Source organism: Tasmannia lanceolata, unplaced genomic scaffold, assembly GCF_043159265.1.
Source record: "Tasmannia lanceolata isolate RefF3 unplaced genomic scaffold, GAP_Taslan_0.1 ptg000015l, whole genome shotgun sequence".
Taxonomy (NCBI): Eukaryota; Viridiplantae; Streptophyta; class Magnoliopsida; order Canellales; family Winteraceae; genus Tasmannia; species Tasmannia lanceolata.
Genome location: NW_027518692.1, coordinates 1,022,425 through 1,094,513, shown reverse-complemented (window position 1 = coordinate 1,094,513; position 72,089 = coordinate 1,022,425). Strand labels below are relative to the sequence as shown.

Here is a 72,089-nt window from a genome sequence, read left to right as displayed (position 1 = left end):
CTGCAAGGCGAGAGACGTGACCAGAGTTAAAACATTTGTCGGCTGAATCAAACATAACTCATTTTCCCTGCGGATTTGGCGCCAAGTAATAGCACTATTTGAAGCTTATTACTGAGGATTATTAGATTCAGATATGATTGAGTTTAAAGCAGGCTCTATTAACTTAGGGGAGTGATAAATCGAGCCCCATATATCTTAAATCGACTGCCGAGTGTCTTTCTCTCTCCTCTGGGTTAGAGAGAGAAAGAGGAGAGAGATAGACACATGGGGTCGATTTAAGATATGTGTATTTAAATGGAGAAAGTTAGTGAAACTACCTAACATGATAGTTGTGGGAGCCGGATTTTTCCCGCCGCTGCTCGCTCACCTGGGAGGCGCAGGATCATCACATCGGGTGCTCTTTTTGAAAGGGTGTGAGTGTTTGTTTGTCTGCATTTCTTGTGAACTCATGATCGGGATCTGGATTTCAAAAGAAATAGAGCTTCAGAGTCGCCACCTAGGTTAGGGCTTAGGACCTGTGTCTGCTTTCCCGATGAAAAGTGGATAGAGATCCAAGTTTCATTGAAAAAGCAGTAACCGCAGTTGTACTCTAGGTTGGGTACCTAGAACCATAGTTTTGCTCTATTTGTTAAGGCTTGGTCCTTACAGAAGTTTGAGTAAGGATTATGGTTACATTCGGGGGAGGTGTTAGGCACCCCTCATGCACAGGGTAAACCTGGTCTCTTGACTTGATTTGGCATTTTTAAAGAGATTTATCAGAAATCTTTACTTTCTTATCCTTTATTACGGTTAGGATTAATTCATGTGCGTAAAATAAAGTGGATTTACAAAGAAAAAAAGAAAAATCGATTTAGGTGTTATCCGGATTGAAGTCATTAAAATACAAGTGTGGCAACCCAAGAGGGGGGTGAATTAGTTAATTAAAACTTTTGGCTTAATTAGATATGGTATTAAAAATTGATTTACCAATTAAGCAATTATTAATCTAACCCTAGTTCAAATATTAAGATTATAAAATTAGGGTTTGGATATTACCAATCATTTATATTATCTAACCCTTGTTCAATAAAGTATAAACACAAGTAAAGGTTAGAATTTATCAATCACCAAGTGTAAGAGGGAAACAAGAAAAAAAAAGAGACACCAAGATTTATAGTGGTTCGGTCTATCAACAAGACCTACTCCACTCTTCCAAGTTTGGCTCCTTGGGTACTCCACTAATGTTGAGATTTTACATGCCTAATCTCTAAGCGTTACAAGCACCTTCTCCGCCTCCAAGAGGACAAACCCTCTAGCTCCGGATTCTCTTTTCTTAACGAGCCTAATCGGAGACCGTCTTACAATCAAGCTTCTCCTTCAAAGGCCGAAGCGAAAACCCTCTTCACAAAGTCGATTCACCTTTCTTACCGGGCCGAATCAGAGACCCTCAATACAAAGAAGAACAAAAATGAAAAATTCTCAAAGCCTCTTAATAGGCGGATTACAAAAATAATAGCTCTCAAATTCTCTCCAAAAGATAGCAAAGATAAAGCCTATTGAGGTCCTCTTATTGAATGGAAATGCACAAATGCATTGAAGAGGATAACTAAAAATCTTTAGATTTTAAAGTTTAGGCTTAATAGATTTGGAAATGAAATACCAAAAGGTTATTTAGATAGGTTTGGATAGGGTATAAATATCCCATAGAAACATATGACTGTTTGAGGGCAAACCGTAAAAAAAAAGGCAAAAAGAAAACTAGCTGTTAGAGCCCCAACGGCTACATTTCGCTACCGGCGTGGTCGACCGAGGTGTCACGGTCACTCGCCCTATCTGGCGCTCACTTTTTATTTTTGAAATTCCTTATCGCTACGGTCGACCGAGATGTCGCGGTCGCCCATCGTGAGCAACCTGGACTTTTTTATTTTTGTCCAGGTCTCTATCTACGGTTACCCGGCCCGACCATGCTGGATTATTTCTGAAATACAAGTGTAACAACCCAAGAGGGGGGGTGAATTGGTCAATTAGAAATTTTAGGCTTAATTAGGTGGAAGATTAAAAGTTAATCCATTAATTAAGCACCAATTAGTCTAACCCTTGTTCAAATAAACATAAATGAAAGTTAGGGTTTAGACATTCCAATCATGAACATTTGCTAACCTTTGTTCAAAAAGATATTAAAATGCAATTTGGGTTTATACATTTAATTCAAGTGCATTTACTAACCCTTGTTCCATTAAAAGAATAAACAAGTTAGGGTTAGAGATTACCAATCACCACACGTGCAAGAAAGAGAGAGAGAGAACATTCACAAGGCACAAGATTTATAGTGGTTCGGTCTATCACAAGACCTAATCCACTCTTCCAAGTTTTCCACCTTGGGATCTTCACTAAAAATGATGAAGTCGTACACCCGACTCCTCCATCTCCAAAGGGAACAAACTCTTTCTGCATAAAGCCTTGACGAAGAGACACACCCTCGTACCTGATTCACCTTTGTTAACAGGCCGAATCAGAGACCCTCACACGTCTTCACTTTTCTTAACGGGCCGAAGATGAGACCCTAACAATGTCTTCACAATTCTTAACGGGCCGAATAGAAGACCCTGAATGAAGAGCAAATAAAATGAAAAACACTCAATGCCTCTTAATAGACGGATTACAAAGTTGTAAGCTCACAATCACTCCAAGAAAATAAGCAAATGAAAGCCTTATGGAGTGCCTCTTGACAAGATGTAGAAATGCAAGCTCAAAGAGGTTTTGCTTTTGATTTTGAAAAGTTTAAGTTCAAGGAAAGATGGGATTTGATCTTTCAAAATGTTCAAAAGCTTGTTTAAATAGGTTTTAATCATGTATATATAGCTAATTTGAAAATATGACCGTTTGGGGGTAAAACTGTAAAAAATAAAGTTGAAAAAGTCAACATGCACAAGCCCCAACCGCTAGTTTACCAGACCGTCGCGGTCGATAGAGCCACCACGGTCGCCCGCCCCTATCGGGCGCCCTTTTTTATTTTCAAATTTCTTACCGTCGCGGTCGACCAATCCCATGGTGGTCGCTCGGCGAGGGCTACCTGTTTGCTCAACATTTTGGCTCAAAAACCTATCTCGGTCGACCGACCCACGGCGGTCGCCCACCCAAACCCATGACAGAATAGTTATGTTTCAACAGAACCCATTCCGCCGTCGCCCGGCTTGACGTCAACGGCCCGATAAAATTCAGCAAGTGCTAGATTTCTAGCTACCTTGCCGCGGTTGCCCGGGAGACCCCAGTCGACTGGCCTTGTGTTAACTTTAAAATTCAGGGGCTTTGAGCCATGGTCTTTGGGCTTTAGTCCTAGGTTTTCAAACACATTTTTGGGTGTATTAATGGTTTTTAAAGATGTAAAATGTTAAGTATAAAAACCATTTGAAAACCTTTTGAAAGTGCATTTCAACATAAAATCAAGAAGACTCCAAATACAATCTAAAAGATATAAACCTTGAGTTTTCTTGGAATGTGGCTCCTTTGCACTTTCTTGGACTTCTTCAACTTGGGTGAACATCTTGACCTTGTCTTGGCTCATATGATTTGTCCTCCAATCTTCAATGCATGTTGAGGTACATGAGGTGTCACCATGGCATGTTCAACTCCAAGCTCCTTCTTGACACTTGTAGGAACTTGTGGAATCTTCATGTTGAGCTTCTTAATTTGAACATCTTCAAGTGAGGATGTCTTCACTGTAGGTGCAAGCTCTTAGTTTCTTTGCTTCTTGATCCACAAGCCATGTGTTGAGAAGAGTTTTGTAATGGCGATTATGACATTAAATTCCTGTATACAACACAACTGAAATCCCAAAGGGCAACACACAAGAGGGGGTGAATTGGGTGTTTTAAAAATTTTCTACTAAAAAAGATAGGGCTTATGAAATTAACCTAGTTAGTTCTAACCCTTGTTCCAAAATTGAATTCAAATAGAAAACGAAAAAGATTACCAAACGCCACAATAGAGAGGAGGAAGAGTAAGGAGACCACACAATGATTTTTATAGTGGTTCGGTCAAATCTTGACCTACTCCACTACCCAAGTACTTGGTCTTTCCTTGGGATTTTCTTCACTATGGTGAGACTCCTCAACGCTGCCTCACAAAGCCACCATCTCAACAAGGGGACACACCCTTAGATACACTCCGCCTCCGAGGACGTTCTTCTTCGTTGTGCCACCGCCTTGAAGAAAGAAACTCCTCTTTGCAATCTCTAAATATAACAAAGGAAAGAAGAAAATGAATGAAAAGCTCTCAAGCTCATAATAAACTCCCAAGGATTGAAACTAAATGCTTAGGGGAGTACCTCTTGGCAAGGAATAAATGCAAGTTTAAATGCTTAAGAGATTTGAAGAAGTATCCTTTTGATTTTAAGATGAAAAGCTCTTAGGGTTTGATAAATGTTCAAAAGGTGTAAATGAACGTCTTTGATGGGATATAAATAGCCCTAGTTCATTTGAGAAGAATCAAGGGCAAAACTGTACCTACCCAATAAAACCCCAACGTCTCTTTTGCGAGACCGGCGCGGTCGACCGAGCCACCGTGGTCGCCCGCCCTTATTGGGCGCCTCTTTTTTATTTTCAAAATTCAAACCTCTCGCCCTTCGAGGACAACCTGTTTCACAATAATTTTGCACGAAAAAAGAGTTTCGCGGTCGATTGAGGGGGTCAAGGTCGCCCGCCAAGACCAACCTGGATGTTTCTAGATTTCCAGAAAAACAAATCCACGGTCGATCGATTTGTCACAGTCGACCGACCTAATAAATTTCAAGATGCCCTGGAATTCCAGGTGACATCCCGCGGTTGCCTGGCCTAGACCGGTCGACCGGCCTTACTTTAAAAATCTTGTTTTAAAATATTTATGTGAGGGACTTTTGGCCATGGTTTTTGGGCTTTAAACATGTGTTTTCAAATACATTAATGCACTTAGAAAAATAATTTTAAAGATGATTTGAAAACATCAAAACATGCAAACATTAAATTCTAAGAGGACTCATATGCATTCTAAACATATGAACCTTAAGTCTTCTTGATCTTCAATCTTCTTGGGTGCTTGCATGAGCTTCTTCGAACATGTTCTTGCACTTGTGATTCCCTTGATTCTTCAATACACCATAGGTTTGTGGGACCCGATCCCGCGAGAGGGGAATGGCCCGCGAGCCGCCACGGTCTCTCCTGATCTCTCATACCCACGCGATTGGTGTGTCTCTTTTATTATTATTGATTTTAATTACCCAACCAAGCAGGGAGCAACCAGGCCATAGGGTGCAAACAAACGTGCAACCCAGTACCCATATGGGCAGGGGTAAGTCGCCGAGCCTAGCAAGGTGTGATTTAATTCATCCTTTCCGTGAAATTAGGATCACTAAGGCAATCCGAATTCCACACAAAAGAGAGTGACAGAGTCGCCGCCTAGATGAGGGATCTAGGACCCATAATTGACCAAAAATCTAGACTCGTTACGAGAATGGAAGGTATGGGGAGTTACCAGCACATGCACCATTCTTGCCCGATAATCGGTCTTCAATTCCAAAAGTTAACTCTTTTGAATTTCTTTTAAATGGCTCACTTAACTCTATATTAATATGCGAACTACGTGACATGCATCCTAAAATCTAATTTTAATGTAATTCCTAAATGTGTATCTTGATTTTCTTAATTTGTTTGAATTCAATCTAAGTGAAAGTTCTCCTAAAATTCTAATTTCATGGCAAGTCATAAGTGATTTAATTATTTTTAATTTAAGGATTAATATACGAAACCCCACCGCTTATGTGTGGAGCCGACTCGGGCTTGGTGCTACTCAAGTATCCAAGTTGCCTACGTATCCCAGGCTCACTGGAATCAGAGTCGATCGTAGTTCGGTGCACCTAAACTAAGCTACTTATGCCTAACTCATCTAGGATACCGATCTAGACTGGGTTGACTGTTTCAACAGTTTTAAGAGAAATTATTTAGTTCAAGTTGAAGATTTTATTATCCTATGACTTCATCTAAGATGCTATATGGTCCTAGCTAAGTGCAAGACGTCCATTTGACTAATACAGATGAACCTACATCCTAGGTAACTAGGCATGTCTTATGGGAAAATTAGGTTACTAGTGTAACTAGATCTATGGCACGGTTGCTATCCATAGCAAACGGCCGTGATGAGGCTGAACTCCTAACTCAAGGACTCTCTAAAACCTAGGACACAACATGACGTAAGTGTTCCTAAGGGGCCCTAAAGGTTCTTATGATGGGAAACCGCAATCCAACGGTCCCAAGGATAAGGATTAAATCAATTCAGTTTGCCGAAGTTAATGATTTTCAATTCTTAAAAAGTTTTCGATTCCTAAGCTCTATGGAATACCAAAGGCTCTAGAGCTTGATTAGTTTCAGCCTTGGATTGCATCAATGGAAGGGAATCGTGCTCTCTACCCTTGCATAATTTAGCACATAAGTTATAGTATATTATTGCCTGACATGTTCTCAGGATTTCCGTGGACAGGAGATCTCGGAGCCAACAACATACCATAATTTAAATGCTCAAATTATTCATGATCGATTGCAATTAGTATACGATTATGAATGCGATCTCGGCAATTATACTATCACTGTATAGCGAATTTACAAAGGAAATCTATGACCCCTAAGGTTTCTGTTTCAAACGGCTTAAAGATTGAATTCATGATGAAAATTTAGAGTTTTCTGAAAGTTTTCATTGATTTTTATATTAATTTGCTATTAAGTTCCGATTTAATCATATTAAGACCAGATTGTTATAATTGCAAAGAAACCCTTAGCAATCGAACTTCAAATTATTTGAAAGTTTTACAGTAATAAGATATGGATGATTGTAACTCACTGAGAAAATTTCATAAATTTTGAATACGATTTACTACCAATTTTCTATTTTTAAAGATTCAAGTCAGATTATTGATTTACACACCAACCTATCGCAAAAGGATTCCAAAGTAACTCAAACGTTTACGGTATCGAGATAATTATGATAGTAAGCAATTGTAAAAATTTCATGAATTGTTATTATGATTTGTTATCAATTAAAAATCACACAAAAACAGGATGAATTTGAAGAATCAATCAAAATGCATGCTTAATGATGTTCTAAAAAAAAGAGAAAATGATAGTAGACATAATATACATCATGATATTTTTTCACCAAATTTCATAACTTGAAAATCGAAATTTCTCCACGAAACCCAATTTTCAAAGAAGAGATCACTCGTTTCCTAGAAAATCAAAATCCGCTTTATTAAAAAAAAATTAAAAACCATATTAAATCTGTATAAAAATTCATAATAATTTTTCTACGACATACCAATAATATATATTACTGGTTTGTAAAGCAAAATTTTAGAATTAATTGATTTTATCATAAGAAATAATTATGGCACGGAAAATGAAGCTTAGGTTGGCAAATCAGGAATAAAACAAATTTTTTCAAAATTTTATTTTGTGAAAAATTCTACTTATGTGTAAACATAACATTTGAAAAGTTTCATGAGTTTTTAAAATTGTTTGATATTTATTAAAAATAGCCGAAATTTGAAATAATTTAAAGTTGGATTAAATAAATTCTAAAAAATCCGAAATATTTTGACTGATCTGGAAATCCAAAAATCGGTTTAAAAACAAATTTTCTTCGAATGTGGACTTGATTTGACCTGTTTTCTATTTTATTCTTTAAGAAATAAACCTTTGCTGGGTTATCTTTCAAAAAATAAAACGGAAAATAAAACGATCAAACCATGGTAAAAAATTATACTTTCCAGTAGTTTTTAACTTTTTATTAATCTCAGAAAATATTAGGTTTTGGAAAACACAACGATTTGATCGACTTGCTTTGAAAATCCCATTCGAAACCCATATTGAAGAAAAACCGAAGGAAATTAATATTTTAATGAAGAAAAATTAATTTTCCAGCAAAAATCTGAAAAATAAAATATCATGGTTTATATTTTATCATACTAAAATTACATCACAGAATTTCATCATTTCGATCATATTCGAAAACTAAACCCTAAAACGGTCTAAATATGATTTCTTAACAAAAATCGGAAAGAAAAATGAAAGAACGCTTACCGTTGATCGCGGTCCTTGTCTCTAGGGTTGCTGATCCAAGATATACGCTTTGTCCAACCCTTTTATACGCTCAAAAAGATCCAAAGAACACTCCAATAATTCTTGATTGTGTGACGCCTTGGAGAAGAAGAAGGAATTTAAGAATCCCTTTCGTGAAGAACACTTGACAGAGAGATGAACACCAAAGCAACAAAAGAGAGGAATGAATTCCAAGGAGGAAGAGAGAAAGAGATGAATTTTCTCGAGAGAGGCCAAAAGTTGTGCTTGCTTTATTTTTATAGAAAAAGTTACGGTTAGTTTGGATTTGGAAGTTTCAAATGTGAGAACTCCTACCTTTAGTTAGTTTCCAATTATCACCTATGACTTGCTTTTCCCTTATCTTCTAAATTGGATTTACTTCTAATATTGATTTCTTGCAAGCCAAGCAATGCTAAATTACACAATGGACATCCTTCAAGATCAATCTAGAAGCCTTCTCACATAGGAAACTAGCTTTTATGAATGATTTTCGTCCAAAAAGGGTTGCCCGACGTTTGACCTCATTTTTGACCAATTTAGAGGCTGATTCAGGAAAATTCATAAACTAGAAAGTTGTAGATCTTTTCAAAACGTTCGAAACAAGTATAATTAAGAATTTATTTAATAAGAAGGTAAAATATTATAGCCATTTTACTAACTTGACCTCACAAGCCCTTTCTAATTATAACTCTTCATTTCTTTATTATTTTTTTCAAAACAAATATGATGTCACCAACCACCTTATCACATGTTGGACGTTTTTGCATGTGGCTTCCTCATGTGGGGCATCCACTTATGTGGCCGACCCACATGGACCCCGACCTTATGGACTTTAGCCCAATGGGCCCTCTCACATGGGTTTTAGGTTTTTTTCATAAAAATTTAATAAAACTCTTTTAAATTCAATATTTTATGGATGGACCTAACCCATGCGACTTTTATAGTGCACCCATTACATATGGTTGAACCATCCCCTTTAAAGAAATAATTTTTTTGGACCAAAACACCCCTATTTGACCATTACCCACCAAAATGCGACCAAAATACCCTCAAATTGGTTTATTTTTTAAAGGGGAAAGTTAAAAATGGAAAGTTTTCGTAGTCAAACCTCAAAAATAGAAAGTTTTTAAGTTTGCTTTTATTGGTGGGTAATATCAAACAGGATCATTTGGCATTCCCTCAAAATACCCAAAATGCCCTTAGTACTCTAAATTTCCAAATCCAGCGAAACCCCTAAAAGGTCTAAATTTAGCAGGCTTTTCAAAATTTATGGAATCACTCAAGATTTTTTAGACACAACCCGGGGGTCAAATGAAACACATTGAAAATTACCAAATTACCCCTGTGGTGCAAAACTTGATGAAATTAGGGAAAACCCTGAGAAATTTTAAAAATAGCAGGTTTTCTTACTTGATTGGAAACTTGAATTCTAATCTTCCGGAGACTAATGGAATTTCCTAGAGACTTTCAGGATCGCGAATCAACTTCAAAACTCCTATAATCAGACGAAACTTATCCTAAAAATGCAAAAATGTAGAAGATTGACTCAAGACTCAATGACACTACCGAATCGTTTACTTTTTAAAGTATAGCAAAATGAGGGTGTCTACAATTGCAAAATATGGACTCGAGACTTGACAAACTACCGAATCTTTTGCTTTTTAAAGTATAGCAAAATGGGGGTGTCTACACTTTTAGACTGTAGCAGGTAAAAACATCACATATGAGAATCTATATTCATGGATAACAAGATATATCAATTAAGATAATATAATCTAGATACAAAGAATAAATCAGTGAATTGAGGTATCTAGAATGAATGTGAATGATATGACAATTTAACGTAGCCCATAAACTAACTCATTCACAAATTAGTTTAGATTGGATTCTTTGGAGCCCAAATCCCTTTGGTTCCATCCAAGTTTGTTTGAGGGAGTGTATTTTTTATTATCCAAACAAACTTGTTAGATACAAATCTAAGTTTACACTCAGATTTGTAATGTCCAGATCTACCACAATGAGTACAATATGGTTCGGTAGATGAGGAATAAATAGAATCACAAGACTTTAAATTTAAGAAAATATGCTTATCTTTTTCTTCTTCTAGTCTTTGATTATTAGTAAAGAGTTTTTCATTTATTTGCTCTTCATTTTCACAAACATGTTTATATTTTCCAACAAGTTCAATGTTTGTGTTTTCAAGGCTTTTAATTTCTTTCTCAAAGGTATTGCATCTTTGAAATAAGTCAATATTTTTATTTATAAAAAATATGCTCAATTGACTTAATTTCTCGTTTCTTTTCAAACTTTCATTTATTTCCAATTTTAAATTTTCAATTTGACTTTTCAAATTGGAAATTGAAAGTTTGAAAGAACTTTCTTTGGCAAAAGATTTTTCTAAAGTCTCTTTTTGCCTAGAAATTGCATTTGTGCTTTCCAAGCACCATAATTCGTTCCAGCAAAGAATGAAAGAATTATGGTGGATCAGCCTTTCTCAAAATCCATTTGGATTTTCACGGATCTTTTCTCTTGTAGGTTTTTTTTTTTAATCAAAAACCTCTTTAAGGGCCTAAGCTCTGATACCATATAAAATGCAAGTGTGACAACCCAAGAGAGAGGGTGAATTGGCTAATTAAAAAATTTTAGGCTTTATTTAAGCACCCAAGAGAGGGGGTGATGGATTACTAAAATCACTTTACCAATTAAGCACTAATTAATATCCTAACCCTTGTTCAAATAAACATGGTAATAAAAGCTACGGTTTAGATATTCCAATTATGCACATTTATTAACTCTTATTCAATTTAAAATATAATAACAAGTTAGGGTTAGAGTTTACCAATCACCATACGTGCAAGAGAAGAATGAGAGATATAGAGAAGAAGAGGCACACCACAAAGACGACACCAAGATTTATAGTGGTTTAATCTATAAAAAAGGCCTACTCTACTCTTCCAAGTTTAGCTCTTTCGATACTCCACTAAGTGTGAGATTTCAAGCCTAATCTCAAAGCTTTTACAACCACGTTCTCCAACTCCAAAGGGGTCAAACCCTTTCTGCATGAAGCCTTGTGAGGAGACACACCCTCTTACATGATTCAGCTTTGTTAACGGGCCGAATCGGAGACCATTACATTGTCTTCACTTTTCTTAACGGGCTGAAGAGGAGACCCTCACAATATCTTCACAATTCTTAACGGGCCGAAGAGAAGACCCTCAATGAAGAACAAATAAAAATGAAAAATACTCAATGCCTCTTGATCGGGAGATTACAAAGTTAATAGCTCACAATCACTCCAAAGAAAGATACAAATGTAAAGCCTATGGAGTGCCACTTGATAGAATGTGGAATACAAACTCAAAGAGGTTTTTGCTTTTGATTTGAAAAGTTGAAGCTAAAAAGAGATGGGATTTTGATCTTTCAAAATGTTCAAAATGTTTGTTAGAAAGGTTTGGATAGTGTATATATAGCCCTTGAAGAAATATGACCGTTTGGGGGTAAAACCGTAAAAACTGGGTTGAAGAAGTCAACCTGCACAAGCCCCAACGACCTTTTTTCCAGACCGCGGCGGTCGACCGAGGCACAGTGGTCTCCCACCCTTATCGGGCTCTCTTCATGAAATTCTAATTTCAAACCGGTGCGGTCGCCCGGTGAAGGTAATCTGTTTGAATAAATTTAACCTCAAAAGCACTATCCCGGTCGACAGACCCATTGCGGTCGCCCGCCCATACCATGATGAATTGTTTCTGTTTCGACAGAACCAGTTCCGCGGTCGCCAAGCTAACCCTCGGTCGACCGGCCCGCCAATATCCGGCAAGTGCTGAATTTCTAGCTACCTTGCCACGGTCGATCACCCTGTATAAAATTCCATTTTTACATTTAAAATTCAAGAGCTTTGGGCCATGGTCTTTGGGGTTAAGTCCTAGGTTTTCAAACACATTTTTGGGTGTGTGTATGGTTTTCAAAGATATAAAAAGTTAAGTATGAAAACCATTTGAAAACCTATTGAAAGTGCATTTAAACATAAAATCAAGAGGACTCTGAATACATTCTAAAAGTGTATACCATCGAGTCTTCTTGGAATGTCTTTGTTCCTTTGCACTTTCTTAGACTTCTTCAGCTTGTGAGTGAACTTCTTCAACTGATTTGGCTCTTGTGACTTCTCCTCCAATCTTCAATGCAAGTTGACAGGTAAATGAGTTGTCACCATGGCATGTTCAACTCCAAGCTTCTTCTTAACACTTGCTAGGCAAGTTGGGATCTTCATCTTGAGCTTCTTGACTTGAACATCTTTCAAGGATGATGTCTCCAATGTAGGTGCAAGCTCTTGATCATTATGTGTATGGATTCACAAGCCATGTGTTGTGATGAGTTGTGTAATGGCGATATGACATATCAAATTCCTGTATAGTGCACAACATCTCAAAGCAACACATTAGTCCATAAATGCTAATCAATTTGAGTTTGCTAGCATCAAAATAAGAAGGTAAGGTGAATGATTAAACCCATGGGAACCCTTGGGCTTACAAAAACCAATATCAATATTTGGTCATAAGAGTGATGATGGACTGTACCTAATCATGATCATTACACAAAATCCAAATCCTCTTTTATTGTTAAATCATTTGACAAAGTAACCACAACTCCACCAAAAAAAATAAGTTTTGATCTTATGCAATTAACAGGGCCTTCTTTTAAAAAAATTCAAGTTATGATCAAATCATAGTTTGCACTCTAAGAATCCAAAAAAAAAAAATTTGATGGTGTAGAGAACAACTGGTAAAATAGCACACCTCGATACAACATAAAAGCATTGAATAGCATAGATGATAGAATTTTAATGCTAATCAGAGTGAAGAATCGGAAGAGACATACTTGAATTGCTGATGAAGAATAGAACTGAACAATGGAGATTATAGTAGAAAAATCATCCCTCCTTCTCTCTCAGTAAAGCTCTCACTCTCCTCCCTTTCCCCCTCTCTCTACTCAACTCTAATCGGAAAATCTTCTCATTTTTCTTCTGTTCTCCACGAAATTTGGGGTTTAAAGGAACTTGCAGCCAACACCTGGAGCGTCGTCCAAGATAAAATTGAAACCAATTCTGCCTGAATTTGTGTCTAATGCTGCAAAAAATGGCTGATCCAGAGATAGATCCCCTGCTTCTCAGAGTTTCGGCAAAATTAGACGACAAAGTTGGTTTAGATCTTGACACTTCCTATCTATCTCCTTCTCTTTCAGCTCAAACCCTTTCCTTTACTTTTTCTCTAAAAAAACCTAACTTCTCCTTCTACTAGCTCTACTCTCTCTCCTCTGCAATTCTTCACAAATGAGCCAAAAGTGGAGCACCAACACAACCAATAGATGTATCATCATGCTCAGAAAATGTCCCACCGGTACAAGTCTTGGTGAGACCATACCCTTGCCGAATTAGAGCCTCAAGGCATATGTTGATGAATCTTTGTGTATCTCCAGAGAGAGGGGCACCCGCAGAAAGAAGAAAACAGATGTGGCCTCCGAGAATTGCTCGAACCTTTATAAAAACAAGAAAATTCCATAAAATCTTCTCTAGGCCCCATGCCCCAAACCAACTGCCATTCATCGCATACAGCCTACAACTATAAGCAATATCAAATAGTCTCTTTGAAAGTCCACCCTTTATATCTTCTTCCGCACACCATCTCGATCGTGATCAACGATAGCTGGAATAGCAGTCATCAATGTCAGGCCCAATATAGAAGCATCACCCTTTATTCCCTTTTTTTATCTTGTTCGATGTATCAGTAAGAGTCAAAGGTGATCCATATCCTATAGCACTCCCAACGGCAACAATTACATTTTCAGCAGCCATCAACTTAAGAACATGAGCTAGTGGAAGATATGCCAAATAAATGTCTTTGCTACTGAGACCAGGGACAATAGTCATGATAGCATCAACTGTAGATAGGATGTTTTCATGTGTCATCATTACTCCCTTAGGCAAATCAGTACTACGCTTGTATACATTATAACTGCAATATTAGCTGAAAGAGGCAAATCTGCGTCAACAGGATTTTCTCGGCCCAATCTCTCCACATCAAGGAATGAGGTTATTTCCCAGCTAGTGCTTCTCCCAAGTGATGATGCTTCAGTTGGGCTTCCATCATCATCCATATATATCACACATTTGACTGTGTCAAACTGTCCACTAATGTCTAACAACTTTTTCAGTTCTTTACGTCCACATATCATGGTTGAAACCTCTGTCTCATTTAGTGAGTGGGCAAGAGCCTCCACCCCCAGCGATGCCTAGATGGTGACTACTGTGATATTGCGCTTGAAGCATCCCTGTAAGGCAATAAACCACTCTGCTCGTGTGTCGGCAAAGATTGCAGCACGTTCTTCCTTCCCATGGTCAAGTTTCACTAAACCAGATGAAAAGTTGAATTGAATCTGACTCTTCCTTGCTCTAAACTTCTCCTTTCAATCAAACCTGAATTGATGGTAATGATGAAGGGGCAACAACAATGGCTGGGTTTGGATGAAAAAAAATGAATCCGCTGGTCAGAAATGATGGCAGAAGATGTAGTGGTGCAGGTGTTTCTTCTCAGAAGTTAAATCAAACAGCCTACAGGCATCTCAATCGGTTCCTTAATTGGGGTCATACAAAGAGGGATATAAAGAATTGCTACCAAACCTTCAACTCAAATTCCATTTACCGGTAAAAAGTAATAGTTGGGAAGGCAAATTTACCACTTCAAGGTCTGCTTTCTGCACAATCCATGGCCGTCGAAGATGAGGACAAAGAAAATAAAATAAATGGGATCAAAGGGCTACTGTTGGGGTGACTACAATCACATGGATCTATTGTAAGTGACCAGAAAAGATCAGCTCTTTCTCTTAGCCCTTCTCAATGATCCTCTTTTGGTTTCTTTCTCTAATTTTTCAAACTGTGTAGTAATGGTGGTGGAATTTAAAATTGGTTACAGGTAGGGATTGCAATGGTAAATTCAGACTCTAATGGGGCTGATTTAAGGGTGGAAAGGCTCAAACAATGTTAGGGTTGACCAAGGCTCAGGTTAGGAGGCCTGAAATGTGGCCGGAGATGTGGATTATTGGACCTCTCTCACCTTCTTCTCGGATCCTTCTTCTCTATTCTATTTTAATCCTTTGAGTCCTCAATCTCAACTCTCCATTTTTTTTAAAAACAGCCTTTAGATCCCCAAATTACAGTCCTAAAATGCTAGATCTGCCTTTTTTCCTCTTTCTTTTGCCTCAAGCTAGCTGAAATTTAAGAACGACAAAGAAAGAAGAACATCTAAAGCTTCGAACTAGGGTTTTGAGAGAAGAAATTGATATACAATGGATACAAGGGTTATAAGGACAGATTTGAGGTTTGATGATCTTCAAATGGCAGAAATTAAGGTTTAAGATGTGTGGGAGAAGAAAATTAATGGCAGTCAAGGTTGACGGAAGAGAAGATCCGGCCAGAAAATTGGCCGGAGAAGATGATCCTTGCCGGAAAGCTTAAAGCCGTACTCCCTCCCCCTCTCTCTCTCTCTCTCTCACTCTCTTAGTTAGGGTTTCGAAACTATTAAACTATAGATCTACGAGTTTCGAAGCTAGATAAAAGATGAAGGAGACCTTGGCCGGAGTTACTGGCCAGAATCCGTTAAGATTCATTAGAGAAGATGAAGGTGAAAACTAGGGTTCGAAGGAGGAAGCTAGGGTTTCAGCTGAAAATCCCTCTCTCTATCTCTCCTCTGTTTTTTTTTTTTTTTTTTGCAACGAAATTGAGAACCCCTCTCTTAAAACACTCGATGCCCTTTTTATAGATGAGGGGGCGTGTGCTAATGTTAGCATCCCCATTTTGATAATTACACCCTCATTTGCCTTTTCTTTCTTTGGTTAGATGCATATTGGAATTAGTATGGGCACTCCCTTACCTTGATAAACCACCCTCCTTTGACATTATAAATTTAGGCCTTCTTTCTTTCCCTAGTCAGCTCCCCTATTCAGAATTGGTGTATATGCTTAGAAAATGGGGGTGATTATCTTGTGAAAAGCAATGATATTTGCACATCCCCTCCCTTCCTTGAACAACACCTTCAAATGAATTTTTCAAATACTCATTTTTTTTTCTCTAGGGGTGAGATCCAAGTTAAAAACCTTGATGGAAAATGATATATTTGACCATCTTTTACATTGCACCGGACAGCCACCCTTAGTGTATTTGGAGAGCACTCTTTTTATACAAAGGGGTAGTCTGGGCAACAAAAGAGGCCGTTTTTAAAATAATGACAAAAGGAAATGGTGTATCCTACCCTTTCTCCACTTGGGACAACCCTTTGTAAATGAATTTATGAATACCCTTTTCATTCTACCAGTTGTGGCTTGGGTAAGACCTCAAATAAGAAGACATATTCACCTCCTTTTCTTTGTTTGATTAGGGGAAGGGTATTGGCACAACCTTATTTTGATAAATGCACCCTCATTTTAGCTCATTTTCCAATGCAAAAATGGGTGGCCTAAGGTAAAAATAAAGAAGCATTTATGACTTATTTTTGCTGCAACTGATATTGATACTGGCACACCCGAGTTAACTAAGTCACCCTCCTTTCGCACTACACTAGACTACACTACGATTTACGCTCATCTTATTAAGCAAACATCAACGGATTTTAATGAAATTTTAGAGGGACCTACTTGGGATCCTAACTTATTTTAAAAAGATATTTGGGACACTATGTCAATGATTTACTTGAGTTTTTGGTCAAACAAAAAAGAATAGGGGTTCGGTCAAAATGGGGTGTATACAGGTGGTTCATCTTGGAATACATGTGTCCAAGGTGTTATCACTTGATGAATATTCTCTAAGTCCGTGGATCATTCCCTAAATTCATATAAGAATATATTATGTAGGGAAGTTGAAAATGAGTCTAGGTTCAATATATGAGACTTACTTGAGTCAAATTAAAAATATCATGTGAAATGAAAATTGTTGAATCTAGAATTGAATTTGGGCATTTAACTCACTATGGTGGTTGGTACACTATACATTGTGTTGGGAACACTTGCCTCCCACACATTTTGGTTTTAATTGGGCTTATGCACTTTGTGCTGATTGCCTCATCATTTTGTTTGTGGAAGTGGATGTACGTGTAGATGTTTGGACCATATATCTTATGTGTCATGTTCTTTGTGTCCAAACATAGTAGACTATCCATGGATGTTTTGATATGGATCATCTTGTTTTTCTATCATTAATATCCATGTGATCTACATGATGTTCACATAGAATGTTTAAACTTGAAAAATGCAAATATATGTGAACCTATAATTAAAGAGAGAACATTAAAAGTAACACTCATTAAAACTCTTTAATTAAAGGCATTTGGATCTAATTGACATATTCCTTTCTTATTATGTATATTTGAAATATGTATATCATATTAAAATACTCTTAAGATAGATCACTATACATATTTTATGAGTTTGAGTAATTTGAAACTTTGAACATATCTAAAAACTCTCAAACTTATATCTCATGAGATCATTTGATTTAAATTAAAAATTTCATCTAAAATCATGAGATTTTGGTCATATAGCCCAACCTATGCTTAAAAGTGAAGATATATAGCTTAAGAATGTTTAAGTGACCTTAAATTAAAACTTTATACCTTGGGCTAGGATGTGTTTTGTTGATACAAACTTTTAAACTTAAAATTCATTAAAACACAAAATGAACATTAGTCTTATCACACTTATACAATGATGACGTAATGTATAAGACTAAATGACTTAATATTTTGAGGGTAATAAAATTAAAACTTAAAACTTGAAAGTGTTTGGCTATTTCCTCCAAGTATAACTAGTTTGCTTATATAGGAAATTTAAAAAGGACTAGTTTCTTTCACACTATGATCGAGTTGCTTACTCTAGGTATGTTCCTTAAAATATAATATCTATCATCCTAAGTAAGCTTGTTATTTGAGTCTATTATTTTGATATCTATTCATATAGTGTAACACCCCGTTTGTTAGTATCTATAAGTTTAAGATGTCAAATCTTAATGTTAAAAGCTATTCAATCGGTACTTATGCTCTCTTGAGGGAACAATACTTTCACATTAATTAAAATACTTAATCATTTGGCCTTGTGCCAACATCTCAATCATGAATATGTATATGTATTTATGTGATCTTCTTAGGTTGTTTGTATGATATATGCTTAGGGAAGTAAATTTGAGATTATAGAAAATTATATCACACTTAGGGGGAGCATGAGCAAAAATTGGCCTATCTTTTGTGCTATTCTTGTTTATCATGTAGAGCTAGACTATGGTTATGTAGACACCCAATTTTGTCATGGTAGTATTAGTGATAGGTGTCGCGAGGAAGAATCTTATGATGAGTCCTAGAGCACCGGTTGTGTTTCTCTCAATCTCTTTTTATGGTGTTATACAAAAGGAAATGGATTTTAAAAAACCTTGTTATCTTGTAGAAACAACCGAAAAGATTGTTTTTATAGCACCCGCCTTTTTCGGCAACCAAAACACCTGTTTCTACACAGCACCTGCCTTTTTCCGGCAAACCAAAGAAAATTTTTGTCTCCCAAAACTAAGCATTTTAGGTTCATTGGAAAGTACTCGAAACAACGAATCCAACACACCTAACTGCGCATAAATCGGAGTTCAAACGAAGAAGTTATGCGCGTTTTAAACTACCGATAAAAGACGAAACATCATCATCATCTGGATAAGCTTGGAAATTCGTCTATAAATAGGGGTGAAATTACCAAAAAATATCCCCCTTCCTATAAATAGAAGGGGGGGGGGGTAAGGGTTTTCTCATTCCTCTATTCTCCCTCTCTCTCCTCTCTTTGGTTTTCTCTCTCCCTATGTGATTGGCCATACAACCCTGCTTTGGTGTATTTCCAAGGTGCGGCATACAACCCTGTTTGGGTGTATTACTGAAACCACCACAGAAAGTCTCAAACTATATGAACCTGATCCCAACCCCTTCTTTAGGGTACGTAGTGTGGGACCCGATCATGCGAGAGGGGAATAGCCCGTGAGCCGCCTCCCTCTCTCTTGGTCTCTCGTCACGACGCGGTTGGCCTGTGCCGTTTATTATTATTGATTTAATTCATCTTTTCCGTGAACTTGGGATCACTAAGGCAATCCGAATTTCACGCAAAAGAAAATGATAGAGTCCCCACCTAGACGAGGGATCTAGGACCCATAATTGACCATAAATCTTGACTCGTTACCTGGTTATGAGAATGGAAGGTATGGGGAGTTACCACCACATGCACCATTCCTGCCCGATAATCGGTCTTCAATTCCAAAAGTTAACTCTTTTGAATTTCTTTTAAATGGTTCATTTAACTCTATATTAATGTGCGAACTGCGTGACATGCATCCTAAAATTTAATTTCAATGAAATTTCTAAATGTGTATCTTGATTTTCTTAATTTGTTTGAATTCAATCTAAGTGAATATTCTCCTAAAATGCTAATTTGAGTGAAATCCTACATATTTTAATTAAGAATTTATAAAGAACTAATATACAAAACCCCACCATTTGTGTGTGGGGCCGACTCGGGCTTGGTATGCCACTCAAGTATCCAAGTTGCCTACGTATCCCAGTCTCACTAGAATCAGAGTCGATCATAGTTCAGTGGCCTAAACTAAACTATATGCCTAATTCATCTAGAACACCGATCTAGACTGGACAGACTATTTCAACAGTTTAAGAGAGATTATTTGGTTCAAGTTGAGTAGATTTTATTATCCTAGGACTCCATCTAAGATGCTATATGGCCCTATCTAAGTGCAAGACATCATTCAGACTAATGCAGGTTAACCTACATCCTAGGTAGCTAGGTTTGTCCTAGGGGAAAATTGAGTGACTAGTGTAACTAGATATATGGCACAGTTGCTATCCGTAGCAAGCGGCCGTGATGAGGCTAGACTCCTAACTCTAGGACTCCCTAAAATCTAGGACGCAATGTGACGTAAGTATACCTAAGGGGCCTAAAAAGGTTCCTACGATAGGAGACTGCAATCCAACGGCTCCTATGACTTTGATTAAGTTAATTTAATTTATTGAGATTGGTGATTTTTAGATTGACTGATTTTATATTTTCAAGGATTTTCGATTCCTAAATATCTAAGGGATACCAAAGGTTCTATGGTTTGCCAGTTTCGGCCTCGAATCGCAACCATGGATGGGAATCGTGCTCTCAACCCCTGTATAATTTAGCACGTAAGTTATAGTATCTTATTGCCTAGCATGTTTCTCAGGATTTCCGTGGACAGTGAACCTCAGAGCCAATATCATACTATAATTTACACACTGCAATTATGCAGGATCGATCGCAATCAGTATACGATTATGGTTGCGATCTCGGCTAGTAAATTATCGCGCAATGTCGAATTTTTAAGGGGGATCTATGAATCCTAAGGCTTCTGTTTCAAACAAGTTAGGGATTGAATTCATGATAGAAAGTTAGGATTTTTACTGATTTTTGTGTTAATATGCTATTAAATTGTGATTTAATATTATTAAGACCAGATTGCGAGGATTACACCGTAACCCTAAGCAATCGAACTCCAAAGTCATTGAAACTTTTCTAGTAATAATATATGAATGAGTTTAGACTACTGGAAGAGTTTCATGAATTTTGAACAAGTTTTGCTATCAATTTCTGAAATTCCAAAATTTAGTTCAGATTGCAAACTAACAAATCAACTCACAGCATATGAATCTCAAATCAAGTAAACCTTTTACACTATAGATATAATCATGCTATTAGAATACTGTAAACATTTCAAAGGTTTTTATTAAGATTTGATACTAATTACAATTCTCACAAAATTCGGATAAAATCAATGAATTAATTAAAAGGTAGACTAAATGGTATCCTGAAATCATGTAAAAATTTCAGTAGATATATAATAGATTATATGATTTTTTTTCCAAAATTTAAAAATCCAAAAATTAAAGTTCCTCTCTAAAATCGATTTTTAAGTAAAAGAGATCAATTTGTTTCCTAAGAATTAAAACCCATTTATTAAAATAAATTGTAAAACCTTATCAAAGCTTTGCAAAATCAATTGAAAATTTTTCTCTAACATTCCAGTAACCTAAGTTACTAGTTTGTAAAGAAAATTTTTGAAAATTTATTAATTTAATATGAAAAAGAATTATGGCACGTAAAACGGAGAGGCGATTGGAAAACAGTAAAGACCATATTTTTTTCAAAATTTTTTTTCAATGTCAAATTCAATTTATTATTGAGCTTTAATTCCAAAAATTTTCATCAATTTTTACAACCTTTTGATATTTATTAAAAATGGCCGAAATTTAAAATAATTAATAATCCTATTAAAAAAAATCAAAAAATTCTGAACATTTTAGGGTGATCTTGAAATCCAAAAGTCGGTTCGAAAACAAAATTTAATGAATTTTGGACCTGATTTGAGCCCTTTTCCATTTTATTCTTCAAGAAATAACCCTTTGTTGGGTTAACTTTCGAAAAATAGAACGGAAACCGAGGCGGTCAAACCATGGTCAAAGATCATGATTTCCAGTAGCTTTTGAATTTTTAGAACCCTAAAAAAGTATTCGTTTTTTGAAAAAGATCCTTTTTTCAAACACTTGCTTTGAAAATTCCATCTAAATCATATTAAAAAGAAAAGAAAGAAATTCAAGATTTATGTGGAGGAAAATTAATTTTTGGGCGAAATTTTAGATTTTAAAACCCTATTATCTATGTTATAACATACTGGAATTTTAAAAGAAAACTCATAGATTTGATGTTTCAAAAAAATAAAACCCTAGCATGCTTTTCTAATTCGCAAAGAAGGAAAATTCTTACCGTCGATCGCAATCCGTGTCTCTTGGGTTGGTAATCTGAGATATTCGCTTTGTCCAACCCTTTGGTATGATGAAGAAGACCCAAAGAACACCCCAAAGATCCTTGATGTGTGATTTGTTGAAGAAGAAAAGGGAATTTAAGAATCCCTTTTGTGAAGAACCCTTGAGAGAGAGATGAACACACTTCAAGAGAGAGGAGATTTTTTTTTTCCTTTTTTTTCCTTAGGAGGAGAGAGAAAAAAGACGAATTTGGATATTTTTTTTGGATCTCCTTTGTGTTGTGTGCTTTGATTTTAATGCAAAAAAAGCTAGGATTGATAGAGAAATAGTAGTTTCCAATGTGAGAGCTCCCATCTTTGGCTTGTTTCCAATTTTCCCCTCTTGCTTTCTTTCTTTCTTGTTTCCAAATTGGATTTGATTCCAATCTTAATTTCTTGTCAAACAAGACATGCTATTCCCATTCGACATTGCTTATTTGGAAAACCCCTTTTAAGCAACCATTCCTCTTTTCTATCTTTCCTTCTTTTCTTTTTATTCTTTTTATTTTTCTTTTAACTAATATGATGTCACCACCATGACATCATCTAGGTGGGGCACCCAACTCATGTGGGTCAGCCATGTGGGGCGCCCACCATGGTGGTCGACCCACATGGGCTCCATTCTTGCGGCTTTAGCCCAATGGGCCATTTCACAGGGGTTTCGGGTTTTTTTTTCATAAAAATTCATTAAAATCTTTCTAAATTCAACATTTTATATATGTACCGAACCCATTTGACATTTATGGTGCATCCCTAACACATGATCGAACCATCTTTTATGGAAAAATAATTTTTCAGACCAAAATGCCCCTATTTGACAATTACACATCCAAATGTGACCAAAATACCCTTAAATTGGTTCACCCCTAAAGGGAAAAGTTAAAAATCGAAAGTCTTTGTGATCAAACTTCAAAATAGAAACTTTTAAAGTTGGGTCCTTTTGGTGAGCAATATCAAACATGATCATTTGGTACCCCCTGAAAATACCAAAAATGCCCTTGACACAAAATTTCCAAGTCAAGTGAAACCCCTGAGAAACTCTAAATTTAGCAAGCTTTCCAAAATTCATAAAATGATCTAAGATTCCTTAGATACACCCTAGAGGTCAAATGAAACATATTGGAAATGACCAGATTACCCCCGAAGTACAAAATTTGGTGAAATTAGGAAAAATCGTGAGAAATTCTAAAAATAGCAGCTTTTTCAAAATTCATGGAATCGCTCAAGATTTCTCAGACACAACTCGGGGGTCAAATGAGACACATCGGGAATCACCAAAATATCCCTGTACTGCAAAAAATGGGCGAAAATGAAGGAAACCTTAAAAATTCCAAAAATAGCAGGTTTTTTCACTTGCTTGAAAACTTGATTTTACATCTTCCAGAGGCCAACGGAATCAACTAGAGACCTTTAGGATCGCGGATCAACTTCAAAACTCCTATAACGAGATGAAATCTACCCTAAAATGCATGGATGCCTAATCTAATGCGGAATACGGATTCAAGACTCGATGACACTACCAAATCTTTTGATTTTTAAAGCGAAGCAAAATAGGGGTGTCTACACATAGGCAATCTGATTATCTCAGGCTCGATCACAGTTACCAAAACTAACAAACCTTCTCAGGATCCCCACAAGTATTCCCAATGTCCAGAACAAGAAGATCTGAAGATCTGCTAAGTCGAAAACCTGAAAGGGTGACTTAAGCAAAAATTAGGATCCTCTTACCTGTAGAAACAAAACCAAAAACATGTTTCTAGAAAAAATGAAGGTGCAAACGGTCCGTTAAGCGAAAAATCCGCAAAGGATAACTTAATTGTTTGCGAGGTTATACCTTCGAAATGACCAGATGAAGAATTCTTTGGTCCAAAACAAGATGAGTTAATACTTCAAAACAATCTAAAGGGTCTTTGGACCATGATTGAAAACCAGAGGTAGGGAACACTGCCTATGCGTAAGAACATTTAAATTTATCTATCTAGGGTTCGACTTACTTAAAATAAATCAAAAGCATTTGTTTCAGTAAATCGAGTCTCTTTGCTTTCTTCTCTTTCCTCCCTATATGGGAATCCAGACAAGAAAAGTTTCTTTCCCTTAGCCGAGTCAGTTACCCAGGAATGGTAATCATACGTTGAAGGAAAACACGGTGAATTCTCCTATCTCAGAAGATCCAGCTCAGTACTCCAAGTACAGGTCTTAAAAAAATCAAGATCCAGCTCAGTACTCCGTGTACGGGTCTCAGAAAGGCAAGATCCAGTTTGGTACTCCGTGTACAAGAAAATAATGTTTAGAAAGACATAACCTAGTGATCAGGAGCGCTCAGAAAGAACCCTCTTTTCATTATATCAAAATTGTTATCCTCATTTCCTACCTTATATTAGCTTTCTCTTGTCTATGGGAATAAATACTCTAGGGGCATTTTGTATTATTAGTCATAAAAATATGACTAATAACACAAAATGCATGATCAAATAATTAGGAAAACCATGCAAGTGGCATTTTGCATTATTAGCCTTCGCTAGTAATGCAAAATGCTCAAAATCCTTATTAGCCTTCGCTAATAAATGCAAAATGCTCAAAATCAAGATTAGCCTTCACTAATAATGCAAAATGCTTTCAAAACAATTTTTTTTTAAAAGAACTTACTAGGGGCATTTTTTGTATAAATACCCTTCTAGAACATATGTTTATTTATACAAAAATACTCTTTGTTTCAATACAAATAACACAAATAATTGTAGATAAAAGCAAACAAATAAAAATTGATCCATAAATCAAATGTATGTCTGATCAATCCAGAAGATAAAATACATCTCATCCCCAACTGGGGGAATAAAAAACCATTGTTCATCAGTAGGGTCTGTCAAACCCTGCTCCTGAAGATCCTAGACTACATCTGAGGCGGATGACGGGTCTACTCTCAGCTTGGAAATCGAAGACTTCCTTGACTCTCAAGATCCCTCAGCTGGCCTCTCTTCATGGTGGTGCTCTAGCAAGCTCACTATCAAATCAAGGAGTCCTGGAACTCCTGCCGTTTTAGACTCATTTCGCTAATGTTTCAATCGTGGATTCCCTGAATCTTTCAGTGAGGGACCAATCAGTTCTTTGGGCACTCCTTGAGTCTTCCAAACACATTTATTTGGTGTCCTCCAAGCAGAGTTGAGTTATTTTTGTTCCCGAATAACCAAAGATTTGCACATCTTTCCCCGCGGGGTCTGTATAAAGCATGTTCAAGGCAACCAATGCCCCCCAAAAATCTTTTCCATTGGGATTCCAAGACCTTTGGAGACAACCCAGTGTATCTTGCATCACTTCCTTAAGGGCCAATCACTCCAAGCAAGTGTTGCACCATGTCAAAATCTAATCTAGGGCACAAAATCATCCTGATTTCTCCCCAGCTGAGTGTATCAGGATTCACTCCCCATTGGAAACATTCCAAGGCAATGGTCTGCCATCTGAAACCTCTCTGACAGAGTCTGGTTTACCCTCCAATGTCACTCAGAGACTCTCGTGAGAGTCCTCGTCATCGTGACACTTATCCAAAAGATTGGTAAACCCTGGTTTATCTCTCGCAAGACCAAATACCAAAGCCCTTCTCCCCAGTAGAGTCAAGATAAACAAACGTTTATCAAGTGCTCCCTGAATGATTGCTCGGGCAATCCGTCTGTCAACGGATTCATCAAATCATGGTCAAACACGACCGATTTCAACACTAATTGATGGATGTTTACATCCCCTTCAGAATAAATTCTCCAAGCAGTCGGTATAACATCGACTCTCTCAACATGGTCAGGATCACCATCATCAGAATCAATCCCGATTGACTCACAGCCAATTTATGGCATCCAAGGAACCTTACTAGCTCCGATAGCTCGAACGGTCTTCCTCACTAGGGTCGAGGCAATACGCTATCATAGATCCTACTATCACCAATACCCCACATCGCAGAGAGTCGTTCGAGCCTAGTCTTTTAACAAAGGATGTATGTTCCCGGATTCTCCAACCTAATATACCCAGCGGCATTTGCAACCAAATCCTCAGCGGACTTTGTACTCAAACCCCTAACAGCATTTACAACCAAATCCTCAGCGGACTTTATACCAGAACCCCCAACGGCATTTGCAACCAAATCCTAAGCGGACTTTGTACCCAAGCCCCCAAGCGGCGTTTGTAACAAAATCCCGAGCGGACTTTGTACCCAAATCCCCAGCGGCATTTGCAACCAAATCGCCAGTGGACTTTGTACCCAAATCCCTAGTGGCGTTTACAACCAAATCCCCAAGCAGAGTTTGCAACCAAATTCGCAGCAAAGTTTGTACGCGCATCCACAACAGAGTTTGTGACCAAACCAGGCATTCAAAACCAGCAAAAGCCCCATGAGGCATCATCCCCAGGGAGTCCTTCGAATCCAGTCCTTAACAACAGGCATAAGTTCCTAGAGTCTCTAGCCAAAATCCCCAGCGGAGTTTACAACCAAATCCCCGATGGAATTTGTACCCAATCCCTGATCGACACAAGCTCACTCGCTCGCTTGGTCAATTCTATTAACCCTGGCTCACTCGCTCGCCTGGTCAATGGTGTGGCCTTGGTTCGTTTGCTCGCCAGACCAATCCCTAATCGACACAAGCTCACTCGCTCGCCTGGTTGATGGTGTGGCCTTGGCTCGTTCGCTCGCCAGACCAATCCCTGATTGACACAAGCGCACTCGCTCGCCTAGTCGATTCCATTGGCCCTAGCTCTCTCGCTCGCCTGGTCGATGGTGTGGCCTTAGCTCATTCGCTCGCCAGACCAATCCCTGATCGACACAAGCTCACTCGCTCGCTTGGTTGATTCCATTGGCCCTGGCTCACTCGCTCGCCCGGTCGATGGTGTGACCCTGGCTCATTCGCTCGCATGACCAATCCCTGATCGACACAAGCTCACTTGCTCGCTTGGTCACTTCCATTAGCCCTGGATCACTCGCTCTTCAGGCCAACTCCTGACTTTTACGTTCATCCGCAACCAAGTCAAATGCTCCTATAGCCCTTCCAAACCAAAGCAAACCCATTCCGACAGGTTAGCCCTCCAGGGTAAGTCTGTTTCACCATGGTAACCCTCCAAATCAAGATAAATCAAATCCATGCAGTGATCCTGCAAATCAAATCAAAACCCGAGCAAGTCTGTTTGTACGCTGTATCTCATCGAAATCAAATATTATTGTTTAAAACACAGTATCAAATCAAGATAATGTGTACGATCTATCACTTCAATCACCAGGTGCCAAGTTGGCATACCTGTGATCAGTGTCTGCACTGGATGTCAAAATGACATCCCCCGAGGTCCCTCCCCAAATTAGGTGTCCTTAACCTGACCTAGAGGTCCCTCCCTAAGTCAGGTGTCCTAAATCTGACTTCTGATGACCCTCCCGGCTGTTAGTAATGACGTCCATCCCAGGGCTCGTTCTAACGGGCGTATTTCCAAAAAACCGTTGGCGAGAGGTTTCTACTCAATGACCTGACAGTAAGGTTCCTCGATGAGGGCTGCACGCCTCAGGATCCGGTATGAGTCTTGCAAGCCTATCATTAGTCTCCAGTGACAAAATTTTGCTGGCTCCTTACTTTGGCATTTAGGTGCCTTGCACCCTCTACCAAAGAGGGGCATTTATAGACACCCAATTTTGTCAAGGTAGTATTAGTGATAGGTGTCGCGAGGAAGAACCTTATGACGAGTCATAGAGCACCAGTTGTGTTTCTCTCAATCTCTCTTTAGGGTGTTTCACAAAAGGAAATGGTTTTCAAAAAACCTTGTTATCTTGTACAAACAACCGGAAAGATTGTTTTTATAGCACCAGCTTTTTTCGGCAACCAAAACACCTGTTTCTACATAGCACCCGCCATTTTGGAGCAAACGAAAGAAATTTTTTGTCTCCCAAAACCAAGCATTTTAGGTTTATTGGAAAGTACTCGAAATAACGAATCCAACGCACCTGACCGCGTGTAAATCGGAGTTCAAATGAAGAAGTTATGCGCGTTTTAAACTACCGATAAAAGACGAAACATTAAAATCATCTAGATAAGCTTGGAAATTCGTCGCAGACGAATCCCAAATTCATCTGAGACGAATTTGGGGCGAAATTACCGAAAAATACCCCCTACTTCCTATAAATAGGAGGGGGTAAGGGTTTTGTAAGCCCAAGGGTTGAAACTGTAGACACCCCCATTTTGCTACACTTTAAAAAGCAAACGATTCGGTAGTGTCATTGAGTCTTGAGTCAGTCTTCTGCATTTTTGCATTTTTAGGATAAGTTTCATCTGATTATAAGAGTTTTGAAGTTGATTCGTGATCCTGAAAGTCTCTAGGGAATTCCATTAGTCTCCGGAAGATTAGAATTCAAGTTTCCAATCAAGTAAACAAACTTGCTATTTTTGGAATTTCTCAGGGTTTTCCCTAATTTCATCAATTTTTGCACCACAGGGGTAATTTGGTAATTTTCAATGTGTTTCATTTGACCTCCGGGTTGTGTATAAAAAATGTTGAGTGATTCCATGAATTTTGAAAAGCCTGCTAAATTTAGACCTCTTAGGGGTTTCGCTCGATTTGGAAATTTAGAGTGTTGAGGGCATTTTGGGCATTTTGAGGGAATGCCAAATGATCCTGTTTGCTATTACCCACCAAAAAAATCAAACTTAAAAACTTTCTATTTTTGAGGTTTGACTACGAAAACTTTCCATTTTAACTTTCTCCTTTAAAAAATGAACAAATTTGAGGGTATTTTGGTCACATTTGATGGGTAATGGTCAAATAGGGGTGTTTTGGTCCAAAACATTTATTTCTTTAAAGGGAATGGTTCAACCATATGTTAGGGGTGCACTATAAAGGTCACATGGGTTAGGTCCATCCATAAAGTATTGAATTTAAAAGAGTTTTAATAATTTTTTATGAAAAAAACCTAAAACCTATGTGAGAGGGCCCATTGGGCTAAAGTCCACAAGGTCGGGGTCCATGTGAACCCGGCCATGTGGGTCGGCTACATAAGTGGGTGCCCCACATGAGGAGGCCACATGCAAAAACGTTCAACATGTGATAGGGTGGTTGGTGACATCATATTTGTTTTGAAAGAATAATAAAGAAATGAAGAGTTATAATTAGAAAGGGCTTGTAAGGTCAGGTTAGTAAAATGACCATAACTTTTTACCTTCTTGTCAAAAATATTCATATTTATACTTGTTTCGAACTTTTTGAAAAGATCTACAACTTTCAAGTTTATGACTTTTCTTGAATTAACCTCTAAATTGGTCAAACATGAGGTCAAATATCTGGCAGCCATTTTTTGGACGAAAATCATTCATAAAAGCTAGTTTTCTATGTGAGAAGGCTTCTAGATTGATCTTGAAGGATGTCCATTGTGTAATTTAGCATTGCTTGGCTTACAAGCAATCAATATTAGAAGTAAATCCAATTTAGAAGACAAGGGAAAAGCAAGCCATATGTGATAATTGGAAACTAGGTCGAGTAAGTTTTAGACTGATCGACGCAATTAAAAAAAAAAAACTCTTTGAGTGTGTGGTTTTGAATTTGTTTTTGACGAATTTCAAAATAGTGGTCTTTGGCTTATTTTGCCGGTTTCTAAAAAGGAAAAACTCTTTGAGTGTTTGGATATGTCTTTGTCTTGGAGAAGTCGCAATGTGGTTTCTAAAAAATTAAAAAAAATGAAAACTCTTTGAGTGATTAATTTGTTTGTTTGGTTTGTGCTCTTTGAGCAATTGTTGTATGTACTTTGGTTTAGCCTGATAAAAAAATAATAATAATGTGTTTGCGTTTTATAATTGTTCGTTGATCTTTGTTAACTAGTTTAGATAGTTGAGTCATGAGTATTAGAGAGAGGCTATCTCTTTGAGATATCTTAGTTGCCGAGTTAAGAGTCGGTGAGAGGCTATCTCCCTTTTATTGGTAGAGTCTTACCCTTGTGAATACCGTTCTTAGAACCGAAAACCCAAAAATTTGCTTTGCTTTCGGGTCAGTCAAAATGTGTTGTCTGTTCAGCTTTGCCATTCGCGTGACAAGCACGCTCTGCCAAAGAGGGGCATCTGTAGACACTCCATTTTGACCGGACCCAAGTTCGTGTTGATTGTGCAAAACCCCATCCAATCACCAAGCTAGGATCCCAAATTGCATCACAAGTTAGGTTAGTGTCTCGCCGGGGTCCCTGCAAAATTGCGTCTAAATCTGTGGTCGTTTGCCTAACAAGCGAGTGTCGTAGTGTATATATTGTGTGTGGAGCAAGGGGAGTGAATCATCTGAAAAGGGGGTTGTCCGCGGGAAAAAGGAGGTAAATATATCATTTTTATATAAAAGGGGAGTGAATCAGCCCGTTTTTGTCGAAGCATATTCGTGCGCCTATCATTTTCCGCGCGCCTTATCAAGTGGGAGTTCTATTATCAATACTTTTATTTTGATATATAAAAAGAAATCAAAAAAATCAGGGGGGGAGGATTCATTTTTGTGAAGGAAATTTCCAGAGAGAAAGGGAGAAGAAGAAGGAGATTTTGAGAGAAAATCTTAGATCTGGATCTGAGATTTTCAGAAATTAAGGAGAAAACCCCCATTTGTAGAGAGATCCCGATTTTTCCTCGTGAAGCAAAACCAGAGAGGGAGAAAGGGATTTTGGGGATCTTCTTCTCGAGCATCATCTCCGGCCGGAACTCCAATCGACCCCTCACCACCATCGCTACCACCACCACCCTCATCTTCTCCACCCATTTCCGCCGGCCACTGACCCTAGTCAAATTCGAACCCGCAACTCATAACCCGAATCCACAACTCCACCTAACCGAACCCGACCCAAGCTACCGGATCCGAACCCAAGACACATCAGACCTCATCATATCCATCCATTAATCATTAGATCCCAGATCTCATCATATCCCATATTACATAACCCATGTCCCATGGTCATCTACTTACAACCTTAACTCTCATCCAAACCACACACCCTATATTCTCATCTCTATCCAAGAGCCCATCCATATCCAATAGTCACATTCACATGGCTCCATTTCACATGTTATCCGAATTTAACAGCACTTGTCAAATCGCATATCCTATTACCCCATTAACCTATTGTATAGCCCATACCTCCATCCCATAGCCCAAACATCCATCCCAACTCAATTGGTCAACCATATCAAACATTCCAATTTAATCAGCCATATATTATCCCCATCCCAATTCAAATTCAATCTGTTCCACACCATATAGCCCATCCCCATCCCATCCTCCATATCCATATATTCCATGGTCATACACCACATCTCCATCCCATATTCCTAACCTATTGCTTTATTCATATCTCCATAGCACCCATAGCCTAATTCACATACCCATTACCTAACCGGCATCCACCTTGGACCCCACCCAAATTGCCTACTTGGTGACTAATGCCGTTGCCAAGAATTGCACATCCAGTGCCTGACAATGCCCACTAGTGCTTAAGGCCAGTACCCAGAATTGCCTATCCAGTGCCTAACGACGCCCACCAGTGCCTAAGGCCAGTATCCAAAATTGCCTATCCAGTGCCTGACGACGCCCACCAGTGCCTAAGGCTAGTACCCAAAATTGCCTATCCAGTGCCTGACGACGCCCACCAGTGCCTAAGGCCAATACCCAGAATTGCCTATTCAGTGCCTGAGGACGCCCACCAGTGCCTAAGGTCATCACCCAGAATTCCATACAACAAGTCATGTCATTGCCTAACTGAGTGGACCCCACCCTTAAATTGTCTTATCCCAACCGAGTCATACCATTAGATCCCAACCGAGTCATACCTTTAGAACCTAAACTAAGTTACCCCCTCGTGTCCAGACCAAGTCCTCAACCAAGTTGCACCCCAATCCCAAATTTCAAATCTAACAGAACTACGTGTGGCTTGATCCCCACCACGGGGTACGTAGGCAACTTGGCACCCCCAATTTCAGTCGCACATTTCTTCGACCTCTTTCATTTCCGACACCCTTCTTCTTCTCTTCCATTCCCTTTTCAGCCTTTCCTTTTCCTTAAACCCTTTTGCATGTCAGATGTTTCTTTTTGTTTAGTTGCATGATTAATTGCATGTTTAGATTTCTTTATTTGTTATTTGTTCTCATCATATGATTAGAAATCACATATTTTGCCATCTTACTAGTTGTTTTGCTTTGCTTTTTACATGCTTAGTTACTTTGTTGAATTTGGAACTCATTGGAATTAGAAAACCTTAAAGAATCTAAGAACTTACATCTAATTGGAAAACTTCAATTCAAAATCTAAACCTCCAAATTCTTAAGTTTTAGGTTCTAGGATTGAAAAACTTTGAAGTGGCACTCTCGGTTCCCCAATAGAACTTTTAGATCCAAATTCTCACAGAAATACTAAAAATGCAACTTAGGTCCAATGCATTAGATCTAGGTTCATATAGCATAGGTCACTTCACCTCAAATCAATCAATCTAATCCAACTCAAATCAAATCTCATCAATCTCATAAAGTGTCAAAAAATACTCACATAGACACATAGGCATGTAGTTGCATGTAGGATGCACTCCTGGCCCGCATGAGTCTAAACTGTGTACGGCTAAACAATTAGAATGCATTTAGGTTAATAAAATTCACATTCACCCCCCTTAGTTAAACCTAAACAATTGAAGCTTTTAAAAGTGGAAGTCTGACTTTCGTCAGGCAAGATTGGTGCTATACACTTCGTACGGTACACCTTCTGATCTGGTAACCAGGTAACTTACCCAGAATTTAAATCGTAGACCCAATATACAGAGTTAATCATAGGTCCTAGGTCCCTAATCTAGGTGGCGACTCTGGTTATGGCTTCTCTCGTAAATTAGAATTTTCATCCCAAATTTATGAAAAAAACAGTCATCTTCAAAATCAATGAACAGAATGCGCTATCATCATCTAAACAGACACCCTCATGGGACCACCCTCCTGGCGGGATCTACAGATTGGCGACTCTGCTGGGGATTGATTACCTAACTTTATAACTTTTAAAAGCTTTAGTCATTTAGGTTATAATTAAAGGGGATAAATGTGAAACAAAACACAAAGAAAATTTAAAAACTCAAAAATTCAAAAAACAGAAAAAAGAACCAAAAATGTTGTGTGCTTACTTGAATAATCCATTACCAAAACCTTTAAAAGATTAATTAAAGGACTTGAGGGCATTATATGTGAATCTCTAAACTACACACACTTACATCACTTGCATTTGCATATCACATTCACATACGTCCTATTTAGAAACCCGAAGTGTTATCTAGCATGGTTGACTGGAAGGTCATGACCCAGCGCCTCTGTGTTAGAGAAGCATTCCACCCTCAGCCTAGTACCTGTATGGTGCGTAAACGGATCCGTTGGTTCATGTACTACTACCTTGGACACCGGTAGAGTATATCGAATATGGATTCGCGCTAAAGGAACTCTTGGCTACATAATCATATAGCACGGACACACGTACATCACGTGTGTAATTCTAGATTAGGACGCCTTACCCATTTGTGTCAAGAATAGGCCTTAGTCCATCTTCCAATGACTGCGATCGGTTCTAAGTGCACGAACCAGTCATGAGTCGATATCCTATCTCCGCTCCGCTAGATTAGGGGTTAGGAATTGCACTCTCCAAGTAAAGCACGAGAAGAAAATGCCTTTGAGGTTGGGATAATAATCTTATTGCTCTTAGATCTAGGAAATCCCATCTCTCATTGTGTAGACACCCCCATTTTGCTAGGCTTTAAAAAGCAAAAGATTCGGTAGTATCATCAATTTTTATATCCGTATTCAGCATTAGATTAGGCATCCATGAATTTTAGGGTAGATTTCATTTCATTATGAGAGTTTTGAAGTTGATTCGCAATCCTGAAGGTCTCTAGGGGGTTCCTTTGGCCTTTGAAAGATGAAAGTTCAAGTTTCCAAGCAAATGAAAAAACCTGCTATTTTTAAAATTTTCAGGGTTTCCCTCATTTTTGCCTATTTTGTACTGCAGGGGTATTTTGGTCATTCTCGATGTGTCTCGTTTGACCCCCGAGTTATATTTGAGAAATCTTGAGTGATTTTACAAATTTTGAAAAAGCTGCTATTTTTAGAAACTCATGGGGCTTCCACATTTTCATCATCTTATGGATATTTCAATCATTTCTCATATGTCCAAAACCATCTCGAAGGTACGGCTGATGGATTATGAGTAATTTCGTAAGCTTTGGGAAACCTGCTAAATTTAGATCTCTCAAGATTTTCTCTTAGTCTTGCACTTCGGGGGTATTTTAGACATTTTCAAACATATCATATTTGGTCCCTAAGTTGTGTCTAAGAAATCTTGAGTTCGTTCATAAATTTTTGAAAATCTGCTATTTTTAGAATTTCTCAGGGTTTTCCCTAATCTCGCCAAAATTCTAGCACCTTGGGGTAATTTGGTCTTTTCCTGTGTAATTCTTTTGATCCCCGAAATATGTCTGAGAGATTATGAATGATTTCCTGAATTTTGGAAAACCTGCTAAATTTACAATTTCTCAGGAATTTCGCTTAATTTGGAAATTTTAAGTGTTGAGGGCATTTTGGGTATTTTCAAGGGATACCAAATGATTCTGTTTAATATTGCTCACCGAAAGGACCCAATTTTAAAAGTTTCTATTTTTGAAGTTTGACCACAAAGACTTTCCATTTTTAATTTTTCCCTTTAGGGGTGAACCAATCTAAGGGTATTTTGGTCGCATTTGGATGTCTAACAGTCAAGTAGGGGCATTTTGGTCCGAAAAGTTATTTCCCAAAAAGATGGTCCGATCATGTGTGAGGGATGCACCATAAATGTCAAATGGGTTGGGTCCATATATAGAATGTTGAATTTAGAAAGATTTTATTGATTTTTTACGGAAAAACCCGAAACCCGTGTGAAATGGCCCATTGGGCTAAAGCCCGCAAAGATGGAGCTCATGTGGGTTCACCCATATGGGTCAACCACCATGGTGGGACGCCCACATGGTTGACCCACATGAGTTGAGCACCCACCTTGATGATGTCACAATGGTGACATCATATTTGTTAAAAGAAAAATAAAAAGAATAAAAAATGAAAAGAAGGAAAGAAGGAAAAGATGAATGATTGTTTAAAAAGGTTTTCTTCCAAAGAAGCAATGTGGAATGAGAATAACATGTCTTGATTGACAAGAAATTAAGATTGGAATAAAATCTAATTTGGAAACAAGAAAGAAAGAAAGCAAGAGGGGAAAATTGCAAACAAGCCAAAAAGGGAGTTCTCACATTGGAAATTGTTATTTCTCTCTTAACCCTAACTTTTTTTTTATATAAAAATCAAAGCAAACAATCCAGAAAAGGGGGAAAAATCCAAATTCGTCCATTTTCTCTCTCCTCCCAAGAATTTTTTTTTCTTTTCTCCCTTGAAGTGTGATCTCTCTCTCAAGTGTTCTTCAAAAAAGGAATTCTTGAATTCCTTCTTCTTCTCCAAAGCATCATACAATCAAGAATTATTGGAGTGTTCTTTGGGTCTTCTTCATCATAAAAAATGGTGCGACAAAGCGTATACCTCGGATCTACGCACTCAAAAGACAAGGAGCGCAATCAACGTGCTGGGGATATAAAAAGAGCAAAGAATGAAAGGGAAGAAAGGACGCAGGATCGAGCGTCGGCGAGATTTTTTGGAATTTTCGGCTTTTGGATTTGGCGAGGATCTCCATCACAGGTAGGTGCACTATTCTCAGATTTTTCCAAGATTATTTGGTATTCTTTATATATTTTTGCATGGTTTTTAGCATTTAATTGAATTTAATTCGATATTATATGTGTGTGCTCAAAATCATGATCTACATGAGTGTTTCAATTCCGATTCGTCCCGAAATTTAATACACTGATCTATTTAAATAGACTAAAATAACCATCGGATCGGATCGGACATTGAATCAAAGGATTTTGAAAATTTGAGTGAAAAGTGAAATTTCATTTCAAATAATGGCTGAGAAATTACAAAAGTTGAAAAAATAGCTATCTCAGGATGATTTGTTTTGTGGAATTTCAAATTTTTCTTGTGTTCATCACATCAGAACAAGGTTAAAGGACATTTTCCGGAGTCGTAATTTTCTCGAAAATCATGTTTTAAAAATAGAAAACTATTCAAAAACATCTTTTTGACGAAGAAAAATAAAATATATACTAAACAGATTTCAAAATTAAAGAAATTTCGTGGAAAAATAATATGATACTGATACATTCTACCATGAAGTTTTGAGAATTTTTGGATTTTTGTTTATATATTATTTAATGTTTTCTTTGAAAATTATCAGATATTGTGAGAATTTTTACTGACATCAGATCACAATTAAAATTCTCAAAATTTTTGCAGTAGTCTTATATTTCATATTTCTTGCTTCTGTAAACTTTTCAAGTGATTTGGATTTTTTTGCCTAAGGGTTGTTGTGTAAATCCATAATCTGGTATTAAAATTAAAAATTCCGAAATTGGTAGTAAATGGTTTTTAAAATTCATGTAAATCTCACAGTATGCTAATTTTACCCATATCTTATTGTTGTAGAAATTTCAATGAATTTAGATTTCTATTTCTAGTAGTTTCTGTGTTATTTTAACAATCTTGTCATATTATTGTTAAATCAAAATTAAATAGGAGCTTAATGTAAAAATTTGTAAAACTTTTCTAGTAAGCTACATACATTCCCATCTTACTGCTGTAGAAATTTCAATCCATTTCGAATTCTTTTGCAATAAATTCACTTGTAAAATCACTCATGCGGTTTAAAATTGACAAAATCCACTCAAAATTGAAATTAATTAAAAATCATTATCAAAATTTCTAAAGAACCTTAAATTTTTGTTACATATTAATTCTTTAATCCATTGAAACAAATATCTTAGGATCTTTAGATTTTCCTGGTAAAATGGCCAGTGCATCCATAATCGTATCCCAATTGCAACCGATCTTTGATAATTTGAATATTTTAGCTATAGCATGTTATTGGCTCCGAGGTTACTGTCCACGGAAATCCTGAGATATGCCAGGCAATAAGGTGCTATAACCTAAGTATTAAATTACACAAGGAAAGAGCGCACGATTCCCTTCCTTGGATGCCATTCGAGGCCGAAATTGGAGAACCCTAGAACCTTTGGTATTTCTTAAATGTCCAGAAACCGAAAATCCTTGAAATCTGAAATTAATTAACTTCAAGAACTTGAATCAATTTATCTCATGTCTTTCGGAACCATTGGATTATAGTTTCCGATATAAGAACCATTAGAGCCCAACTTAGGAACACTTATGTCTGGTCGTGTCCTAGGTCTTAGGGAGTCTTAGGTTTTAGGGAGTCCTAGAGTTAGGAGTCCAGCCTCATCACGGACATTTGCTATGGATAGCAACCGTGCCATAGGTCTAGTTACACTAGTCACCCAAATTTTGTAACAACCCTCAAAAAAAAAAAAAAAAAAAAAAAAAAAAAAAAACCTCGGAATTCCGAGAATAATTCTCGGAACTCCGAGAACTACTGGAGAGATCTCGGAACTCCGAGAAAATAACCTCGGAATTCCGAGAAATCGGACAGTAGTTTTGGAATCCGGTTCTCGGAACTCCGAGAGCATTTCTCGGAACTCCGAGAATTCTCGGAACTCCGAGAACGTCGCGGATTGAGAATCCGAGAGTTTCCAAACTCTCTATGAAGTGCCGATTTCCATCCTTTTTTGGTAAGTTAACACCCAAACAAACCCTAGAAAGATTCATGACCATATATATACACTATCTTAACCTAATGTTCTTCATAAATCAAAACCCTAAAACCTAAGGAGAATAAGAAAAGGAGAATTCAAGGAAAGGGAGAAGAAGGAAGGGCTTTCAACTCCAAGATCCATCAAGCTTCATTCAATTCTCCCCATTCAAGTAATCAATCACATCAATCAAACCAATCCATTCAAAGGCAAAGGCAAGATTTCGGATTATGTTTTGTAATCTACACTATAACTAGAGTTCTTGAAAATTTAGATAAAACCTCTTATGTTTTTGTTTCTTGATTCTTGAATCCAATTCATGGCTTTCATTGAAAACCCACAACCCTATGATGGAGATGATTTAAAGGCCATAGTTTCTTATACCCTTGATACCATTTCCCTCGTACCCAAAAAGGGGCGAGAAGGTCAAAAGAACTACGTGAACTCCTCGTACAAAAACAGTGCGAAAGGTATCCTCGTACAAAAACAGTTTGAAGGTTATAATTCTACATGGGTATCATTGTGTATAGAAATTAATGGGGAAGGAAAGGGAAGAGCATAGTCTCTAAACGATTTTAGAACCTTAGATTCTAATGACTAGAGCAATAGTCTCTAATGAACAATCATATTTAACAAGGAGTCCTATTTTGCAAATTCAAAGGTGTTATTAGAAAAACCTCTATATTGTTGCTTATTGTTGCACCAAATACCATGTCTTTCTTGATATGCTAAATTTCTTTGATATGCCTCTAATATGAGATGATTATATCTTTACATCTTCAATTGCCTAAGTTAAGTTTTATTACTCTGCATAACCGTTATTCTTGCATCCTGACCTTTAAAACTTTTCAACAGACTTTAATGGCGAAAATCCAGAAAACCAGCAAATCGATCAAAACGAAGGAGCATTTGCTGATGAGATGACCTAGGCAATGGGATGGGGAGAGATGGCATAGTTTAGGCAGTTATTTATTTCTTTTAGTTTTCTTTCCAAAGTCCTTTGGGGCATGGATATTAATTTGGCAAATTTGTGGAGTTATTATTGAAAGTATTGGAATAAAATTCTCTTCCCTTATTTTTGTCTCTATTTCATTAAATAAATGATTTGTTTTTAACTAAGACTTCCGCTGTATGAAAGAATGAATGTGTTTTGTGCCTCTTTTATTTTTTTGAGAGGCGTAGCAATCCGGATTTTTGGGGCTCGTTTACTCTGTTTTATAAAGAGCTAGGCTCAGAATTGCCTCAAAATTTAGCCTGAGAATCCGGGTTGTTACAAATTTTCCCTAGGACAAGCCTAGTTACCTAGGATGTAGGTTAACCTGCATTAGTCTAAGGGACAACTTGCACTTAGATAGGATCATATAGCATCTTAGATGAAATCCTATGATAATAAAATCTTCAACTTGAATTAAATAACTTCTCTTAAAACTGTTGAAACAGTCAATCCAGTCTAGATCGGTGTCTTAGTTGAGTTAGGCATAAGTAGCTTAGCTTAGGTGCACCGAACTACGTCGACTCTAATCCCAGTGAGGCTTGGGTACGTAGGCAGCTTGGATGTCTGATGGCATACCAACCGCGAGTCGGCTCCACAACAAATTGTGGGGTTTTGTGTATTAATTTTCTTGTAAATGCTTAATTAAATCACTTAGGATTTTTTCATGAAATTAGAATTTTAGGAGAACTTTCACTTAGATTGAATTCAAACAAATTAAGAAATCAAGATACACATTTAGGATCTACATTGAAATTAGATCATAGGATGCATGTCACATAGTTCGCACATTAACAAAGAGTTGAATGAGCCATCTAAAATAAATTTAAAAGAGTTAACTTTTGGAATTGAAGACCGATTATCGGGCAGGAATGGTGCATGTGGTGGATAACTCCCCATACCTTCCATTCTTGTAACTAGGTAACGAGTCTAGATTTCTGGTTAATTATGGGTCTTAGATCCCACATCTCGGTGGCGACTCTGTCATTCTCTTTTGTGTGGAATTCAGATTGCCTTAGTGATCCCAAGTTCACATAAAAGATGAATTAAAATCAATAATAAAAATGCACACGCCAATCGCGTGGGTACGAGAGACCAAGAGAGAGTGTGGCGGCTCGCGCCCCACCCCTCTCGCGGGATCGGGTCCCACAGTTTGGCGACTCTGCTGGGGACCACCTAACTTCATTAAAATTTCAAAAGATAATTCATTTGAATTTATTTTAATTGGCTCATAAAAACTCTATCTCTTTTATGTTTGCTAGATTAGTTTGTTTGTCTTGTTTTATTTTCTCATCACATTTTACTCCAACTTAATCTAACAAAACCTGAAGGCATCATAGATTGCGCAAACTTATTGCACACACTAATATCACTTGCATCTAAACCCTTGCATCTCACATGCACACACGTCCTATTTTAGGAACCCGGAGTGTTATCTAGCATGGTTGACTGGGATTTCATCACCTGGTGCCTCTGTGCTAGAGAAGCATTCCACCCTTAGCCTAGCACCTTATGATGCGTAAACGGATATCTTGTTCACGTACTGATACGCCGGACACTGGTACAGTATATCGAACATAGATTCGCGCTAAGGGAACTCTTGGCCTTACCCCTAGATTAACCCACACATGCATGTAGTATACGAACACATGTGCATCACGTGTGTGAGCCTAGTTTAGGATATCTTACCCACTTATGTCTAGATTAAGCCGTAGTCCATCTTCCAATGGCTGCGATCGGTTCTAGGTACACAAACAAAGTCATGAGTCGAGATCCTCTCTCCACTCCGCTAGATTAGGATTAGGGTTTGATGCCTTCAGGTAGCACTGATAAAATGTACGAAGATTAAAAAAAATTTCCTTTGGGGTTAGGATATAAATCCCATCTTTCCTAAGATCTCATAGGATTAGTCATTCATGATCTCTTCGTTGAAAGTAATCTTATGTAATCTCATCTAATCTTTTGATCGTCTGTCTATCATACGCCTCTTGTGTGATTAGATTATATCTTTCTTCCCTTTCTCAATTGGCAGAAATTGTGTCCCGATCATTTGATTGTGCAATCTTGATGATCTGATCATGCTTGTATCTTTAGTCTTTTCTTACTCTAAGGGCAACCTTTTTCAAGAATATTTTGCTAAGTCCTTCAGAGTTCACTCTCATAATCCTTGAACTAGGGGCATTCCCCTATACGAATCTGTCATCATTGTCATGTCTTGATCCTTTAGGATTCATTCTATTGTCCCAATTACTTGCTTAAATGTGTAATCTTCTTTTTAGTCATTGAGAATGGACACTCCTTGAATGTCAAGCTCATATACCGTTCTTATTGTTTCCATGTCAGGACTGTTCACAGCTGAAAATCCAGGAAAGCTTTTGGTTTTGAATCTATTCGTGGTCAGTGAAGAAGCTAATTCCCCATTTTCTTTGGAAGCATCTCCAATCCTCTCCTTCCATACTCATGGCAGTCTCTATGAAAAATTCACAACTCTCTTACATCATGGAAGCCATGACCCAGCTCGTCCAACAGGTGAAGGAATTGAAGGAAGAAAATCAATTCATCAAAGCTCAGCTTACTGAGAAATTTGGTCCAACCACTGTTGTTTCCAAGGGCAAAAATCCGGGCCTCTCCATGGTTATGGGTTCGGAAGAGCTAATTGTGAATCTCTTTAGACAAATGGCTGCGCTAACAGAAGAAGTTCATCAGATGAAGCAACAAATGCAAACCTGGTATTGTCAGTCCCAAAGTTCGGAGCACTTCGCTGACAAAAATACCAAAGTCCAGGATGTTGTTACCAGAAACTCTGTCTCTCAGTACCAGCAGGATTCTGTTGGGCCCTTAATTCTTGAATATGACCAAGAGCCGCCATCTGAAACTCCTAAAAGAGAATTCACTGACTTGCCGATCTCGCGACCTGATGCTTTGAAATGGTTGCTCAAGGAAGAATGATAACACTATTGGGATCAGAGCCTGTTCCTAATCCTCTTCCCAGTCCCGGGACCTTCCAAATGAAAGAATTTTGTGATTATCATTTACGTCATGGTCATGCAACTGATGAATGCCTCAGCTTGAAATATGATATTCAAGACCTTATAGACATGGGGCTCCTCGACCCTCAAAACTTTTTGTCAAGCGGCGAAGCTCCATCCTTTCCCGATGACCGCAAACCGTGGGTTGAGCAAATGAAGAGAAAGTCTCACGATAATCGCAACCAGCAATGCACAATGATGGGTCGAAATACATTGAGCCCGGTCTCCATAGGTCAGGAAATTAAAGTGGCCACAACACATGGGGCTTATAGCGGGGGCAATTGTACTTCAAAAAATATCAACGAGCTACAGAACCCTATGGTATTCAAATATAATCAATCAGGGATTGCAGCTCAGCAAAAGCCCAATAGGGAATTCACCCCTCTCTTGTTTCCACCATCTGTCATACTACAGCAAGGATTGGAATCCGGCGATATCTATTTACCTCGCATTAAGGAACCTCCTAATCCGCTCCCCAGGACATGGAGGGCGGAAGAGCACTGCGATTTTCATCGAGGATCGGGGCATAGCACTGATCAGTGTATAACTTTGAGGCATGTGATCCAGAAGTTGATCAATGAGCGCAAGCTACCATTTCAGCAAGTGCCAAATATTGTTGATAATCCTATGCAAAACCATGTTGTACAGTGATTACTTGAACAAGAGGAGGAGCGCCAGTCCCAGCCTTTCAAAGATGAAATTGAAGTCGTAAACATTGGCACTGAAACTTTGATTCAGTGAATGCCGATTAAAAGTACTTTACCCTCTGAAGAGTGTGAAGAATTGATAAACTTATTTCAAGAATAAGAAGATTGTCTAGAAAAGCTACAACCGATACCAGGGGCAAGATATAGATAGAAAGCTCAAAGAGAATGAAGAAAGTGAGAAGACATATACAAGGGGCATAGAGTGGAAACAACTTTCATATTTCCAATCAATGACCTTGGATCTCAAATTCATAACATGAAACCAACAAATTCGAGATAAGAAGTTCAAGAGCAAGCATTGAAAAGTGATCATCAGATATCAAGAGTTACAAATCTATAGATGGAGGATGTCAAAGAACAAGTTTCGCTCTATGAAAGTCGAAAGCACATATTAGAAACTTGAAAGAAGAAGATCCATTATCTCTTACCTGGAAATGCCGTCAAACTCCGTGAAAAAAAAAGAGAAAAAATAATAAATAAATAATAAGTACCAGAGGGACTCTAATAACCTAGATCGATTCCCAATCTGAACATCGGAAGGCCTCCTTCGGCCGAATAAATCCCAAAATCAAAACCCAACGTCAAAAGAATACCGGTTTGCAAAACCTTTGAGCCTGAATGAAATTTTCTTGAAAACCCATCAAACTAGGGGCATTCGCCCCGAACTACGCGAGACCTGATCCCTACACTGGGGTACGTAGGCAGCTCGGTTGAACCGAGTTCGGTCGATTCAAAAAAAAAAAGAGGGACAAGTTCCAAAAGAAGAGAAGTCAATTATTCCAGAAAGAGAAAAAAAAGAAAAATCAATTAACCTTCAAACAATCTATCTTCAAACTAGGGGCATTCGCCCTGAACTACGCACGACCTGATTCCTACCCTGGGATACGTAGGCAACCTGTTCACAGGTTCGGTTGAAATCTTTGTCGAGCCTTAAGCCATTCTTTGAAAAGCCCTATCTTACCTATAAAGTCCTTCCCGTGTTCAGAACTAATGATCTAGGTCCCGAGACACAATAAGTAACAAAAAAAATGATGATGAATAAGAAAAGAACGGAGTTTGAAGATCTGCTAGACAGAAAACCTGAAAGGGCGGTCTAGGCAAAATTTAAGATCATTCCCCTGCTAAGTTGAAAACCCGAAAGGGCAGGCTTAGGCAAAAGCTAAGGGGATGGCCTGCTGGATCAAAAACCTAGAAAGGTGGTTCAGGCAAAAGTTAAGGCTAACACGGTCCGCCAAGTTAAAAACCCCGAGGAGGTGACTTGGTCGCGGTAAGAGAATCATTATAAGAAGGCTACAGCCGGTATCAAGACTGAAGATCAACTGGAGTTCAGGCAAATTCAAGTGGCATCCTCAAAACTGGGGGCATTGAAGCTAAGCAATCTTAGGGATCGTAATTAAATCCTTGAGGCATTACTGTTTTAAGGAAAAAGTCCAGTGTGTACCAATTGAAAAAAACATTCCTTGAAAGGATAGACTTACCAAATAAAACGTTAACTAAGTCAGAAGCATTACTGTGTCTGTCAGTGTAGTTAGTCAATCTTTGTCATTCTATGTTCACTCCTTCAGGGCTGCTCAATCCTTTGAGTAGTGCCTTTTATCTAAGTTTTCTCTTTAGAAAGAGTCAATCGTCGTTCTTATGTCCATATGATGCAGCTATCTTGGTGAAGGAGGCCCGGCCTCGACAGCTCCCTGCGATCGTATGAAAGAGCTCGGTAATCTAGTCAAGCAGCCTCATTTCAAAGAAGATCAACTCAGAAAAATTCAGAACTAGAAACATCAGAAAGCCCAGCTTCCGTAAAAAGATCATACCCCAGGAAGGCACCTTAAGCTTGGAAGAGCCTCAGATGCAATGGTGGTTGAGCCAATTTCTCAGAAAGATGAACCATTAAAATTCAGAATCTCCTTCCAGTTAGTTAAATACTATCCTGGTCAAGAAATATTTATCTAAACACCTGTCAAGAGGCAAATCCTACTTTTCCATAATTATATCCAAGAGAGCCATTGTTCTAGATTACCAATTTCAAATATCTTGTTCAAGGTTTCAGTTATCAAAATCCCCAGAAGACAAGACCAGCAGTCTCTTTGAGAAAAATCTTGTTGAAGTTTCATAAAAGTGTTCCTAATCCATTCTTGTTAGTAATGGTTCTTCGTTCCTAAGGTTTGCCGTTTCATCATTCGTCAAAGTCCTAGTTTCCAATATCTTTGTCGGGCCCGATCTATAATATCCCCGATTTCATTGAGTTCAAAAAATCAAAAATTCATCAAATCCAATCTTACGTCAAATTCAAGTTCATGAAAAATCTCTAAATTCTTCGTTGTTGAATTCATCAATCAAAGCTATCTCGTTTCTTTGAGCCCGTTTGGGAACGGTGCCTCTTTTCTCGAGTCCATTTGTGAATAGTCTCGTCTTCTCCTTGAACCCGTTTGTGAACGGTGTCTCTTTTCCTCGAGTACATTTGTGAATGGTCTCATGTCCTCCTTGAGCCCGTTTGTGAACGGTGCCTCATTTCTCGAGTCCATTTGTGAATGGTCTCATATCCTCCTTGAGGCCGTTTGTGAACGGTGCCTCATTGTCTGAGTCCATTTGAAAATGGTCTTTTCTCTTTGAACATCATATAAATGTGATGTCTCATTCCTTGGAATTCGTATAAATGCGATATTCCATTGTCCCTGAGTTATCCTTGAGCATCATATGAATATGGTGTCTCGTTTTCTAGAAATCCGTATAAGTACGTCATTTCATTCTCCTTGAGTCTATTTGAAAATGGTCTTTTCTCTTTGAACATCATATAAATGTGATGTCTCATTCCTTGGAATTCGTATAAATGCGATATTCCATTGTCCCTGAGTTATCTTTGAGCATCATATGAATATGGTGTCTCGTTTTCTGGAAATTCGTATAAATACGTCATTTCATTCTCCCTGAGTCCATTTGAAAATGGTCTTTTCTCTTTGAACATCATATAAATGTGATGTCTCATTTCCTGGAATTCGTATAAATACGATATTCCATTGTCCCTGAGTTATCTTTGAGCATCATATGAATATGGTGTCTCGTTTTCTGGAAATCCGTATAAATACGTCATTTCATTATCCATGAGTCCATTTGAAAGTGGTCTTTTCTCTTTAAACATTATACGAATATGATGTCTCTTTTCCTTAGAATTCGTATAAATACGATATTCCATTATCTCTGAGTTATCTTTAAGTATCATATGAATATGGTGTCTCATTTTCCTTGGCATTCGTATAAATACGATGTTCCATTATCTCTGAGTTATCTTTGGACATCATATAAATGTGATGTCTCATTTTCGTGGAATTCGTATAAATGCGTTGATTCATTTTCTCCAGGTCCATTCAAAAATGGTCTCTTACTCTCTTGAGCACCGTACAAATATGATATCTCATTCTTCCTTAGTCTATTCAAAAATAGTCTCTTATTCTTCTTTGGGTTCCATAAAAATATGGTTGTTCATTCTTTGGGAAACCATACAAAGTCGGTGTCTCATTCTGATATCTCATTCCTTGTGGGCCTGTACAAATACGAGGCCTCATTCTTGTTGAATCCATTCGAAATGATATCTAGTGTCCTTTGAATCCATATAAATATGTCTGAGCTCATTCAAAAATGATGCTTCGTTTTCATTAAAAATCTTTCGAAAGTCATCCATTATTCTCTCTAAGACCATTTGAGAATGGCGTCTCATTTCCTCGGAAACCGTTCAAAAACGGTATTCCTTTTTTCCTCCAAAAATCCGTTTGAAAATGGTATCCCATTCCTTCATTACCCGTTCGAAAATGGCGCCGCATCATAATCATCTTTTGTTCTAGATTGCAAGATTTTTGCACCAAGAATAAATCTGATTCTCTGTTATTCTAAACTGCCATCTCATGGTGTTTAGAGTAAATGATTTTGATATATGTTCAAATTCTAGGATTTCATCTAGGGTCTTGCATTATGGTAGGTTGCATTGTGTCTAGAGAATCTTTTGTCGATCAAAGCTACGCAAAATGACACTGTCACTTTTGCTTTGGTGTTCGATGACTACGTCATCTCTACCAAAGAGGGGCATCTGTAGACACCCCCATTTTGCTAGGCTTTAAAAAGCAAAAGATTCGGTAGTATCATCAATTTTTATATCCGTATTCAGCATTAGATTAGGCATTCATGCATTTTAGGGTAGATTTCATTTCATTATGAGAGCTTTGAAGTTGATTCGCAATCCTAAAGTTCTCTAGGGGGTTCCTTTGGCCTCTGAAAGATGAAAGTTCAAGTTTTCAAGCAAATGAGAAAACCTGCTATTTTTAGAATTTTCAGGGTTTCCCTCATTTTTGCCTATTTTGCACTGCAGAGGTATTTTGGTCATTCCCGATGTGTCTCGTTTGACCCCCGAGTTATATTTGAGAAATCTTGAGTGATTTTACAAATTTTGAAAAAGCTGCTATTTTTAGAAACTCATGGGGCTTCCACATTTTCATCATCTTATGGATATTTCAATCATTTCTCATATGTCCAAAACCATCTCGAGGGTACGGCTGATGGATTATGAGTAATTTCGTAAGCTTTGGGAAACCTGCTAAATTTAGATCTCTCAAGATTTTCTCTTAGTCTTGCACTTCGGGGGTATTTTAGACATTTCCAAACATATCATATTTGGTCCCTAAGTTGTGTCTAAGAAATCTTGAGTTCATTCATAAATTTTCGAAAATCTGCTATTTTTAGAATTTCTCAGGGTTTTCCCTAGTCTCGCCAAAATTCTAGCACCTTGGGGTAATTTGGTCTTTTCCTGTGTAATTCTTTTGATCCCCGAAATATGTCTGAGAGATTATGAATGATTTTTTGAATTTTGAAAAACCTGCTAAATTTAGAATTTCTCAGGAATTTCGCTTAATTTGGAAATTTTAAGTGTTGAGGGCATTTTGGGTATTTTCAGGGGATACCAAATGATTCTGTTTAATATTGCTCACCGAAAGGACCCAATTTTAAAAGTTTCTATTTTTGAAGTTTGACCACAAAGACTTTTCATTTTTAATTTTTTCCTTTAGGGGTGAACCAATCTAAGGGTATTTTGGTCGCATTTGGATGTCTAACAGTTAAGTAGGGGCATTTTGGTCCAAAAAGTTATTTCCCAAAAAAGATGGTCCGATCATGTGTGAGGGATGCACCATAAATGTCAAATGGGTTGGGTCCATATATAGAATGTTGAATTTAGAAAGATTTTATTGATTTTTTACGGAAAAACCCGAAACCCGTGTGAAAAGGCCCATTGGGCTAAAGCCCGCAAAGATGGAGCTCATGTGGGTTCACCCATATGGGTCAACCACCATGGTGGGCGGCCCACATGGTTGACCCACATGAGTTGAGCACTCACCTTGATGATGTCACAATGGTGACATCATATTTGTTAAAAGAAAAATAAAAAGAATAAAAAATGAAAAGAAGGAAAGAAGGAAAAGAGGAATGATTGTTTAAAAAGGTTTTCTTCCAAAGAAGCAATGTGGAATGAGAATAACATGTCTTGATTGACAAGAAATTAAGATTGGAATCAAATCTAATTTGGAAACAAGAAAGGAAGAAAGCAAGAGGGGAAAATTGGAAACAAGCCAAAAAGGGAGCTCTCACATTGGAAATTGCTATTTCTTTCTTAACCCTAACTTTTGTTTTATATAAAAATCAAAGCAAACAATCCAGAAAAGGGGGAAAAAATCCAAATTCTTCCATTTTCTCTCTCCTCCCAAGAAATTTTTTTTCTTTTCTCCCTTGAAGTGTGATCTCTCTCTCAAGTGTTCTTCAAAAAAGGAATTCTTGAATTCCTTCTTCTTCTCCAAGGCATCATACAATCAAGAATTATTGGAGTGTTCTTTGGGTCTTCTTCATCATAAAAAATGGTGCGACAAAGCGTATACCTCGGATCTACGCACCCTAAAGACAAGGAGCGTGATCAACGTGGTGGAAATAAAAAAAGAGCAAAGAAAGAAAGGGAAGAAAGGACGCAGGATCGAGCGTCGGCGAGATTTTTTGGAATTTTCGGCTTTTGGATTCGGCGAGGATCTCCATCACAGGTAGGTGCACTATTCTCAGATTTTTCCAGGATTATTTGGTATTCTTTATATATTTTTGCAGGGCTTTTAGCATTTAATTGAATTTAATTCGATATTATATGTGTGTGCTCAAAATCATGATCTACATGAGTGTTTAAATTTCGATTCGTCCCGAAATTTAATACACTGATTTATTTAAATAGACTAAAATAACCATCGGATTAGATCGGACATTGAATCAAAGGATTTTGAAAATTTGAGTGAAGAGTGGAATTTCATTTAAAATAATGGCTGAGAAATTACAAAAGTTGAAAAAATAGCTATCTCAGGATGATTTGTTTTGTGGAATTTCAAATTTTTCTTGTGTTCATCACTTCAGAACAAGGTTAAAGGACATTTTTCGGAGTCGTAATTTTCTCGAAAATCGTGTTTTAAAAATAGAAAACTCTTCAAAAACATCTTTTTGACGAAGAAAAATAAAATATATACTAAACAGATTCCAAAATTAATGAAATTTCGGGGAAAAATAATATGATACTGATACCAAAATTAATGGATTTTGTTTGATATATTATTTAATGTTTTCTTTGAAAATTATCAGACTTTGTGAGAATTTTTACTGATATCAGATCACAATTAAAATTCTGGAAATTTTAACCGTAGTCTTATATTTCATATTTCTTTCTAGTGTAAAATTTTCAAGTGATTTGGATTTTGTTTCCTAAGGGTTGTAGTGTAAATCCATAATCTGGTCTTAAAATTGAAAAATCCGAAATTGGTAGTAAATGATTTTTAAAATTCATGAAAATCTCACAGCATGCTATGTTTACCCATATCTTATTTTTGTAGAAATTTAAATGAATTTAGATTTCTATTTCTAGTAGTTTCTTTGTTATTTTAACAATCTGGTCATATTATTGTTAAATCAAAATTAAATAGGAGCTTAATGTAAAAATCTGTAAAACTTTTCCAGTAAGCTACATACATTCCCATTTTGCTGCTGTAGAAATTTCAATCCATTTCGAATTCGTTTGCAATAAATTCACTTGTAAAATCACTCAAGCGGTTTAAAATTGATAAAATCCACTCAAAATTGAAATTAATTAAAAATCATTATCAAAATTTCTAAGGAACCTTAAATTTTTGTTACATATTAATTATTTAATCCATTGAAACAGAAATCTTAGGATCTTTAGATTTCCCTGGTAAAATGGCCAGTGCATCCATAATCGTATCCCAATTGCAACCGATCTTTGACAATTTGAATATTTTAGCTATAGCATGTTATTGGCTCCGAGGATACTGTCCACGGAAATCCTGAGATATGCCAGGCAATAAGGTGCTATAACCTAAGTATTAAATTACACAAGGAAAGAGCGCACGATTCCCTTCCTTGGATGCCATTCGAGGCCGAAATTGGAGAACCCTAGAACCTTTGGTATTCCTTAAATGTCCAGAAACCGAAAATCCTTGAAATCTGAAATTAATTAACTTCAAGAACTTGAATCAATTTATCTCATGTCTTTCGGAACCATTGGATTATGGTTTCCGATATAAGAACCATTAGAGCCCAACTTAGGAACACTTATGTCTGGTCGTGTCCTAGGTCTTAGGGAGTCTTAGGTTTTAGGGAGTCCTAGAGTTAGGAGTCCTAGAGTTAGGAGTCCAGCCTCATCACGGACGTTTGCTATGGATAGCAACCGTGCCATAGGTCTAGTTACACTAGTCACCCAAATTTTCCCTAGGACAAGCCTAGTTACCTAGGATGTAGGTTAACCTGCATTAGTCTAAGGGACAACTTGCACTTAGATAGGATCATATAGCATATTAGATGAAATCCTAGGATAATAAAATCTTCAACTTGAATTAAATAACTTCTCTTAAAACTGTTGAAACAGTCAATCCAGTCTAGATCAGTGTCTTAGTGGAGTTAGGCATAAGTAGCTTAGCTTAGGTGCACCGAACTACGTTGACTCTGATCCCAGTGAGGCTTGGGTACGTAGGCAGCTTGGATGTCTGATGGCATACCAACCGCGAGTCGGCTCCACAATAAATTGTGGGGTTTTATTTATTAATTTTCTTGTAAATGCTTAATTAAATCACTTAGGATTTTTTCATGAAATTAGAATTTTAGGAGAACTTTCACTTAGATTGAATTCAAACAAATTAAGAAATCAAGATAGACATTTAGGATCTACATTGAAATTAGATCATAGGATGCATGTCACATAGTTCACACATTAACAAAGACTTGAATGAGCCATTTAAAATAAATTTAAAAGAGTTAACTTTTGGAATTGTAGACCGATTATCGGGCAGGAATGGTGCATGTGGTGGATAACTCCCCATACCTTCCATTCTTGTAACCAGGTAACGAGTCTAGATTTCTGGTTAATTATGGGTCCTAGATCCCACATCTAGGTGGCGACTCTGTCACTCTCTTTTGTGTGGAATTCGGATTGCCTTAGTGATCCCAAGTTCACATAAAAGATGAATTAAAATCAATAATAAAAATGCACAAGCCAATCACGTGGGTACGAGAGACCAAGAGAGAGTGTGGCGGCTCGCACCCCACCCCTCTCGCGGGATAGGGTCCCACACATTGATCAACGATTCATTGATCGTGGGTTGATATCCTTTAGATTAGGGTTCCCTTTCAAGGACTCATCTCATAGCCCTAACTTAGGATTTCATCTTCCCTTTAGACTAGGAGCATCTTCTCTGTGCTCATCTTCAAAATTTCATGCTATTCGGACTAGGGGCATCTCACCAAAGTTTATCTTTAAACCCCTATAACTCCAATCCTTTAAGACTAGGGGCATCTCTTCAAAGTCCATTCATCCCAAGGGTCGCATTCTCTCCGTGATAGACCCCTACTTTTCTTATTCTCCAAGTTGGCTATATTCTCTATCCTAGACCCCATTGGCTGCACGATAATGATCATACTTTGCACACTAGGGGACTTTTTGAAATCTCTGGTGTTTGGGTTGCTACGGTTGAATATACCTTGAGCCATAGCCTCCTCGATCTGGGTGCCTGCCATGATGAAGTGTTTGAAGTCTGGATAATATTGCAATGACATGTGATACTGGAGTTGGGGGGAAATATTTTTCATGATTATTTGAACCTGCTCCTCTTCAGAAGGGGGCTCCATCATCTGGGCTGCCAGTTTCCTCCATCTTTTTACGAAGGTTAGAAAAGATTCATTTGAGTCTTGCTTGGTTCTCTCCAAATCTTTTCTAGTGATTTCTGTCCCATCATCGTATTTGAACTGCTTAATGAATTATTCACCAATGTCCTTCCATGTCCTAAAACGAGTTTTGTCTAGGACCATGAACCATCTCTTAACAACTTTAGTAAGTGAAACAGGAAATAGTTGAGCCATCTGCTCATGAGATAAGCCTTGAGGCTGACACATGATGGTAAACATATGTAAGTGGGTGACAGGACAACCAACTCCGTCGTACTTGTCAAAGTCTGGCATTTGAAAATTTGCCGGGAGACGGATTTCAGGGAATAATGTGAGGTCACTCGGATTGAAGCCCCCCTGATCCTGAGACTGAATATCTTGAACCTGCTTGGTGAGACTGTCCAACTTCTCCATAATCGACTTATCGAGCACTGACTGAGAAGGTTTACTATGATCTTCGTTGTACTGCTCTTTTTGCAGCTCCTCTTCTGTTTTATCGGAGACATCGATGAACATTGGCTGGACAGGTGCCGCAGAAGTAGCTGTATGGTGCATGAGTTCTTTACCTTTAGAATTGGAAGGCGATGCCCCCAACCTCTCAGAAAGCTGGGCCTTGTGTAGACACCCCCATTTTGCTACGCTTTAAAAAGTAAAAGATTCGGTAGTATCATCGAGTTTTGAATCCGTATTCAGCATTAGATTAGGCATCCATGCATTTTAGGGTAGATTTCATTTCATTATGGGAGTTTTGAAGTTGATTCGCGATCTTGAAGGTCTCCAGGGGGTTCCTTTGACCTCTAAAAGATGAAAGTTTAAGTTTCCAAGCAAATGAAAAAATACCTGCTATTTTTAGAATTTTCACGGTTTCCCTCATTTTTGCCCATTTTTACACTACAGGGGTATTTTGGTCATTCCCGATGTGTCTCGTCTGACCCCTGAGTTATATTTGAGAAAATTGGAGTGATTTTACAAATTTTGAAAAAGCTGCTATTTTTAGAAACTCATGGGGCTTCCACATTTTCATCATCTTATGGATATTTCAATCATTTCTCATATATCCAAAACCATCTTGAGGGTACGGCTGATGGATTAGGAGTAATTTCGTAAGATTTGGAAAACCTGCTAAATTTAGATCTCTCACGATTTTCTCTTAGTCTTGAACTTAGTGGGTATTTTAGACATTTTCAATATATCATATTTGGTCACTAAGTTGTGTCTAAGAAATCTTGAGTCCGTTCATAAATTTTCAAAAATCTGCTATTTTTGGAATTTCTCAGGGTTTTCCCTAGTCTCGCCAAATTCTAGCACCTTGGGGTAATTTGGTCTTTTCCTGTGTAATTTTTTGATCCCCGAAATATGTCTGAGAGATTATGAATGATTTCCTGAATTTTGGAAAACCTGCTAAATTTAGAATTTCTCAGAGGTTTCGCTTGACTTGGAAATTTTATGTGTGAAGGGCATTTTGGGTATTTTCAGGGGGTACTAAATGATCCTGTTTGATATTGCTCGTCAAAAGGACCCAACTTTAAAAGTTTCTATTTTTGAAGTTTGATCACAAAGACTTTCCATTTTTAACTTTTCCCTTTAGGGGTGAACTAATTTAAGGTTATTTTGGTCACATTTGAATGTGTAATTGTCAAATAGGGGCATTTTGGTCCGAAAAATTATTTTCCCAAAAATGATGGTTCTATCATGTGTGAGGGATGCACCATAAATGTCAAATGGGTTGGGTCCATATATAGAATATTGAATTTAGAAAGATTTTATTGAATTTTTACGGAAAAACCCGAAACCCGTGTGAAATGGCCCATTGGGCTAAAGCCCGCAAAGATGGAGCTCATGTGGGTTCACCCATATGGGTCGACCACCATGGTGGGCGCCCCACATGGCTGACCCACATGAGTTGAGCACCCAACCTTGATGATGTCACAATGGTGACATCATATTTGTTAAAAGAAAAATAAAAAGAACAAAAAATGAAAAGAAGGAAAAGAGGAATGATTGCTTAAAAATGTTTTCTTCCAAAGAAGCGAGGTGGAATGAGAATAGCATGTCTTGATTGACAAGAAATTAAGATTGGAATCAAATCCAATTTGGAAACAAGAAAGAAAGAAAGCAAGAGGGGAAAATTGGAAACAAGCCAAAAATGAGAGCTTTCACATTGGAAACTACTATTTCTCTCTTAACCCTAGCTTTTTGTATAAAAATCAAGCAAACAATCCTGGGAAGGATCCAAAAAAAATAATCCAAATTCATCATTTTTCTCTCTGTTAGCCCAAGGGTTCCCATGTGTGGCACTACTCATTGTTTTGATGACAACAAACCCACATTGATCGAAGTAGGTTGGTACTAATGATTCTACCATGATAAGCTCATACAGAAAACTTAGATTACCAAGATCGACAACAAGGTAGAACATAGTGATCAAAGGCATAGTGAAGATCCGTCAACCAAGAAGGACAAAGACAAATCAAGTTGAACCTTAGAGAAGAGCAATCAACATCAAGATGGAGTCATTAAGAGCTAAGTCAAATTAAAGACCAAAGAACAAGGATGTACAAGGAAGGATAAGCATGCTCATTCAACCACCGGACTCAAGGGGACTATTCAAAAATAGGTCAAATGGAGACCATCTTTAAAACAAGATTGCAAGTGTTCGGAGAAGGTCTTGGAGACGCGGAGCCATCTTCGTGGGCAAGTGTTGAAGACGTGGAGCCTTCTTTGTTGTACCAAGAATCATACTTTTAGTGGATTCCCTCAAGGACACAAACTTGGGAAGAGTGGAGTAGGTCTTGGAGTTATAAGACCGAACCACTATAAATCTTAGTGTGGTATCTCTTCTATTACTCTTCCCCTTTTCTTATTTGCTTTGTGGTTGTTCATTCCTCTACTTTTATTTTTGCTAACCTTTATTAACCAAAGAGTAATTAACAAGTGTTAGTAATCTTTTGAAAAGAAATATTAAAAGAGTAGAAATTTTAATACCCAACCAATTCACCCCCCTCTTGGTTGCCCAACTGGGATTTCATTTGGTATCAGAGCTAGAACTCTAGGATTGCCTTAACCGGTTAGAGTAAAAGATCACTAATTATGGCAACCTTCCCTCAACAACAAGAAGGACAATCAACCACTAGACCACCATATTTCAATGGAACTAACTATGGATACTGGAAAGCTAGAATGAAAGTATTTTTACAACAAGATTTTCAAATTTGGAAGAGTGTTCAAAGTGGATATGTAGAACCTACCAAAGATCTAGAAGAATGGACCGAAGGTGAACAACAAGCTTCAAACGTAAATGCTAAGGCTATGAATGCCCTGATTTGTGCTTTGTCACCGGAGGAATTTAATAGGGTAACAAACCTTCAAACGGCTAAGGAAATATGGGATCTTCTAGAGATAACACATGAGGGAACAAATCAAGTAAAAGAATCAAAATTAAACTACATGTTTAGGGAATATGAACTCTTTGAAATGCAACCTAATGAGACTATAGCGGAAATGTATACTAGGTTTTCAAACTTGACAAATGGGCTAAAAGGACTTGGAAAACAATTTTCAAACAAAGAACTAGTAGCAAAAGTCCTTAGGTCACTACCTAAAAAGACTTGGGAAGCAAAATCAACGGCTATAACGGAATCTAAAGATTTATCAATACTAAGTCAAGAAGAATTGATAGGATCACTCACTACACATGAGATGATATTTAAAACAAATGAGAACCAAAGCGAAAACAAAAAGGGAAAAGGACTTGCTTTGAATGTTGACTCAGGTACCGAAGAAGAAAGCGAAGGAGATAATGAGGAGATCGCCTTGATGACTAGAAAGTTCAACAAATTCTTGAAGAGAAACAAGAATGTGAGAAAAGCTCATCGACCCTTCAAAAAGAAAGAAGAAAATGAAGGACAACCGAGATGCTTTAAATGCAAGAAGGTTGGACACTTGAGGCCAGATTGCCCACTCAACAAAGTGCCTCCACAAAATGAGAACTTCAAGAGAAGAGAAAAGAAGAAAGGAATGGCGGCAACATGGAATGAACGTGAGATGAGTGAAGAATCCGAAGATGAACCGGAAGGAGAAAGTTGCAATGTGTGTTTCATGGCCTCTACAAATGACAATGAGGTCTGCTTGAGGAGCCAAACCAAGCAAGACAAGTGCTACCTTGATAGTGGATGCTCAAGACATATGACCGGAAACTTATCTCATTTTGAGTCTCTCTCTATCAAGGATGGTGGATTAGTTACCTTTGGAGATGATAAGAAAGGGAAAGTCATAGGTCAAGAAATCATAGGTAACTCTAAATCCCCTATCCACGATGTTTTACTTGTTGATGGTTTGTCACATAACTTGATTAGCATTAGTCAACTATGTGATAGTGGACATAGAGTTATATTTGAACATGATACATGCATAATTGAGAATAAATTGAATGGTGAAATCCAATTTAAAGGAAATAGGAATGGAAATGTGTACACCATAAGCTTAGATGACCTAAAAGCTCAAAATGTAAAATGTCTTTCCGCCATTGGTGAAAACTCATGGCTATGGCATAGAAGATTAGGTCATGCTAGCATGGAACTAATTTCTAAAATATCATCTAGAGATGTCGTGATTGGTTTACCCAAAATCAAATATGTCAAAGATCACATTTGTAAAGCATGTCAAATGGGTAAACAAATCAAAACATCTTTCACACCTAAGAACATTGTCTCCACTTCTTATCCACTTGAGCTATTACATATGGATCTCTTCGGACCAATGAAAACTAGTAGCCTTGGTGGAAGAAGATATGTATATGTGATTATAGATGATTTCACTAGATATACTTGGGTGTTATTTCTTGCTCATAAAGATGAATCTTTTGATATGTTTTTTAAATTAGCCAATAGAATACAAAATGAACTAGGTATTGCAATTGCACAAATTAGAAGTGATCATGGCACTGAATTTGAGAATTGTCATTTTGAACAATACTGTGCTAAGAATGGAATCTATCATAACTTTTCTGCACACAGAACACCTCAACAAAATGGAGTAGCCGAAAGAAGAAATAGAACTATTCAAGAAATGGCTAGAACAATGTTAAATGAAAGTAACATCCCTAGATATTTTTGGGCCGAAGCCGTAAACACTGCATGTCATATTATGAATAAAGTCTATTTGAGGCCCTCAACTAAAAAGACTCCCTATAAAATGTGGAAAGGTAGAAAACCCAATCTTGATTACCTTAGAGTGTTTGGTTGTAAATGTTTCATTCTTAATATCAAGGATAATTTGCATAAATTTGACCCTAAGACAGATGAGGGGATATTTGTAGGATACTCAACACATAGTAAAGCATATAGAGTATTTAATAGAAGGACCTTGATTGTTGAGGAGTCCGTCCATGTAACATTTGATGAAAGAGAGCCATCCCAAATAGAGATGTTGCATGAAGATGAGCCTATTGTAAATCAAGTAGAAATATCCTCTAATCCTCCTAGAGAACAAGTCATAGATAATGAATCAAGGGAAGAGGAAGAACAAATTGTGGACCTACCTAAGGAAAAGAGAATCTTAGCCAATCACCCTGAAACTCAAATCTTAGGAGATGCCTCACAACCTGTTAGAACAAGATCATACTATAGAAATATTAGTGCTAATGTGGCATTCTTATTTGAGATTGAACCAAAGTCCATCAATGAAGCTGAAAAGGATGAATTTTGGATGATGGCAATGCAAGAAGAGCTTGACCAATTTGAGAGAAATAAAGTTTGGAAATTAGTGCCTAGACCTAGTGATCACCCTGTCATAGGAACAAGATGGGTCTATAGAAACAAACTTGATGAACACGGAACTATCACTAGAAATAAAGCTAGACTAGTAGCCCAAGGGTACAATCAGGAGAAGGGCATTGATTATGAAGAAACTTTTGCTCCTGTGGCCCGATTAGAAGCCATTAGGATGCTCTTGGCATATGCAAGTCATAAAGGATTCAAACTATTTCAAATGGATGTCAAAAGTGCTTTCTTAAATGGCTACATAAATGAGGAAGTGTATGTTGAGCAGCCCCCTGGCTTTGAAGACTACAAGCATCCATACCATGTATTCAAGCTAGATAAGGCATTATATGGTTTAAAGCAAGCCCCTAGGGCTTGGTATGAGAGGCTAAGTACATTCCTTGTTGAGAAAGGATTTGAAATGGGTAAAGTAGATAAAACATTATTTATTAAAAGAAAAAATGAAGACATTTTAATTGTGCAAATCTATGTGGATGATACTATATTTGGATCTTCGTGTGATGAGTTTGCAAACTTAATGAAAAATGAATTTGAAATGAGCATGATGGGTGAACTAAACTACTTTCTTGGCTTGCAAATTAAACAACTTAAGAATGGCATATTTGTACATCAAGAAAAATACACGAAAGAACTTATCAAAAAATTTGGAATGGATAATTGCAAGATCATGAGAACACCCATGAGTGTCACATGTAAACTAGATAAGGATGAATTTGGAAAAGTTGTGGATGAGAAGATGTATAGGGGTATGATAGGTAGTCTCCTCTACTTGACTGCCAGTAGGCCAGACATTATGTTTAGTGTCTGTTTATGTGCAAGGTTTCAGTCTGCTCCAAAGGAGTCTCACCTATCTGCAGTAAAAAAAATCTTCAAATATCTTAAAGGCACCCAAAGTCTTGGCTTGTGGTATGAAAGGACTAGTGAATTCAACCTCACTGGGTTTTCGGATGCCGACTTTGCTGGGTGTAGGATTGATAGAAAGAGCACTAGTGGGACTTGCCAGTTTCTTGGAAAATCTCTTGTCTCATGGTTTAGTAAGAAACAAAACTCCGTAGCCACCTCCACAACTGAAGCTGAATATGTGGTTGCAGGGGCTTGTTATGCTCAAGTCCTTTGGATGAAGAACACATTGATGGACTATGGCATTAAATTGCATAATATTCCCATCTTATGTGATAATACTAGTGCTATCAACTTAACAAAAAATCCTATACAACATTCAAGAACAAAACATATTGAAATAAGGCACCATTTCATTAGAGATCATACACTTAAGGGGGATATATGCTTGAAATACATCAACACTGAAGTCCAACTTGCCGATATCTTCACAAAACCTCTAAGTGAAGAGAGGATGTATGATATAAGAAGTGCCTTGAACATTTGGAGTGGAGATCAAGTGAAAGAATTGACTAAGTAGTTATAAATGAAAAAAAAAAGGGGGGCTTTGAGATCAAATTTGCCTGCATTTGTCTTGTTTGTTTGTTATGACTTAATGTTATATGATCTTTGTGAGCCCATGAAGCCTATGAAATGATTCTGACATATCCAACTCAATGGATTCCCAAAAATCTCACTTTTGGTCAAAAACACTCGAAAATCCATCCATGCACCCAAAATGAGAATTTTGTCACTTGGATCTAATCTTATTATCCCAACATGTCAAAAAGATTATTTGTGAGTTGCGAACATCGTCAAACTCTGCAAACTCACTCATCATGGTGTCAATCTCATTTCATGCAATTTCACTTGACTTTCAACACTTAAAAAGGTTTTCAAAAACACACATTTTTCAAAATTTTCAAACTAACTCAAAATCAATATCCAAACAAAAAATAGTGTGTTTTAAGCAATATGAGTAAGGAAAAATACCAAAAAAATCAACCCCACTCAAATTCCTACTTATGAGTTGATGGACTCATCCAGACGTCTGGACTCAAACAGATTTTTAAAAAAAAAAGGGGATGCATTTTTTTTTTTTGGTATTTTGTTTTTAGGACGTGCATTTAACCTCTGTGTAGGGCTTTATCTTCTCATCTCTTTCACTCTCTTTTCCTCTCAACCCTAGTCATCTACTCCTTGCCTAAAACCCCATTCCATTCTTGTAGGATTCACCTCAAAAACTGATTTTCTCTACTTCTAAACCCTAACACACCTCTCTCTTGCCTAAATTATCATCTCTCCACCTTGATATCTTTGCTTCTCCTTATTTTTTTGTTTCAAACTTCAAAGTTTGGGGGAAAACTTGTCAAAACTCTTGAAACCTCCTCATTTCCTTGCTCTTTTCTTGATTTTCTTCTCTTCTAGCTAAAAATCCGTGGATTTAACTCCAAATCCATTAGATTTTGTGGGGTTTTGTTGAGTTGATCATTAAACCATAGATTTCCTTCACCCTCTTGTGGTTTCCTCCATCCTTCCTTGATTTTCCTTGAAAATCCTTGAACAATGTCTCGAAACCCTCGACCCACTCAAAACCCTAACATGCCATCCAACATGCGGTTCGACGACGTTGAAGAAGAACGTGGCTCTCGTTCTCGACGGCCAACCCGGTCACGATATGGACAATCATCCGCGAATTTTGGCATTCAGAATCGGCGAGCTCTAGCAATCTTTGAGGAAATGGCTCCAAGAAAGGTAGTCTCTGGTAGATATGTGAATTTTGAGGCTCTTACTGCTTATCGTATTCGATCATGCTTTGATACCTTGGAGTGGTCTCCCTTTCTTCAAATCAATGAACCCATCTACCCTACTCTGTGCAAAGTCTTCTACGCTCAATTAGATGATTCAGTAGATAAATGGCAACTGAAATCCGCTGTGAAATCTACGTCGATTGACCTTACGTTCACCGCATTTTGTGAGATCTTAGGAGTTCTAGCGACTGGCCCTATGATCTATTTCTGGCGTACTGATGAGATTGAGGAGCGTGGGCCCACACGCAACGATGTGTATCGGACAATCTGTAGACGTTACATCCCTGGCGGGACAATTCATGCCCATGATTTGATGCCCAAGGCAAGGGTTTTGCATAATATCATTGTGAACACGATTCTGCCTAGAGGTGGTTCGAAGAATGAGGTGAGGCCCTTAGATGCTTTTGTGATATATTGCCTGATAACTGGTACTGCTCTGAATCTGGGCTACATCATTTTCAACCACTTAAAGGCTGCTCCTCTGAGGACTGGATCTTTACCCTATGGCATGGTTATCACCAAAATCCTGACTCACTTTGCTATCTCAGTAGTAGGAGACTTGAAAGAGAAATCGGCCAAGCAAATTGACAAGACTACTATCAGAAAAATGAGAATGGACCCTGATCGGATGGAGAGAGTGGTGCAGGATCATCCTCGTCTTGAAGACGAAGAAGAGGAAGAAGAGGACGAAGAGGCAGAAGACGAAGAAGACGAAGAAGAAGAAACAGCTGAAGAAGAGGAGGAAGACAATGATGAAGGCGAAGCGGCTGCAGCAGATGGAGATGAGGAGCCTCCTGCTCCTCAGATGGATCCTCTGGATCGCCCTGTCACATACAGAGATCTTATGGCCTTCCAGCAGCATATTGACAGCCGATTCGATCATTTTGAGAGCCGTATGGGATGGAGAGATGCTTCTCCACCTGCCGAGTAGCTCTACCTTGATTCTGACTTAAAAGTTCCTTTTGCATCTACTTAGGATTAGTTTGCTTTGACTCTTTGTTTAGGACTCGTTTCCTTTCTCCTTGTCACTAGGGTCGTTTGTGTGCTCATCTGTTTTTTGTATGGCCATGGGTAGAGCTTGAGTAGGATATTGATGTATTGGTCTATAGACCTCACCCATGTGACTTTTGTTATGATTGTGTCCTTTTGCTATATGGTTCCTGTACTCAAAGGGTTACATGAAATGACTGAATTATTTGGCTGTTTAATTTGATCTATCTTCTATCCCTCAATGATACATGGATTGTGATGTTTAATTAAAAAAAAAAAAAAAAAAACAATCAAGCTATGACTTGCTGGATTCCCATGGATTTTGTTGCTTACTTTGTATGGATGTTGCTTGGTTTGTGGTGGATTTTCATGTATGTTGGTTTATTTGTCTATCTCTATCTACCTATCTATTATCACCCTTGTTTGGTAAATGGCTTCAAGGTCAAGATGGTAACCCTAAATTTTAAAAGCCAATCAATTGGTGTCATTAGCCCTTTAGATCCTAAGAGGGAGGTCGTACCTTCACCCTAAATTAATACACCTAACTCATTCGGCCACTTGCCGCCATCTAAACCATGACTATGTCATATGTGTGTTACTTTTATATCTATATGTATATTAAGATTTCCCTTTTTGGTGATGCCAAAAGGGGGAGAAAAACAGTAACATGCTACCCAATTTATGTGCTACCTCATTATTGATAGCATAATTTGAGGGGGAGCTTACACTCATATGATTCAAGGGGAGTTTGTGCTTATACTTGCTTACAAATGTTATGTCATATACCTTAATGCTAATCTTAAAATTGCAATAATATAACTTTGAAATGACAAGTAAAATGGATCCACAATTGAGGGGGAGCATATTATGCTTTTATCATTCCATTTAGGGAAGCTCCTTGCCTCCGATCAATATGAGTTTGTCATCATCAAAAAGGGGGAGAATGTTAGCCCAAGGGTTCCCATGTGTGGCCCTACTCATTGTTTTGATGACAACAAACCCACATTGATCGAAGTAGGTTGGTACTAATGATTCTACCATGATAAGCTCATACAGGAAACTTAGATTACCAAGATCGACAACAAGGTAGAACATAGTGATCAAAGGCATAGTGAAGATCCGTCAACCAAGAAGGACAAAGACAAATCAAGTTGAACCTTAGAGAAGAGCAATCAACATCAAGATGGAGTCATTAAGAGCTAAGTCAAATTAAAGACCAAAGAACAAGCATGTACAAGGAAGGATAAGCATGCTCATTCAACCACCGGACTCAAGAGGACTATTCAAAAATAGGTCAAATGGAGACCATCTTTAAAACAAGATTGCACGTATTTTCAAAGTGTTTCCAAAGTATTTTTTTAACGCAAAAATCCAAACATCCTTTGAAAACCATAATTAAGACCATTTGCTTTTCTATCACGAAGGGACCCAAATATTTTCCGATTGAGCTGAAATTTTGGCAACACCTTTATCTCATACCTACTTTGATATGTACAAAATTTGGGAAGAAAACTCATTGATTTACTAGCCAAACTTGCAGACCAGACCTTGCGGCAGAAGTCTGGTCCGATCATCTGGTGGATCAAAAAGGGACCCAAACGGTTTTCAAATGAGCTAAATTTTGGTACATAATCTTCCCTAATATCAATACATATGTGTACAAAAATTCAGAGAAAAACTCATTCATCTGATAAGTAAACTTGCAAACCAGACCTTGCGGCATAGGTCTGCCCAATCATCTGGTTAATCCCTGGAAGCAACCAGATGTCTGGACAGACGTTTGGGCAGACGTCTGGCGTCGGGAAAATATGACCGTTGGGAGTTGCGGCTGGTTCTTTTTTTGATTTTTCAAAACCCAAAAATGCCCAATATGTTCTCCAACGGTTATATCTTCTAAGGGGCTATATATATGAGTTTATTTTCATCATTCTATGACTTTTGCAAGCTTGAGAAAAGAACCCTAAGTGTGATTTAAGTTTTCAAGCAATCTTTACAAAAAGTTCTTCTTCTTTGTCTAAAATCTTGCAATCTCATTTGAAGAAGATTTCCTTTAGCTCACTTGCAATCTAGTTGAAGAAGAATCACTCAAGCTCACTTGCCTTCAACATCTTTGAAGATCTCCCAAGCTCACTTGCAATCCCATCATTGGAGAAGTTCTCATCAAGCTCACTTGCAAATCATTTGGAGAAGATTTCTTGTATTGAAGTGATGTATTAGCCTTAAGTGAAGGCATTCACATATTGTAATTTGAAAATCATTGTAAAGGTGGAAAGGGCACCAATATTAAACCCTTTGAAATTGGCGAGTGCTCGGAGACGCGGAGCCATCTTCGTGGGCAAGTGTTGAAGACGCGGAGCCTTCTTTGTTGTACCAAGAATCATACTTTTAGTGGATTCCCTCAAGGACACAAACTTGGGAAGAGTGGAGTAGGTCTTGGAGTTATAAGACCGAACCACTATAAATCTTAGTGTGGTATCTCTTCTATTACTCTTCCCATTTTCTTATTTGCTTTGTGGTTGTTCATTCCTCTACTTTTATTTTTGCTAACCTTTATTAACCAAAGAGTAATTAACAAGTGTTAGTAATCTTTTGAAAAGAAATATTAAAAGAGTAGAAATTTTAATACCCAACCAATTCACCCCCCTCTTAGTTGCCCAACTGGGATTTCACTCTCTACTCCAAAAAAAAAAAAAAAAAGAGAAAAAAACCTCATCTCTCTCTCAAGTGTTCTTCACAAAAGAAATTCTTGAATTCCTTCTTCTTCTCCAAGGCATCACACAATCAAGGATTATTGGAGTGTTCTTTGGATCTTTTTTACCGTATAAAAGGGTTGGACAAAGCGTATATCTTGGATCGCTAACCCTAGAGACAAGTATCGCGATCAACGGTAAGGATTCCTCATCTTTGTGAAGTAGAAAAGGCATGCTAGGGTTTTAATTTTGATAGATCAAATCACCGAGTTTTTCTTTGAAATTCTAGTATGTTATATTATAAATTATGATTTTTCAAAATCCAAAATTTGATCTAAAAATTAATTTTTCTCCATTTAAAAATGGTTTTCTTTTGTTTTTAAGCAATATGGATTTAAATTAGATTATCAAAGCAAGTGTTTGAAAACATGGTTCTTTTTAAAAACTGATATTTTCTGGATTTTATATAAAATACAAAACTACTGGAAACTTAATTTCCAACCGCGGTTCGATCGTTTTATTTTTCATTCTTTTTTTCAAATAATAACCCCGAAAAGGGTTATTTCTTGATGAATGGAGCCAAAAGTATATCCAATCATGTCCAAATTTAGTGAAAGTTTGTTTCCAATAGTTTTACAGGGTTTTTAGATCACCCAAAAATTTTCATATTTTTAGAAGTTTATTTAATCGGATTATTAATTATTTTAAATTTTGGCTATTTTTAATAAATACCAAATCATTTAAAAATTGATGAAACTTTTCAAAATTAAAGCCTAATAATAAATGGAAGTTTCCATTGAAAAATATTTTAAAACAAATATGGTTTTTACTGTTTTCTAATCGCTTCCCCGTTTTACGTGCCATAATTCGTTTTCTTATTAAATCAATATATTTTTAATTTTTTTCTTTACAAACCAGTAACTTTGGTTACTGGAATGTTAGAGAAATATTTTCAATTAATTTTGCAAAGATTTGATAAGATTTTACAATTTATTTTAATAAACGGGTTTTAACGCCTAGGAAACAAATTGATCTCTTATATTTAAAAACCAATTTTATGGAGGAGATTTAATTTTTAAGTTCTGAAATTTTGATAGAAAATTTATAATCTATTATATATCTACTGGAAGTTTTTATTTGATTTTAGGATACCATTAGGTTTTCTTTTTAAGTAATTCTTTGGTTTCATCTGATTTTTGTGTGACTTTAAATGGGCATCAAATCGTAATAAAAATCCATGAAAGTCATACGGTAGTCTACGATCATGATTATCTTTATCTGTGTTAATCTATAATCTGATTTGAATTTTGAAAAATCAAAAATTGATATCAAATCTTAATGATAATTCATGAAATTTTTTCAATAAGCCACAATCATCCATATCTTATTACTGGAAAAGTTTCAACTGAGCTGGAGTTCGATTGCTTAGGGTTACTGTCTAATCCTACCAATCTGGTCTTAATGATATTAAATCACAATTTAATAGCAAATCAATACAAAAGTCAATAAAAATCTCCAAAAAACCTTAACTTTTCATCATAAATTCAATCCCTAACTTTTTTAAAACAGAAACCTTAGGGTTCATAGATTGCCTTTGCAAATTGGCTATGCTGTAACAATTTAACTGCCAAGATCGCAACCGTAATCGTATACTAATTGCGATTAATCCTGCATAATTGGAGTGCGTAAATTATAGTATGATATTGCCTCCAAGGTCCACTGTCCACGGAAATCCTGAGAAATATGCCATGCAATAAGATACTATAATTTACTTGCTAAATTATACAAGTGTTGAGAGCACGATTTCCTTCCATGGTTGTGATTCGAGGCCGAAACTTGCGAACCATAGAGCCTTTGGTATTCCTTAGATGTTTAGGAATAAAAAATCCTTGAAATAAAAAATCATTAAGTTCAACAAATTGAACTAACTCACTCCATGTCTTTGGAACTGTTGGATTATGGCTTCCCATCGTAGGAACCATTAGAGCCCCATTTAGGAACACTTGTGTCATGTTGTATTCTAGGTTTTAGGGTGTCCTAGAGTTAGGGAGTTTAGCCTCTTCACGACTGATTGCTATTATTAGCAATTGAGTCATAGATCTAGTTACACTACTTATCCATTTTTCCCATAGGACAAGCCTAGTTACCTAGGATGTAGGTTAACCTGCATTAGTCTAAGGGACAACTTGCACTTAGATAGGATCATATAGCATCTTAGATGAAGTCCTGGGATAATAAAATCTTCAACTTGAACTAAATAATTTCTCTTAAACTGTTAAAATAGTCAATCCAGTCTAGATCGGTGTTCTAGATGAGTTAGGCATAAGTAGCTTAGTTCAGGTGCACCGAACTACGATCGACTCTGATTCCAGTGAGGCTGGGATACGTAGGCAACTTGGATACTTGAGTGGCATACCAAGCCCGAGTCGGCTCCACACATAAGTGGTGGGGTTTTGTACATTAATCCTTAAATTAAAAGTAATTAAATTACTTAGGACTTTCCATGAAATTAGAATTTTAGGAGAACTTTCACTTAGATTGAATTCAAACAAATTAAGAAAATCAAGATACACATTTAGGAATTACACTGAAATTAGACTTAGAATGCATGTCATGTAGTTCGCACATTAATATAGAGTTAAATGAGCCATTGAAAAGAAATTTAAAAGAGTTAACTTTTGGAATTGAAGACCGATTATCGGGCAGGAATGGTGCATGTGGTGGTAACTCCCCATACCTTCCATTTTCGTAACCAGGTAACGAGTCTAGATTTCTGGTAAATTATGGGCCCTAGATCCCTCATCTAGGTGGCGACTCTGTCACTCTCTTTTGTGTGGAATTTGGATTGCCTTAGTGATCCCAAGTTCACGGAAAAGATGAATTAAATCACGCCTTGCTAGGCTCGGCGGCTTACCCCTGCCCTTATGGGTACTGGGTTGCACATTTGATTGCACCCTATGGCTTGGTTGCTGCCTGCTTGGTTGGGTAATTAAAATCAATAATAAAAAGCACACGCCATTCGCATGGGTACAAGAGACCAAGAGAGAGCGTGGCGACTCGCGCCTCACCTCTCTCGCGGGATGGGGTCCCACACCTTGATAACTCGGTTCTCCTCTTTGAGCTCTTGAAGTTGCTGGAGAATTAAGGCGAGAGTATCAGTAACGGCAACGCGTGGATGATTATCTTGGTTTTCTACCATTGGTGAGGATGAGGATGAGAAAGAAGGAGATGGCGGGGTTCTCAGAGAAGGTGGTGGAGAGACAGATTTCCTCTCCAATCGTGAAGAAATCTGAACCCGAGTAGTAGGCTTAGCTATGGTGTTACTACCATGAAATATTTGAAAGACATATTTTAAAATCATAGAAGAAAGTAGACAATGATATACATATAGACGAAGATAATGAGAGAGAAAGATGAACTTTATTGATCAATCATTAAAGCTTGAGTACATGGTTCATTCTTATTAAATCACAGATAAACTGACAAGACTAAAAATAAGCTTAGAAGTGACGAAGGGGAGATACCACAGATTGCTCCCTTCCATACTGACATAGAATCCTGGCAGGAACATAAAAGGAAGTCTTTTTGAGACCAAGAAGGTGAATGTAGTTGGCCTCTCCAGTGCTGAAGATAGCTTCTTGAATTCTAGGAATTTGTCAACGAATCTGATCTTGTTGGCAAGAATTTAACCAGCCAACCCAACCATTTTTGTGATAAAAGAAAACATCATGACGCCACTCGCTAAAGGTATACAATGTGTTATCAAAATGGACAGGAGCTGCGATCTTCAGCTTGTGACACAACCACACCTGGAGTAATGCAGGAAATCCTGAGAAAAACCCATTGAAAGAGCGAACTTAACGACCCGGATCTGAGCTAGCACGAAGGCGAACCATATAATCCAATCCATTGAAGGTTTCTGCTAGTATAGTAGGAATTGGATTGGCGTCACCATCTATTTAATCAACGAGATCTAAAAGAAAAGCTGACGTGAAGCGAGAAGGCTGGACATTGAGGAACCTAGCGAAAGAGCAGAATCTCAGAGCGCGATGACGGGCTTTTTGAACATCGACCTGGCCGCAGTGTCCAACAGGAGGGTAAATGCCGATCAGTTCTTGCATAGACACTTCTTGACCTTTTACGAAAGAGTCCATGGATTCATCTGGATTATTCATCAAGCGTAGGAATAAAGGACGATAATCAAGTACGCAAGATGGCTTCCCCGGAGCGCCACCTAGAGGGTATTCCAACAAGGCTCACCATTCTTCAAAGGTAGGACACATATCCTGATCGCCGAAACGAAAGACATGATGATCGGGGTCCCAACACTCTGATGCGGCATAGAGTAACCCCCAATCGAGCTTGATGGTGGTTACGTAACCGAGGAAATTTTTCTCCTCCTCACTTACAGCATAGATGTGTGATTCCTTTAATGTACCATGGATCCGATCTAAAATTTTGCAAGTAGACATGATGCCTGTAAATCAAAAGGAAGGATCAAGATTACAAGTTATTGGTAGTTTAGAGGAAATGCGACAGCATCATAAAATCATGAGAAGGGAGTTTCACTTTTATAGCTATCAAGAATAGAAGCATGTGGAGAAATAAGCACAAAGGAGGCATTGGAACTGAGGTCTTATTTAATGAAAAAAGCTATTACATCAAAGGAATGACTGAGACATGATGATGGCGACACGAATGCACTAGGGAATGCCCCTAGTTTAAGGGTCATGGGAATGGACTCTGAGGGACTTATCGAAATAATCTTATAACAGGTTACCCCTATAGTAAGAAGAGACCAATGATATAAACGATATAAACAAGATTGGATCATCTGGACCACGTATGATCAGATCTTGAGATTGTATAATCGAGAGATCGTGAGACTCTGTTCCAGCCAGTTAGGGGATGGTGAGATTGGTATGAAGTTATGATCGAATCGTATGATAGAAGAATGAAAGACACACGATCACAAGATTAGATGAGATTGCATATGATTGCTTTCAACGGATAGATCAAGAATAGACTAATCCTAAGAGATCTTAGGGATCTTAGGAAAGATGGGATTTATATCCTAATCTCAAAGGCAAAGTTTTTTAATATTCGTACATTTTAACAGTGTTACCTGAAGGCATCAAACCCTAATCCTAATCTAGCGGAGTAGAGACAGGATCTCAACTTAAGACTTTGTTAGTGTACCTAAGGACCGATCGTAGCCATTGGAAGATGGACTATGGCCTAATCTAGACACAAATGGGTAGGATATCCTAAGCTCGGCTCACACACGTGATGCACGTGTGTTCGTATACTATATGCATGTGTGGGTTAATCTATGGGTAAGGCCAAGAGTTCCCTTAGCACAAATCCGTGTTCGATATATTGTACCAGTGTCCGGCGTATCAGTACGTGAACCAACGAATCCGTTTACGCACCATAAAGGTACTAGGCTAAGGGTGGAATGCTTCTCTAGCATAGAGGCACCAGTTGATGAAATCCCAGTCAACCATGCTAAATAACACTCTGGGTTCCTAAAAGGGCGTGTGTGGATGTGAGATGCAGGGGTTTAGATGCAAGTGTTGTAAGTGTGTGCAATATGTTTGCGCAATCTATGATGCCTTCAAGTTTTGTTAGATTAAGTTTGAGTATGATGTGATGGGAAAATAAAACAAGACAAATAAACTAATCTAGCAAACATATAAAAGATAGAGTTTTCGTGAGCCAATTAAAATAAATTCAAACGAGTTATCCTTTGAAGTTTTAATGAAGTTAGGTGTTTCCCCAGCAGAGTCGCCAGTCTGTGGGAGCTGATCCCGCGAGAGGGGAATGGCCCGTGAGCCGCCTTTCTCTCCTCTCTTGGTCTCTCGTACCCACGCGATTGGCGTGTGCTTTTTATTATTGATTTATTAATTACCCAACCAAGCCTGCAACAACCAGGCCATAGGGTGCAAACAAACGTGCAACCCAGTACCCATAAGGGCAGGGGTAAGCCCCCTAGCCAAGCAAGGTGTGATTTAATTCATCATTTCCATGAACTTGGGATCACTAGAAGAATCTGAATTTTACACAAAAGAGAATGACAGAGTCGCCACCTAGATGAGGGATTTATGACCCATAAATAACCAGAAATCTAGACTCGTTACCTGGTTACGAAAATGGAAAGGACTTTTGGGTATACCACACGCGTGCCGCCCGGCTCGGCTCGGCCAGCCGCCCGTGAGAGTCAAGGTTTTTCCTTCCCCTACATTTTAATTTTTGTTTATGTCCGTTTAACTTCGTCGTTATCGATAAGGTAAGCCGGCGTACCTAAAGTAAGCCGGCTTACTGGAACGTCAATTAACTGGGTAAATAAAGCCACCGTTCTTTTTTACGAATAACTGCGTTGTTCCTAAACGTAGTGACTGTTGGGATGCGACCTTTGGCATCTGTAACGTCTTTTGAACGACTCTTTTCTTAAAGGGCATATTTACTCCATTAAAGGGTGTGTTGAACGGATATGATTTGATTTATAAAAGAGGAAGTTCTCTGATTTTTTCTACATAATAATAGAGAGAAAAACTACTGTTTTCTTCTTGCTTTCTCTACTTTACTTTGAACAAAGATTTCTATCTTCTTCTTTTATTTTACATATTTTGTTGGGCAATTGGAGTGGTCGGGGGTTCGAATCTCCTTGATCGTGCAGTTCTTGGAGATCGACGGTGCGTCAGGCTGTTGTATCCTTGGGGTGATTGCGGCCAGTAATCTGCAGAATCGGAATTAGTTTCCGCGGAGGCGCAACGTCACCTTAAAGAGAGCGACATAGTCCGTGCCTCATCTCACCGCATCGGAAAAGTTTTTACTAACGCTGTTTGTTTGTTGTGGTTGTTCCTCAACAGAAATCTGGTAAGCTGTATTATTCCCTAAATCCACAACATAAATTCCATGCTAATGTGTTCCCACTGAGCCTTGGGAGCTGAAAATGGCATCTTAGGATCGGTATCTTTTGCTTACCGCTTGAGAGTTTGGTATATCTGGCATTGACATAATAATTCACATCGTGGTCCATAATTGAACAATTATCGCAATAGATAATTGGCCACCGTCAGATTGGTTATCTCTTGCTCTTCAATATGAGTGATCCTTACTCCTTACGACAACATGACGTGTGCAACACATTCCTTACAGGACAAGCTAACAGTCGGTTCTCAATCCTTTGGATTGTGGGTAAATATTACTCAACTAGCCAAGTTTAGACAACTGATCTGTTAGAAAGATATGTCATATTGTATATAATAATAAGATTCTTTTCTTGCATGTATATCTATTTTAGTTGGAAGTTGTAATTTTGAGATGGGATTTGCTAGCGTCCATCGCAAAAGGCATTTCACGGATGGTCTGTTGCATCTGACAGCAGCCACATAGGCTCACTTTTCAGCAGGTTTTGTCTTGATTAACGAGGTGGCTGCTGTCAGATGCAACAGACCATCACGAAATGCCTTCTGTGATGGACGATAGCAAATCCCTTTGAAGATATTCTTGTTTATCAAGATTGTTAACAAGAGATATTTGTGAATCATGTAATCCTATTATATAATTAAATCCACCTATTCAATGGCTTACTTTCCAATCTTTACAATAGTAATTGTCCAAATTGCAAATTTTTCCCAAACTATACAAACTCACATCTACAGATCACAATAAATCTCAGTTCTCCCAGCTTGTAATAATAAGTGGCACAAATCAACGCACGATAATCTCATAATAGATGAATCAATGTCTCTCACCTACCATACTCGAGGCAAGTCTCATCGTAAGATACTAAGGACAAACCAGAGCTAGTGGTAGCAACAATCGAGCCCATAGCATTCGACGAATGGGAAGAAGATAGCACTGGAACATAAATAGCATTAGGTCTAGATGCAGGCAAAACCATCAAAGGCTCGTTTGAGTTGGTGAAGACTTGAACTACTTTCCTCATCTTTGGTCGCAACATAGGGTCCGGATGAGAACATGAAAGCCCAACCACTAGAGCTCGAACCAACTCTTCCTCCTCAAATTTACCGTCTAGCCAAGGGCCCACTGCACCTTGCAACAACTCACCCTTCCCATGTAGCTCCCATACATAATCCACCAAATTGTTCTCTCCAATCCCCCCTACAGATCTTCTCCCACACACCACCTCTAGCACCACAATCCCAAACCCAAAAACATCGGACTCCGGCGTCGCCTTACCAGTGTAACTACACTCAGGTGCCAAATATCCTGGG

At 37.8% G+C, this 72,089-nt stretch overlaps 1 protein-coding gene and 1 pseudogene across 1 annotated transcript in view; both read right to left on the bottom strand.

The window, feature by feature from the left end:
• Window positions 1–13,422: 13,422 nt before the first annotated feature.
• On the bottom strand, window positions 13,423–52,251 carry LOC143846384 (long chain acyl-CoA synthetase 9, chloroplastic pseudogene; annotated as a pseudogene).
• Window positions 52,252–71,508: 19,257 nt separating this feature from the next.
• The window catches only part of LOC143846362 (L-type lectin-domain containing receptor kinase IX.1-like), a 5,284-nt gene continuing 4,703 nt past the window's right edge, over window positions 71,509–72,089 (bottom strand). The window contains exon 3 of the mRNA XM_077354792.1: window positions 71,509–72,089. This exon is cut by the window's right edge and continues 370 nt beyond it. Coding sequence (XP_077210907.1) covers window positions 71,603–72,089 — 487 coding nt within the window. The 3' untranslated portion in view covers window positions 71,509–71,602.